This window comes from Drosophila yakuba, chromosome X (assembly GCF_016746365.2).
Source record: "Drosophila yakuba strain Tai18E2 chromosome X, Prin_Dyak_Tai18E2_2.1, whole genome shotgun sequence".
NCBI lineage: Eukaryota > Metazoa > Arthropoda > Insecta > Diptera > Drosophilidae > Drosophila > Drosophila yakuba.
Window position 1 is genome coordinate 14,580,751 of NC_052526.2, and position 68,112 is coordinate 14,648,862.

The window sequence follows — 68,112 nt, forward strand, 5'->3', positions numbered from 1 at the left end:
ACAGCAGCATAATCACGCTTTATAATTAGTGAAATAGTTTGAGGGGATTAAAAAACCTACATATATTACAAGGTAAATAGTCACAAAGATAGATTTAGAAAATCACTTTTCTTGAAGGGCCACACCCCTTAATTAAAAATATAGGCTCGCATTATTTATGGTATATATTTAAAAATCAGTTTTATTCCGTTATATCATGCTTGCTGTATTGTGTAATATATCAGTTAAACGTAACTCTTAACTAGACAAAAAAATAATCGATTATATGGTAAATAGGGTGACCGTGAATATAGTATGTAGCTACACTTTTCCAAGTTTATAAATGTTGCATTTGATCCTCGACCAGCTTTTTGGGCCTTCGCTTGCGGCGTTTTCTTGCCTTTCGCCGTAGACGATCGAATTTTCGGATCCGGTCGCAAATGAAATGCTTGAGGTCATCGCCCTCGGCGGCCGATTGACGACTGCACGACATCGTGAATAATATTAGCGAGTTAAGGTAGAAAAAGAATCTTATATCATAGTCATCTAATGATGGTTTGCCCTTCGTTCGATGATTATTATTATTATTATTATTATTATTGTTATTTTTATAATAATAATAATCTTTCTGCCGGTCTTCCCTTTCCCATTCCTTTTGGTAGTTACTAAAGTTGTGCTTGCGCATCTTGGAGGCGGGATACGTACTGGCCGATGGATGGGGTTCAAAGGTCGAGCGCTGGCGCTTCGAACTGGCAAAGTGTTGCCGTAAATAGTCGTAAATGCTCATGTTCCTTATAACGATCGTGGTGTTGGTGGTGTTGCTAATGTTTATTATCGGTCCCGATTTATGCGGCGCCACATGCTGTAGATTTAGCCAACTGCCGCCTGCCGCCTGCACGCGAGTTGGCAACGATGTGGCCACTAACTTATTGTAATTGTTATTGGCCAACATCGTTGTCGTTTTTAATGTATTTAGCATTGGCTCATTGGTGTTATTGTTGCCGATGTTATGGCATCGGTCGTTGTTGTTGTTCTGTTGATGGTTCTGATAATCTTGATTGTAGTAAGGTTTTTGTTGGGTTATTGTTGATTTGGTTGTATTGTAATCTACAGCAGTGACTGCAACCCGTCAATGATCGGCGACCAGCGGTCCCCAGAACATTTTCGATATCTTCGAGTCGTCCTCGGTTAAGAAGAACTGGCGGCCCAAATGCACAAACTCCTTGAGCGACAATTGGCCATCGCCGTTCTTGTCTATCACAGCGAATGAAACGGCAGCATCGTCTTCGGTCAGTCCCAGACAACGGAAGAAGAGCTTGTATTGTTCGAGATCCAAATGGCCAGTGTGATCAAAGTCCACAGCCTAAGAGAAAACCGACAAATTAGTTTTAATCAGTTCAATTATGGTCTTATTTCCTTAAGACGAACCTTAAACAAGTAGGGCAGGAAGCGACCAATGCGTTTGGCCATCTTCTTGTCGTTGAGACGATGGTGCAGATCGGTGAGAAACTGCTCGGCAGTCACCAGATTGTACGGGGTTATCTCCCCAAACTGCTCTTCCCAAGTATGTTTGATCACATCGTTGAACTCGGCAGCGACCTCTGGGGTCAAATGGCCCAGATCGCTAAAGCGTTTGGCCAGCAAACTGAAGTCGTCGAAGGACACAACGCCATCGTGGTTAACGTCCAAAATGCGGTGCAGAGTGCGCATTTTGCGGCGCCAGAAGGCTGAGTCGCCCTGAAAATGAGCAAAAATATACATATTTATTGGTTTGCCTTGCGTTTTCCTTATAAATTAGTGTATAATTGAGTTAAAACAAGATACAGAAAGTCCTGAAAGCTTTCTAAACTACAAAGTTCTTTCTAATTCTTCTACCTTTTTCAAACTACTTATGGCCTCTAAACGTAAAGCTCTTAAGCTTTAAAGGACATGGTTATCCTTAAAATGCTTTTAATAACTAATTCCTTGAGCTTTTCAAACTTCTCAGAGTCGCAAACCGACTGCTTGCGAGCTTTTAAATGCTTTAAACAAAAAGCGCTTCAAGGACTTTAAGGAACTGCTTGATGGACTGCTTGTAAAGCAGGATACTTTGCATTCAGCCAACTGCTTTAAGCTTCATATTCTTTTATGAAAAATTGTTATTCATAACCAAAACCAAAGCTTTGATCGTAATACAGTCCGTACTCAAAACCAGTTACTACTGTTAAATGACCGCTGTTAGCCAGGTTACAATGTTGAACTATTTTAAAATGCCGCTAAGCAGGTTCAAAAAACGACATTGAGCGCGATAACCAAATTTCGAAACACGTTTTCTTCGCCTGCCCAGCGAACACAATTGAAATTTCTCGTGGGCCACAAGCCACGTGGACCCGTGAGTTTTTTTGGGTCTATGGTTTGATTAAATTAGTTATGGTTATGCATTTCTGAAGCAATTCAGTTCACTCACCCTTTCGCTGCGCTTGGAATCCATTTTCTGGCGACGACGCTCGAACTCATCGTCCGAGTCGGAATCGCTATCACTTTCCACCTCACGTCGCAATTTGGCCGCTCCGGCCTTCTTTGAATATTGACGGACAGCCTGGACCACGGCAGTTGGCATTTGATGCCACAGCAGTGAGTGCTGTGCTCCATGTCCACACAACATATTGCCACCAGTTGCCAGAAAGAGGCGCTGAAATCGACAGAGAAATTGCAAATTTAAAATATTGAATAATTTGTTCAAATTTGATAATCATTTTGTATGTGCTTTGGAAAACTGATGCTAATGTATCATTAATAATATTACCCAATCATTGTGCTATTGTTCTATTTAATTCGGTTTTCATAGCCCCATGCTGAATGCTCTTTTTGTTGTTGATATGATTGCTGTTGTATGCCCTTCGGTTTGTAAGCAATCATTATGTTTTTAATTACAACTCGGCGCACTGCTGTTTTCCCGTGTTGTTTTTGTTGTGCTTGTTGTTTTCCCATTGTTAAGGTCAGTTCTGTTTACACACAAAACAATTCTAAACCACATTCGTTATCTGTTTTTACGAGTTTTTCCATCTTTGGTTCGCCATATAAGTGCCAAAGCATGACTGTCAAAATGTATCTCAAAAAACTGACAGTTTTACAGTTTGAGAGGCGCTCAGCAATGGTAAGAAACCACGTGGCGATCGTGCATGTTACAAACTTAACAGAAGAAACTGTAAGCTATGTAGTTGGTAAAGAATTTTCAATAAATATAAAAAAAATATATGGTATATATATAACAACTGCGTGGTATTTTAGAAATATAATACAAACAGTGCAACAAAGATGAATAGATGAAAAAGATAAATACATATATGTGAAAGATGCCAAAAACCAGTTCGAAGAAAGGTGTTTTCCATCATCTGTGCGACAGCTACCGTCAATGCCATTAGCAAAAGATAAAAGGCTCGTCTCGTTTTTAATTACAAGAAACGGAATACTCTTGTAAACGTTTAAAGTTTCAATGGCTCTCGATAAGAAAGAATCCAATAACAGATGTTGCCAGCCACCGACGACGATGATATCATACAACACCATGCCATATAACATTATCATAAAGCCCGCACGCTTATTGTATTGGAGTGTTTTGGAACCTTTTTCGGTTCCAGTTGCTTCGTTTGGTTAAACGAACTTTGGATTGTTTCTGTTTTTCTGTTTTTTCGTAAACAAGTTTCTCCAAAATTCGAATTAATGAATGCAAAAAAACACGGGCCTCCTTTCATTTAAATGTCTGCGCGTCTCAACAAAAAAAATAGAGAGAAACACGTTTCGACCATAAGAAAATTGAACAAAAAACAATGCCAATGATTTATGTAGAAAATGAAGATGCAGAGAGTAACAAGTCGGCAAATAAAACCCAAAGTCGAGCAACAGGTCAATGCTAATTTAGCAGCAAACAAGAAGTAGAAAAATCGCGATTTAAACCACTTTAATCATTTCCTGTGATTCTAAAACTGCTTTTTCCGGGGCACTAAGCGAAAAAAAAAAACGGATGAGGAACTTCTGTCATTATTTTCAATGCTTTTGCGCAGGATTTTCCTGCCACAGAATTTGCGCAGTTTTCCGACTTTCAAACTGAGGGGGTTGGTTGTTGTCGGTGAGAAAGGAAAATAAGCTATCACCTGAGTACACGGTGGAAAATACCAATAAGTATTAACATTTGCTTAGCTGGTTACATATATACATAAGTATGTATGTTGAGTCAATAATATCAACATAATATCACAAATTTCGTTTCGAAACCGATACATTTATGTAAATACTGTGTTGACAAATGTTCGCCGGTATTTTCAAAGCTAACATAAAAATAAGATGAAACATGTTTAAATATTAACTGAATAATTTTGTGAATGTATTGATTTTATATCAACGTTTTTTTGTGTGTAATTTTCATTTGTTTATCTTACTGTATCTTGTTTTGTTTTATTTAGGGATATGCCTCTTTCGGTGCCGGTTTTCTTGTTTATTATTGATTGATTGAAGTGCTGCGCCCTTTAATGATTGATTTGCAAGCAATTTGCTTTTACCTAAATGAATTTTGCAGTCAATCATCAATGGAACTCAAAAATCAGAATGAAAATCAGAGAATTTATATTGTTAATCTTGTATTGCTAAATAAACAGTTCAGAATAAATGTATGTATTTCTAGTTATCTATAAAAACAAAAATTGAGTTCGAGTTCGTACAGTTTAGGATGCACTGCTACAGTTTACTTAGCACTGGCCTCGTTTCGTGAACATTCCCGCTCCCAATTTTCATTCTCCGCTTCCCTTGCTTGCCTCTATTCTCCCCTCTTCCTCCCCAATTACATTTCCCCTTCCCCCGCATGTTACCGTTTTTCGAATTGCGATTCTATTTCTCTGCTTTGTTTTGATGTACATATGTATATGTACATATCTTGCGGAAGCTGTTTTTTGGTGGAACATCTTTTGTGGAACTGGTTTTAAACTTTTTAACTTAAAACTGTTGCATTTCAGCTTGTTTTATTAACTGTTTTTGCCTGCCCTCTTTGTGATGCTAATTTTAGGTAAGTTCTTTTCAAACTGCTTGTGTTTAACACTGCGATTTCTTTAACATACAGTTTCTTTCAATTCGCTTAGATATTGAATGCACTGTGAGAAAAAAGATGCACTTACGTGACAATCGCTGTGCGAAATGGGCGTGTTTGGGGGCGGGGAGGCGGTCTGCTGCAGAACGCCGACAGTTGCGGCCATGTTGCGTTCCAGAATTTCTCTTGAAGTGCGCAAAATACCACGGCTCACGATTGAGAATGCCATTTTGTTTTTCGGTCAAGTTTTAGGCTCGGTTTTCTTTAATTTTTCCTCAATTTTCGCTTTGTTTTCCTTACAGTTTGAGCTGCACTCGAGAAAATGTGCAACGTTGCTTTAATTTTTAGGGTTTTTGTTGTTTAACTCTTGCGATTATTTCGATTGCAACGCGCATTTAACAACCGGTTTTTTCGAAGATGCACCACAAAAAAATGTTTTCTTTGAAGTTTTTGTTTTGTTGCACTTTTTGCTTTTGAGTCCGCTAATTTGTGTTTCGATTTCTCTGAGTTTTCAGTTTTTCTTTTTTTTTTATTGATATCTTTGTTTGGGAGTAAACACAACCGTTCGCTTGAGCGTTCGAATTCGTTTTGAAAACCATCGCTGCGCAAAGAAAAGAAGTCGACGTCGACGCCTGTAAAAACAGAGCGGTCTTTCAGTGTGTGTGTGAGCGGGAGTGCAAAAGTGTGTGTTGTGTGAGAGGAGTGGAGAGGAGAGGACAGCATAAGAAGGGAGCGGGGAGAACAGCTGCTACTTGGAATTGTTACCACAAGCAGGCAACACACACTACTGCAGCCAAAACAATAGTAGTTTCATTTTTAAATATTCACAAAATCCTTCTTTGATCTGCATACATGTCCGTTTTAAGAATACTTCGAATATAATGGTTTACCAATGTTAAGACCAGCTTAATTTAATTTGATATAGTTTCTAGTTTTGCGACCACTGGTGTACGTATGTAAGTACAAACACACAGACAGACCATGTAAGCCGGTTGAAGAAGAAAATGAAGAGGAAGCAGGAGCAAAAGAAGAGGCAAAAACAAACAAACACAAAACCCAGTGAATGTCAAACCTCGCTTAAATGGTGAACTTTATTCATTTACAAATGAAAGCCCAAAGGAAAATGCATTATATAAACATGGGATTCCACACACACACACACGCATCACCGTTTTCCATTGATAACGTGAAGGAAAGAATCCAAAAACAAAAACAACAGCCAAAACTCAAAATGAAAATATCATCAAGTGTGCGTATTTAGGTCGCTGCGTGTGACAAACTGTCGGTCCAATACAATATGCCCCAAGACACCCTTCCCCCCTCGCGCCACACTTCCCCCAAAAGTGCCCTCTACACACACACACTCACACGTACACGCACATGAAGTTACATACATACGCACCAATAGTTTCTGTTTTTCCGTTGCTGTTCTACTTCATTACACCACAGCACAACGCATGTTTACACCCATACGTGTGCGGCAAGTGTAATAGGATCATTACAACATTTATTAGAAACATAAAGTATCAAAAGACTGTTTTTAGATACAGATTATTTTGAGGGAATAGCATTCTTAGTTACCTAAAACTAAGTAATTTTCTCCAAATTGTTTAAAAGGATACGTTATATGTTGATCATTCTTCGCAGTGGAGTAGTATTTCTGGTACCTTCACTGTAAACACCCAAACAGTCTAGTTACATACATACATATATACGTATGTATGTACGTTTACGTGTAAGATTGTATAATAGTCTTGATCAAATAAGCGCCAGTGGACTTGGACCCAAAAAAAACTCAAAAAAGAAAAAAACGAAAACAAAAAGAAACTACCGAAAAATTAATAAGGGGGGGAGTAAATCCGAAATGGATATATCAGAGGCCGGTAAAAATTAAAGGGAATTATCAGCTCCACTAGTTCGCTATTATCTGGCTTCGTTTTAATAGTTTTTACTGCCCATCAAGATCAATGCTTTCATAAATCCCCTTACAGTTTTCCAAGCACTGGTCCCCCCAAGAAGTGCAACATTTTACGTTACAATACAACAAATCGAAGGCCCCCCACTTTACCGTTTCGTATGCGGCAAGCTGAGTGCACTGCACTCTGCGGAGGCAAAAACTTGAAAATACAGACGGAAAACCAAAACATGTGAGCGGCCGGGAAGTTTCCAATGCGGATTATGCGGCGGTGAACTCGAGATAAATTGAAGCTAATTCGTTTATAAAGATAATGGAGCATTTGGGCGAGAACGTTCTGCTTCTGGGGTATTCCTAAAACAAACAAGCAATAACTGTTGATGTACATAAGTGTTTTAATGCAAACTGTTACAATTTCTATTAATTCGAATCAACAAACTTGTTGATAATACTAGATGCGTACTTGACATACCTATAATAGCTGTTCATAATATTCTCATAACGTTCTCATAATATTCTTATAATATTCTCTTAATATTCTTATAATATTCCCATATTGTTCTCATAATTTTCTCATATATTTATAATATTCTCGTGATTTTTAACACCGCATAAACGTCACTTGTTTCGGGGTGGACGTGTGCTTGCAACGAGAACAATTCGACCGGCGCATCGGCTGTCTGCTGACTTTCCGACCGTCACGTAACACCAGGTCCAGGGACAACAAAAGCAACACAAAACAACTGCAAACATATGACCACGAAAACAGGGTCTCAGACATATAGTATATACATATGTACATACATATGTCTGTATGTATAGGGTGTGTGCAGTTTAGCATGCGCCCGCTACAAATACATAAATTTTAATCTATTTGCCGCTGCACCTGCAAAACTAAACAGTGGGAGGGGGGAAGTGGGAGATGAGAAAAATAAACAACGTAAATTGGAGCCACACGACCTGTGTCTAATGACGTCACAAATAGCATTTAACATTACACCCACGATCCACATGACATCTATGTACCATATAATATACATACATAAGTAGCTCCAAAAATCAATTGCCGAAAATTAAAATGCGTAATATAAAAGCGCGCGCAAAAGAGGTGAAAAAAACAGTAGATACTCGAAAGTTTGGCTTTAAAAAGAACATTTTTTAAGTTCGATGAAATGCTGAAAATCTATAAATGAAAGAGTTGCATAAATCTAAAACTTAAAGCAAGTGTTCTTAGGAACATTTAGTACTCAGTACTTCTTTAGACTGCCACCTTAGCTAGTGCCCACTGTATTGTAATTGTAAGTCCGCTACCGCGATTTTGTTTCTGTTTTATGTGATTTTCGGGCGTGTGCCTGGGTTCCAATTGGAATGGGTGGATCGTTGTCGAGCACACACACACACACGTGTGCGATTCGAGGTACCCTAGAATATTGGACAAGATCGTCTCGTCTCGAAGCCTTGTGCTCCATGCTCCACGAATTTTTGCTGTTGTGTTTTCAGCTTCTTCTTCTGCTTCTTCTTCATCAGCTTCTGCTTCTTCTTCTGCTTCTGCGTTTCTAGTATTTCTTGTCGCGCTTTTCAAGGTCCGCAGTTTCACAGTTCCACAGTTTGGATGCCATTTCAGATTTCCGCAACGCCATTTATATTGATGTGCGTACATACACATATGTATGTATGTGAGTGATGAGCGAGTGTCTGTGAGTGTTGTTATTGTTTTTCCAGCCTTTCCGTTTTTTGGCGTACGTGTTGCGCCCCAACGCCGGCTCAAAAAAAAAGTTCAAAACAATAAATAGTGAATTTAAGCACAGCAACATGTGAGCAGAAATTATTTTAGTTTCGCGTTGGAAGCTGTTTTAACCCTCTGCAATGACAACAGTTGACTATTCATGTTTTACGCAAAATAGAAAGTAATAACATGGAATGTAATGCAACATTTATGTAATGCAACATTTATGTAATGTAATATTTATGTTATGTGATATTTAGAACAAAAGGTTATTTTAAATTTGAATTCAATATTCGATAGTTATTATTTTGAGTTTATAAAAATGTAATTTTTTTATGCGTTTGATTTTTTCTACTTTTTAAACTGTCCACAGTTGGTTTGTTAACACCGCTGTTTGGAGGGTTAAGCGAAAGGGTTGTTTTTGTTGCGGACTCACTAGTTTTTCTTTCAGTATGCGGATTTTGGCACGTCGACACACCGGCGACAGAGGAGCGACGTCGACGCTGGCAGAGAAGTCGTGCTGCGGCGGCTCTAAATAAAATGACATAAAATTTAATTGCGTCGTGCATTGGTGTGTGTGTGTGTTTGCGTGTGAGTTTTCCAGTTGCCTGCACCAAAAAGAACAAAAAAAGACAAGAAAAAGGCAGCGACTACGTGCCACTTGCAACGCATCCTTTTCCACGTTGTTGTCGTAGGTCTTCCATTTTTTCAATTCAAAACACTCTAAATTTCACGTGGAAAAACTTAAAAGGGTTTTCATACACAGTAAGAAAATGCAAGTTTACTTCTAATTTTAAGGATGATAATTAAAAACGAAGAATGTTTTTAAAAATTGCATGCAGTATATTTAAATTTTCAAAATGCGTGAATAGTAATAGTTTTGTTTGTTATAATGCATTTTTTTACGTGTAATTAATTAAATTACATCTGACGGCCGCCTTATCAGCGACCTGCTTATAATGGCTGATAAAAGGCCAAAAACAACAGCAACGCCCAAAACAAAAAATAACAACACATGACTTTCTGACCATCGCGGGTTACAAAACCCAAAAAAAGCTGGCGATAAAAGCCAGTCCAACTTTACGTCAAAGATTAGGCCAGAAAACAAATACGAAATGGAAATTAAAATGAAAATGAAGTAGGCAAACACAAAACAGATTTGAAAATTCGGCATTGCTTTTCGAAAATGTTCGGTACACAAAAGACCCGAAAATTTGGCGGGTAAACAAGGCTATTGATTTCGAATTACAGTTTGAGAGCCACTTAATGTAACGTGTTTGAGCGCTGTAAGTATTAATATGTTAAGTAAACAATATTTAAAAGTCCATATTGCATATGTATGTAAATAATAACGTTTGTTAAAAGAGACAGATTTTATTGAAAGCTAATCTTTGATTAAATAAGCTAAAAGACAATCGTTATTTTATTTTAAAGAAGTAAAATTGATAGATTTATGCGGCTTGAGTTTGCCTTTATCGGTAATGATAAATAGCCTAAATTAATCTTTTATTTATGGCCAATAAACACACTTTTAGGGCTTGTGTAATTGGCCTTCAAACACAACGGCATTCTGAGAAAGGAAAACAAAAAATCAACAACGTGGCCCAGAAAAACAAAACCAAAACAAAAACATGCTAAAAATCTAAACAAACATAAGAGGCATGTGAGTTTTTTTTTTGGGTGGCAATCCACACCGGCATATAACATTAAACATTTAACCCTGATGTCGGCAGATTGAAAGCTCCTTAAGTGGCGAGTGGAGATCCACCACACTGAGAAAAAAACAAGTTTACATTGGTCATTATTGCACTTTCGAGTTTTACGATCTTTAATTTCAATACCATAAACAGTTGTACTTTGCTGAGTGGTTTTGAAACTGTATTATTTAGTTTTAGCTGAGTGGTTTTGAAACTGTATTAACAGAAACATATGCTGTAAAAGCTTATGTAAAGTTATGAATTGTACTGATAATCATTAATTATTCCTTTACACATTTATGTACTATTTAAAGCAATATTTTTTCCTGTGCAGTGCGAACTCCCGTTTAAAATAATTGTAAATAGGTTGTTGTTTTTCCCATCGCCTACTATTTTTAGCTGCCAATTAGAATTCGCCTTTTGGCTTTATCTGGCTCCCAAGAAGAAGAAGAGTGGAAAAAGGGTAATTTCGTTACGAATACGTTGTTCCCGTCACGTTAACACAAAAATTGGCGTAAACAAAATTGTAAACAAAGATTACGCAGTAATCTACCATATCTCTGCATGCTTTTGTAATATATGGGCGCTGGAGTGGGCGTGGCAATGTTTTTCGTTTGGCCAAAAACAAAACAAAACTCGTGACAGTTCTTCTGCAGTTTTAAGGGGATTGAGTAAAATGTAAATGGGCTATAACTAACAGCTATTTTCTATTTTTAATTTAATTTAATTTTTTAATTTAAGTAATGTCGTGCCAATTGCAAGAAGATAACACTAATTGAAAAACGATATCATGCATATAAAAGCAAAATGCATTTGTTAAAGGCCAAACAAAAATTCTAAAATGTCAGGCTATACGGTGGTAAATATACTCGTACTTTCACTGGTACTCCAAAGTCTGGCTGAGAATCTTTGCAGACAGGATCTCTGTCCCACAGGAACCACCCATATAGCGTGTGTAAGTGGTCTAAACCCAACTGATCTATTACATTAAAAAATACTAAACAATGGTAATAGTAAAGTAATATTAATAATTTCCATTTCAATGTGAGCAGCAGAATGTAAACGGATCCTTTGGCAGCTCATGTCCCAAGGACGCCAGCGTGATTAAACTGAATCTTAAGGATAGGAAACTTCTGGTCAAGGCGCACAATTTGGTGAGACAAAAGTGGGCTAGTGGCCAGGCTAAGATTAAGCGGACCGCCTGCAAAATGGCCAAAATCGAATGGAACAAGGATCTGGAGAAGTTGGCGCTCTTGAATGCCAAAGCCTGTGTTATGGCCCATGATGCGTGTCACAATACCGAGCAGTTTCCGCAATCTGGTCAGAGTCTCTATGCGGCCACATATTCGCTTGGGATAAATGTGACGTCAGAGGTGATCCTCGAGTCGGCAGTGAAGTGGTGGGCAGGCGAGGAAAAGGACCTTGCCGCCGAGGACCTGCAGAAATTTAACCCTTACAAACTAGCGTATGTAACTTACTTTTTCTTTTGCTTATTTTCCATATTTTTTCTAACTTTTTTCTTCAGATTGATTGGCCACCTGACCGTTTTGATTAACGAGCACAATTCTGCCGTGGGCTGTGGCTTGGTGTCCTATAAGTTGGGTCAATTCAGGCATTACAACCTGGCCTGCAACTACGGGTATACCAATCTTATTGGTCAACCTGTTTACGACGAGTGCGCCAAGGCCGGCAGTGCGTGCCCAAAGGGCATTGACCCCAGGTATGCGCCGCTCTGCGCTTAAATGCAAATGTTTAAATACACTTCAAGCAATTCAATCTGAATTATGTATATTTACTATGACCATTTACTATAATATTTATGACAAGGAAAGGAGCTTCTTTTTTTGGTTTGGTTAACAGTTGGAAATCACTTAAATTTATAGCTGACTAAAAACTAGTCTTACGTCTCCCTACTTGGAAACGAGCGTCTTGAAAACGGTGGGGCATTTGTGGGCGGGCAGGTGGCGATAGCAGTACGTCTTGATGGCATCCAAATCAATATCCGCATCCGGCGATACAATGCATATGACGCCCAGGCGATGGCCCCACAACTTGTTGGGTATGCCCAGGACAGCCACATCGTTGATGTTGGGATGTGAGATCAATACCTTCTTGATCTCCGAACCGTAGACCTTGTAACCGCCGACGGTGAACACATCGCTGCTTTTGCTTAGAAAATAAAAGTTTCCATTGCGATAGGCGCAAATGTCGCCGGTCTTAAAGAAGCCATCTTGGGTGCTCTGCTGCTGCTGCTCCTTATTGTTTGTAGTTCCAGTTTCCATTTCCGGATTGTTGCTGTTGCTGGCCAACGTGGGGGACACCAAATGGGAGCCAGCGATTTGCAGTTCACCAATCACAGTTTGCGTCAAGGAGGTGTCACCGCCGATATCCTCCACCTGTATGAGGCCATGGTCCACGGTGCCGCCCAGTTCGTTCTTGCAGGTGATGAGCTCGTTACCCGTATTGCTGATCAAACGGGCCGTGACTCCCTTCAACGGTGCACCCAACGTGCCCGGCCGGTAATCATTGAGAGCGTTGCTGTTTGCGGCAGACACCGGCACAGTTGCACCATTACTTGCCCCATCGCGTTGCGATTCATCCAATGGATGACCGAGAACCAAGCCCGTTTCCATCATGCCATAGTATTCGTATATGTTTTGGCCCGTAATCTCACGCCAACGGTAGAACACCGAGTCCGGTAGCAGCGCGTATGCGGTGGCCATCAAACGGATCTTTTGCCGGCAATGATTCACAATGTACTCAACCATACGCGAGTCCTTGGCGAACATCTTCTCATACTCGGCAATCAGTCGCTTGTAAACAATGGGCATGGCCAAAAACAGTGTAACCCGCTGCTTGGATGGGCTATTAATGCCCAGGAGCGCACTCCACGCATTGTGACCGTCGAACTTTTGCTGCAGCACCACATTGCCACCGACATTGAGCACGGCACCCAGGGCGGCGTGCATGCGATTCATGGATAGGATGGGCAGCATACAGTCCGTGGGTCCCAAACGCCAGCTGGCGATCAAACAGCGCACCTGTGCGTCGATATTCCGATGGGTGAGCAGCACTGGCTTGGGATTATTGACCGCATTGGGTGTGTAGATGAGCATGGCCGGTGCCTTGGCATAGAAATCACTGGGCAGCGTACTTTCGGTTAATATAACACCCTGGATGCCCACCAGCTGTTTGGCATACATCGTGGTGGAGGACACACTCTCGGCGGTGGGCACAAATGCGTGATCCAAAATGATGGTCGCCGATTTTAGATACTGCGACAATTCCTGGGCAAGTGACTCAAATTCCGGTGTGGCTATCAGTAGCTTGGTCTTGCAACTCGATGCCTGGCGCTGCAGTTGCTCCATCGCCTGGCCGGATTCCAGTGGCACCGCCACTTGCCCGGATATCCAACAGCTCCACTGTATGGCTATCCACAGGGCGTTGTTCGAGCACAAGTATGTCACATTCGATAGCGAAGCGCTGCCTGTAAAAAAAGAAAGAAAAATATTTACCATTTATTAAATAAATTTATGTTTATTAAATAAATAAATTGATGTGAAATAGTTTTCACACTTACCGCATATGTTGGAGATCTGAATGGCCAGACGCTTGGCGGCCAGATACAATTGGAAGTAGGTGTACTCGCCGGTCATGTCCTTCACGGCGATCTCATCCGGATAGAGCATGGCCCTCTTGAACGTGGGCACCACCAGATTGCTGCGCTCATCCTCGTCGAAACTGTGGCGCAGCTTCTCTATGAAGCCATCCTGAAATTGAAAATTCATCGCAATATTAAATGAAAATAATAAATTAGTTTAGATTGCTTACCTTATGTATCAATTCGGCGGAGCAAAGGCGAACCAATGGACGCAACTTTAACTTGTGGCAACGTCGAAGTAGCAGCATCTTTTATTTTTGTAGTTTTTTTTTTTTCTAATTGGTTTTCTGATTCGTGTGACCGCGAAAGCGCTTTTTTTTTTTGAGTGAATAGTACGGAGTGTTGTCCGTAAATTTAGCTCCGATTTTCAATTGCTATCGCTTGAAAAGCCAAAACGATTCTGAGATTTTTGGCATGGCATACTTGAAATAAAAGTTCGCCTTTAATTCGATTGGTTTGATTGTTGGTTGGTCTTTATTTACACAATAATAGTTTGCAGACACAAAAATTAATAATTACAATAGTCATAATCGTAAACGTAAAGTAAGTAAAAAAAAAAATGTATGTATTTCAAGTAAAATGAAAGTCACAAGTTTTCTTTTGGTATTTCCTTTGTTCGATTTAATTGGTTTTTATTTTTATTTTTATTTTGATTTTTTTTTGTTGTGACCTTTGCATAATACTCAAAACTGTCGTTTACAACAATCCTGGCTTGAGAACTCGAACGTGCATGGGTTTTAGATGGGGGGGTTAACTTGATTTTAGGGCTAAGAGAGGAGGTGCAATTTAGACAATTTTAACCACTTTCAAAAACAAACACTTAAGAAACCTATATATTTACAGTCTAAGATTGAACAAGCGAATGGAGTCAACTGTTTTCGGGAGATTTGGGAGTTTGAGATAATGGCATTACACCGTTTGTTCCTATGGCAGCTATATGATCTAACATACAAAAACGTATAGGAATAACAATTCGAATAAGCAACCGATTTATGTTATATGTTATATGGCAGCAAAAACCTTGAGAAGACGGACGGATAAACCAACGGAGAAACAAGTACAATTGCAGTGTGTATTTTAAATCTAGTTACATGAAATATACAAAAAACACATATATTTAGCACAAATCGCATACACATTTTGTAAATTTGCGTTACGTCCAGGATTCAATTGAGTTTCTTTGTTTGTTCTTCTTTCGTTTCAATTAAACTCTACATTTTAAGTAAGAGCCGGGGGAATTTGCTTTCGAGTGCGATCAAGTGGCGGGCAGTGCTTGCTAAAAATGTAACAGCTTTACAATTAACAATACAATCACAGATTACGAATTTAACATAATTAACGAAAAAAAAAAAAACAATTACACAAAAAAAAATTGAACGATTCGAATGGTAATTCTTTTTTTTTTTGGCATGGCGAAGGAAAGGACAGATTCTTTGATTTGGAGATTCGACGCACTTCCTTTCCTCGATTTCCAGCCGGTTTCAGTTTGTTTTTTTCATTTTTCATTTTCATTCTTTTTGTAGAACTGTATAAGGCACTCGGCAGTCTCTTCTTTTTCACTTATACTCAAAATCGAAATGCGATTAATGAAATTATGTAGAAAGTTACTGGCACGTTACTGTTTTCAATATTTCGATTATTTTCATTTTCTTTTTTTTGTTTTTGTTTAACATACATATACATTTCTTTCTTGCAAGCAAATGCTATTTCAAGCTTATTCATCTGGCGTCAAATAACAATAAAAATAGTCATTCATTTGACGATTACTGGGAAAGTCCAACATGATTGTTTCATTGAATTGAAAACAGCAACAGTTCTGGGACAAATAAAAACTAGGACTATCTACCCCCGATCCACACCACAAACCCCACTGCACCCAGTTCGATTCCAGGATCTCTGAATCCTTTGCCACCTCGCTACTCAAATCCTCAGTGCTTTCTACACTCGCTTCGGTTTGCTGACCATTGTGTAGTTGAGGCCATTGTAGCTGCGATGATCGATGGCTGCCGCCTCCAGGCTGCTTTTGTTGGCCGTGGCAGTGGTGATGGTGCTGCTGCTGATGCTGCTGCTGCCGCTGCCGCCGATGCTGCTGCTTATATTGCTATTGGAGATTCCTAGATTATTGTTGTTCGTTGTGGTGCTAGCCTTGCGCAGCACACCGTAGCCGCGATGGCTATCATCGGCCTTACGGAAACTCTCCGTATCGGGACTAGCGATCAATTCGTATTCATTGGGCGGCGGTGGACTGCAGCGTATGCGATTGCCGGGTGTGACATTCACAATGGTCTTGTAGCCACTGGATGTCTTGTTGTTCGGCGATAGAAAGTCCAAGCGATCGTAATTGGATTCACTTATGGCCGTGGCACTGGTGCAACCCTCACCGATATCGATGTCTATGATCTTGGGTGTATTCTGGCCGCCACAATTGGATTTCGATACTGAACGCTGGCGCACAAATTCCGAGGTATCGCAGAGTATGGGCATACGTTCGCAGTGCCTAACATCGCCCACGCCCCTTGTGCGCCACGCCTCTGTGATATTCTCGATGCACTCGTAATCCCGCTCCGGTGGCGGTGCTGCCTTCGAGGCGCTCTCATTGCGCAGCGGCAAGTCGGGCGGTAGATCGGGTGTTGTCTCCGGCAGGGATATCGATTCACCTTCGTGCGGTTTCAGTATCACTGAACTGTTCGCATCGGAGGTGGCGGATGGCGAGGATATTGTCGTTATGGCCACAGGCTCATATTTAACAATGTTCCTGTATTTATCACAATGGGTTGTCGGGCTTTTGCGTGGCGGTTTGTTGGGAATGTGTTTACTGCTGCTGCTGCTGATGCTGCTGTTGTTGTTGTTGTTGCTGTTGCTGTTGCTATTTGCGGGCACGGATAGCGTGATACCACCAGTACTTCCCGTTGCTGTGGCGCCACTTGCTGCACCTCCACCCGCCGAGAAGTTGTTAAGCGAATCATTGGAGCTAATGAAGCCCCTCAGGGATATGCAGCTTTGCGTCGAGTTGATCTCGAACTCGCCGCCATGGGGATTACTCGATGGCGATGGTGGCAGGGGGCTGCGTGAGCCGGGCTCCATGCCAGCTGCCGCACTAAACTGATTCTCGCCGCACTCCAAGGTGCTCAGACTGTCGCCGCTAATCAGTTTCTTCATCGACTTCATTTTGGCGGACATGCAGCGGAATACCTCCTGCGGATTGGTGTGATCCAGGGTGAAGACGCCCTCGCCGGTGGTGCACTTTCTGCCCGCCTCAAAGGTGAACTTGCCATCGCGATAGCCGTACTTTCTAATGAAACGATATGGCCACATGGCGATTGTGGCGCCCAAATCCTCCGATTTCAGCTGCAGTTCGGTGGGCGTCATCTGGAGCATATACGTCTTGGGTTCAATGCAGCAGCGAATGGAGGCCTCGGATGGAATCAGCGTGATGATGAACAGGCCATCCTGCAACATTTATAAAATGTTTAATACTATTATTGTTGAACTTGGTTTTTCTTAATATAATAATAGATTTAATAGTTACTAATATAAACTATAACATTCTTATGCTCAGTATTTGTTTGTACATTAAAAAGATGGCTTTGTTTTTCCTTTTCAGTGTAAATTATATTTCTTAGAGCCTTTATTTATATACATTCTCTACAGTTTTTTACTAAATAATCCAAACAAAGAAAAACACCCAAAATTCAACGTTAAAAACGATTATGTATCCTCTAATATTATGTCCGAAATATTTAAAAATCATATAAAGGATAAAGATAGGGGGAATCCCAATGAGGGGACTACAAATAAAGAAAATCCCAATAAGGAGAAACCCTATGAGGAGAATCTCACTGAAATCTCACCCAGTGATGAGCCTTGCAATGAGGATCCTCCGAATGAGAAGACTTCTGCTGAGGATACGATGGAAAGTAAATCGGAGCAAACAAATGCAAGCGATAGTGAAAGCTCCGAAGTGACAGAAGACACGGAAAACAATGAGCTCTATAAACTGCCCTTTGAAACACCCTTCTTGCTGGAAAAGCCATTTGATCTGCGAGTGGGCAACTTTGACCGTATTCTAGATAAATTGCGCACCAGCTCAACGGCAATATGCTATCCGAAGATATCATTCAAAGAACTGGCCATAAGAGTGGATCCAGATGAAACCATTGCTCATGGTTTGGATAAACTCTGGGCTAAAGCCAAAGGTCCGCGGCGTCAGGCAACCGGCGAAGCATTGCTGACAATGTTCCAGAAGAACCTAAGACCTGGTTTGATTGTTGTGGTTGAGGACAAGCAGTTCCGCTGCCACGCCATGGTGCTGCAAGTGCTCTCGAGCTTCTTCCGGCAACCGGAATTGGCGCTTTCTGAAATCTACCATCTGCCCAGTTCGATGGTCTCCGCCCGGGCCTTTGTCGCCATGTATCGTTGGGGTCTGGAGACAGCCGACACCATGTCCTCCACACTACTGATGCAGGTCTTCAGGGCTGCGACGTTCTTCGATTGCCAGGAACTCATTAACAACTGTTGGACGGGAATCAATGAGGGCACTCGTACTCCGGACCGGGCATTTTGCACATATCTGCAGGGCAATTTGATGGGTATGCGCCTGGTGGAGAATCTGCTGGAGCGCATGAGCACTCTCTTTTTGCAGTTTGCCGCCAGCAAGGAGTATTTGTATCTGGAAGCTGACACGGTACAGAGATTACTGGGCTTATCCTCGCTGGCTGTGAATTCGGAAATGGAGGTGCGTTTTTTTTCGCGATCAATAGCTTTATCGTTTACAACTTCTACAACGTATGTTTAGGTTTTTCTAGCCGCCATTTATTGGCTGAATCACAAGTGGCCACAACGCATCAAGTATTCATATCTGATGATGGATGCCATTCGCTTTGACTGGTTGCCTTACACGTTTCTAATGAGTCTGCTAAAGAAAATCAATAGTGGGCCGCCAGTGCTGAAAATGCTGTCCCGCACTCCGTTTGTGAGTAAGAAGGCCTACAAAGCCATCAGGGTCATGTAAGTCTCGGTCGTTGATTGGCAACATAATGGTTATGCAATTCTCGCAATAGGCGGGGTTCGAGGAAAAAGTTACAGGGACGAGGCGGACAAACTGATCGCATCTGGATCTACGATCGCCGAGCTCTGCATCATCATACGGTTGAATGTCGCCGTGTCCAGTTTGTGGGCTATGACACCTTTGTGCGTTACCTGGAGTTTCTACAGACTGCCGGAAATAATCACTGGCTGTCGTTTCGCACCATCGACGATCCGGAAATCAGATGTTGCCCCCTGCATCGACGCTACTAATCTTTCAAGTGCAAAGGCAAGTGCATAGGCAAGGTAGTACATTAATCTAAGAGCAGAGTGTAACCCCTTTCCTTATTAAGTGTATCAGTGAAATGGATGTGCCCTGTAGAGTGCAAAATTCTTGTGAATACTTTGAATACATATGCAATGCAATAAGATTAACCAACTATGTATAACGACACACCCCAGCAAGTTTTGTGCGCTTATACAGAGATGATCCAACACTCACAAAGGAGCTGCAGTAGAGGTCGTTGTCCTCCTCGATGGCACCGATTCCGCCCGATGGTGAGGTGTCACAGAACGCCACCGTTTGCAGGGCGGTGATCCAATCCTTGAGCTCCTCCTCGCTACTCGTGCTCAGTGTGAGCGTTGCCTGCCTCTTCACGATGTGGATGAGGCGTTCGGGCGGCGGCTCCTGGGTGATCTTCACACAGTTCTCCAGTGTGAAGATCTTTGGGTTGCGGTCCTCCTTGCTCTCGCACATCTCCAGGCGGGCGATCCCATGGCGACTGGCCTTGAATAGCAAACAGTAGCGGCTGCATGCTTTCTGCAAAATAATTCCAAAACGATAACAATTTACTAACGTTCTGTAGGAAAAGTATTCAAATGTGGCATATGAATAAGCAATAACGAATTCGAAACTATCCTACATGGGTTAATGCTGAATATTATGTGAGTAGAGTGTGAGTAGGGCTGAGAGATTCTGGTTTACATAATGGGCTAAACCGCTAAGTACTCATTCACCCTCACCCTGCCCCCCTCTCGTTGCGACCCCCCCTGCACCACCCTTTTCCCCCAGTTTTCTGCTGGCTCAAGAATTTCCTGTCGCACATAAACACAAATACCATGAAATAGCATGAATCGCCAGCTGTGTGTGCCATCTGAAACTCCAACAGTGCGGGTAAAGTTAATAGTACCTCACACAAGATCAACATAGGCTATGTAATATGTTATATGAATTTAACTTTAACTTCAAAACATCACATATATTATTTCACAAAATCAATTAAATCTGAAGTTTAAAGATATTACAATGCTTTATTGTTCAGTTCTTGTTATGGCAACTATCTCAAAATATCAGTAATATCAAAACTATGCGTGAAGCATTGTTTGATGCTAGTATGTTGGCCCTAACTGTGTGAAGTCGGCAACTCTTTCGCTCACTTGCTTAGTGCGTCTCACTTCCACTCGCACAGTGGGCCTCATTTGTATGCAACAAGTATGCAGACACAAACACACGCACACGCACACACACACACTCACATAACACATAGGTCCTGTTTGGGGTTTGTCGAAAACTACGCACTTGAGGTTTGTAGGATAATTACGAACAGCATAAACAGTTTTTCAAAACCCGATAAATGGTGAAATATTTAGAATGAAAGGGCGGAGAATACGGCGATTTTCCATACCTTTTTCGAGATGCGATTTAGCGAAAATCCAGTTTGGGTCGGCACATTAAGATATCCAGCCAAAACAGGTATTTCAACATCCATTCTGTGCACCACTCCTCCGCCTCTCCTCTCCTTCTGCCCACTCTCCTTCGTCTCCTGCTCTCTTTCCCTCTCCTTCGTCGATCTAGCTCACACAATGCGCCTCTGATTCCGAATTGTTGTTGTTGTTCTTGTTGCTGCTGTTGTTGTTGTTGCTGAAGTTGGGCTATGCGATTTCTGGAGTTTTCCTTCAATTCATCCGATTTATTGGGCTTTACGATAGCTTCGCGTTCGCATTTAGTTGATCACTTCATAGTTAAACATCACATCATATCGCACAGCGAATACCCGAGATTCGAATTTCGAAAAGCGCAGCCGCAGCACAAAAAAAAATCACCCAAAAAGCGAGCAGAGGCAAGTCGACTTTATTTATTTATGCGCTGCACGGTTGCATGCAACTGCTGCAATCGTCATCGATAAGTAACGGCGATCGATAAATTATAGTTTTTCAAAAACAAACCGGTTTCGTGATTTCGTAGCACTAAAATAATAAATGATTAGCTTACATATAATGTTTAATATAATCTTGTTATATTTTCCTGCTGAGCGTGCACATTGAATTTCTCATAATTGCGTTTTTGGAGTTACCAACTTTCAAGATCGCCAGGAAAAACCTGTTTACAAACAAATTGATTTTATTTATACATTTTAAAGTTATATATATTTAAGGTGGAACTATTTACTGTGAGCAAATATTTCAGTGGCTCTAAAGTTATTTTTAAAAATAGGCGTTGAATAAACATTAATCCAACAGTCTGGCAATGCTAGTTTTAAGCCTCGCCCGCTCGCGATAGTGCAGCGCTGCCATCGTTCACTGTCATGTGCCATCACTATTATCAAATCTCATTGTTTCGCCCATCTGGCAACGCCGCCAGTCGTATTGTGCAAAAAGTAAAATATAATTTAGCCAAAACAAAAGCCAAATAAGGAACATGGCCCACGACCGCGAGGTGCTGCGAATGATCTGGGAGGGCCAGATAGGCATATGCTTCCAGGCGGACCGAGACGAGATCGTGGGCATTAAACCGGAGCCCTTCTATCTGATGATATCGCGACTCAGCTACTTGCCTTTGGTCACCGACAAGGTAAACAAACAATGGCTTCCAAATCGCAATGTTCATACCACTTATAAGATTCCCACAACTGTCGTTTTTGTCCCGGCAGGTGCGCAAGTACTTCTCACGCTACATTAGTGCCGAGCACCAGGATGGAGCCGTGTGGTTCGACTTCAATGGCACGCCCCTGCGCCTTCACTATCCAATTGGTGGGATTTCTATATACATTCACTAGATGATATCATATAGCATGGCTACTTTATACTAATGCTATTGTCTTCAATGCTTCGCAGGTGTCCTGTACGATCTGCTGCATCCGGAGGAGGACAGCACGCCCTGGTGCCTCACCATTCACTTCTCCAAGTTCCCCGAGGACACGCTCGTCAAGCTCAACTCCAAGTATTTATGAACGAAATTGCGCTGCAGTTTGTGTGCCCTACAGATATACTATACTTACACTACTACTATAGTATAACTAATAGCTCAGTTGTGGCCAGCAAATCTTATCTATAACTTGTCATAAATTGCGCACATATACACCCTGCGGGGTAAACCATTGTCTATCAGCCAAATTCCATGTTACAAGAGAAGTAAAACATTGTTGGAAAATGACCAATGTGGCAAGTTACGATTGGTAAACGTATCCATTCTGAATAGCGCCCAATTATGAAATATAGAGTATAATGATTATAAAGTTCCACAATAATTTATAGCATCGAAAATTTAAATGAAAAGCGTAGTAATCCCTTAAGGGCGCACAAACTGTTGTTTCTAAACTCTGAATTTAAACCTAATAATCTGTCACTTTCAGGGAGCTGCTGGAATCGCACTACATGTCCTGCCTGAAGGAGGCGGATGTGCTCAAGCATCGCGGCCTGGTCATATCCGCCATGCAGAAGAAGGACCACAATCAACTGTGGCTGGGACTGGTCAACGACAAGTTCGATCAGTTCTGGGCCGTCAATCGGCGGCTAATGGAACCGTATGCCGATCAGGAGTCCTTCAAAAACATTCCCCTGCGAATCTACACGGACGATGTAAGTGGAAAACCAGGATTAGATGAGCTCAGATCAAATCAGTTCAGTTCAGTTCAGTTCAGTTCAGTTCAGTGCAGTTCTGTGCAGCTAAAAAAAATTGATGGATTTTCCGCATGCTTCTCTTTTGTCTCCATTATTGATAGGACTTCACGTACAGCCAGAAACTGATTTCGCCGATCAGCGAGGGCGGACAAAAGAAGAGTTTGGCCGATTTAATGGCCGAATTATCGACACCTGTGCGCAAAGCTGGTGAGTTGGGATTTTCGTTTTTAACCTTCGCATCTTTGGCTATCAATTACCGCAGGCACTCTAAAAAAAAAAAAAAAAAAACTCGTCTGTAAGGGAAAAGGAAAAACGTGAAAAACGAGAAAAACGCATTGTCTGCGCAGACGCAGCGTCTCTTGGAAATTAGGGAAAAGGTGCCAGTCAGTCTGGCATGGCCAAGTGCATGTCTATCTGTATCTCTTTCAGATGGCCTGGCCCACACCCGTCTGACTTATTTATTTTTCTATTGAATAACACAAACGAGCCGAACAGAACCGAAAAGAAAAGAAAAATCCGCCCTGAGCGGACGGCACTCTCCGGCAATCATTCTTCAATTCATCAATGTCCCATCTGAACAAAAAGCCGAACCAAAAAATACAAAAACAAATGGGAATAGTAGGAATACGAATACGAATACGAATACGAATAGAAGATATAAAAGGAGATTCTCCGATGGAAAAACAATGGCCCCGGGTTGGAAAAGCGACCCGGAGCGAAGCGGATCGGATCGAAACAGATCGGAGATCGCAGATCGCAGGTCTTTTTGGTCATCTCGCTTGCAACCATTGAAAACGTGGCCAAAAATGCGCCCTGTTTCCCTCTAGTTCGTCACATTTTCCCTTTTTTGGCCATTCAGACGGCGGAGTGCGTGCGAGACAATAATGGAATGGAAAATGCTTTGTTTGCCGCCTGAAAATTTGTCGACAATGAAAATGTGCGTGTGGATTTTCCGGCAGAGCAACAAAATCATCCAGCTAGAGCTGCAAATCAACGAAAAATAACAACCGAAAAAACCATAAGCGATTTCAGGCAATAGTTTCAAAATGAAACTGCCATTTTGAGCGACTTAAGTCAGCAATGCAACAAATAAATATATATTAAATATATATTAATGATTAATTTAAGTAGCGAACATAATTGTAGAAACTAGCTTTAAATAGCTACATTAAATAACAGACTTTAGTCAATAGATTGTGCAAAATATGCAGCACCTGCAACATTAGCAAACTTGCTACTTGCAACAGCTAGTGATAAAACACCAACAATAGAGAGTGCAACATGCAGCTGCAGTGTAAACTTAAAGCCACTTCTTGAAACATTCAAGCAGCAGCAGCGAATGCGTCATCCTAGGGAAGCTGCCACACAAGCTGTGCAACCTGCAACCTGCAACATCAACGCACAGCAACAAGCGTCACAGAACCTGCAGCATAGAACTGCCACAAAGCCTGCAACCTGCAACCTGCGACTGCAGCAACTGTTAGAAAATGCCACACATCGCTGTTGACCTGCGGCGCCGGCGACAGCACGAACCAGAGCGGGATAGCAATAACAGAGAGAGAGAGAGAGATGGCGAGAGGAGGACAGAAAGAGATGGAAGCAATTCACTAGCAGCAAAACCTCCCACTCCAGTGGCTTAGGTGCAATAATAGCATTGGGAATTCCAAAGTTGGACAAAAGGCGGAACTAAATACCTGCGGCTGGGATTTACGAATTATATTGTGAGGGTTTTCTACAATTTTTTTTTTTCGGGAACCACTTGGATGGATGGATGGATGGATGGATGGTGCCTATGGCTATAGAGCTCTTGCCATTTCCATTCAGAGCGACAGAGATCCCTGTGTGTGCGTCCATATGTTTCATGCAGGTTGGGTATTTCCCAGGTGTCCCTACCGATCCTCATCCTCATCGTCATCCTTGTTGTTTCGTGTCCTTTGGCTACAGTGCACTCTAGAGTGCAATAGTGCACCCTAGTGCGCTGGCCAAGGTGTGAAATCTTTATTTGCATGCTTATGGCCGGCCTTCTCTGCACGAACGGCGATGATCCTAGGGAATTTCCCATTCGAAAGGTGAGACATTTCCAACGATTTCCCAAACAATTGCCAATGGATGTCGATCAACACGTAGTTTCCCAACCCAAAGGTCATTCCGGCGACACTCGGCGTTGTCCTTGGCACAGGATTGCGATTTCGATTCGGATTCGTATACGGATTTGGATTTGGATTCGGATTCGGATGCAGCAGGGTTTCCTCAACGGCTCCTTTTTAGCCGCACGCCTGGCTTAAGTGGGCCATTCAAGGCAATCCCCTGCTGATGATTCTGGTTCTGATTTGGGTTCTGTTTCTGATTCTGTTTTTGATTTTGGCTCAAATCAGTGGATTTTCTAGGGTTAGGATCTTTTGGGATCAGTTTGGAATATTGCGTATTTTTGGGGTAGATTTTGCGTGGGCAATGCAAACAGATTTGTTTGACTTCTGACTGTTATTAAGAATTATTTCAAGTTAAATCTTATATTATATTATTAGCTTCCGATTCCCATAAACGAACTATCCATCTTTTTGATGCCCCCAACTGCAAGAATCCAAGAATCTTTCGCATTTTTAAAGTACACACAACTCGAAATTGAAATCAAAGAGAAATGCATTCAAAACATGATCAATTTGTTTTCCCGGTTTTTTTCTTTTCTTTTTTCATAAAACTCGGATGGTTTTATGGATGGGGACAAAGAGGGGAGGGGGAGAAGGGGCCGATGGCTTGGATAACGATTGCACGTATTTGTGGTGCGTGCATTTTCATAGAAAATCGTATTTAAATTGAAATGAAATTCAAATATACAATGCAGTCGAGTCGAGGCGAGTTGAGTTGAGTTGAGTCTTCCGATCCGTCGGAACGTGGAAGGTTCAAAGTAGATGCGATTCCAAGAAATCAAAAAACACAACAAAAAAACACAAAAAAAAAAAATAAAAATGTGAAGAAAAAAAACGAGGCGAGAAGAAGCGGCAGAGGAAGAAGAATCTAAGACGCGTCAAAAATAAAAGAAACGCATTTCTTTTGGCTTTGCCTCTTGGCTCCTGCTCCCTCTATTGCCGTCCCGCTCGTCCGCGCTGCCCCTTCTCGCTCGCACTCGTTCGGCTCCTTGCGCATTGGCATTCGCTTCATTTGTTGTTGCTGCTTTCATGATTTGCCGCCGACAGCGACGCCGACTGCGCTGCCCGCGAAAGCAGCAAGCACAAATGCAAGTGGCTTTCAGTGTTGCCAGGCTTTAAAAGTTTTCAAAAATGTAGCATTTTTTTTAAAGCATTGTTAAACAAGTTGAAAAGTCCAAAAAATGTGTGGGTATTCGGTTTTATTATTACGTGTATTTAATTATATGCATACAAAAATATTAAACAATCATTTACGATTTTTCTAATATTTTTTCAAGTGCAAAGGCAGTTTGCACAATTTCTTCTATATAGATGTGTATATATTTTTGCTGTGTCTTCCGTTTTATTATTTCGTTTATTTAGTTGTATTCATACAAAATTATAAATTGCAATATTTATTATTCAAATATTTCGATTTTTCAAATATTTTTTCGACTGCATTAGCCAAGAAATATGCTGCATTTTGCACAATGTCTTCTATATAGAAGTATGTATATATGTACGTTGTATGCGTATATTTTTTGCCGTGTAAAAATAGCTAAAGGCAGCTTGAAACAAGCTAAAGCTGACTGAGCTGCTGCAGCGTGTGTGTGTGTGTGCGAGTGTGTGTGTGAGGCATGCTGGCTGCGCTTGTATTTGTGTAGGGTGCCCTCGAATGTGTGAAAAGGAAGTTCTGAGATATCACCTCCGCTTATTTGTATTTACACCTTCGCCGGCACCTCGATCCCCTGCCCCTCCTACTCCTCCTCCCCTTCCCTTCCCTCATACTCCTTGCCTCTCCTCCTCCCCCGCGCCTGCTGCACATATTTTTCTTATTTCTCGCTGCACTCCAACACAACAACAAAAAAAAAAAGGAAAAAACTCCGGTGAAAACGGCGGCGCACGGAAATCGCACCTCAATGTTTATCACTTGCATGCCCCTCTCTGTCGCTCTCCCTCTCTATCCCTCTCTCTCGCTCGCTCGCTCGCTGGCCAAATGCCCCAGCCCCGCTTTTTCGATCTCCCTCTTGCTCGCTCTTTCATCGGCGCATTTGCTTAGTCCCATTTCGACACATTTTTCGTTTGCATTTCGTCAATCAGACAAACAATACAAATACAAATACAAATATATGTACAAATACAAATGCAAGTACATACATATACAAATGCCAACCTGCAAAATGCAACCTGGACAATGCCCATGTATGTATGTAACTTACATGTGTATGTGTGTTCATGTGTCCATGTGTGCAGCAGGTGTGTGTGTGTTTCAGTGTTTGTGCGACAATTGGTGGTGCCACGCCCCGCTTTTTGGGTGGGCTGTGCAGCTACATATGTGTGAGTGTTTGCCTGTTGATCTTCACAGCATCATTATTTAAACTCACCTTTTTTTTTCATTTTTTTTAACACCCGGCGATCATCAATCATACTTCATTTGAATGATTTGAATGTTGCCGAAACCCAAAGGTAACTTTCAACATATAGAACCATTTAAGAAATTCTAGAATTTTTAGAAGCTTAGATTTTCAGAAATTCTATAACTTTTAGAAGCTTAGATTTTCAGAAATTCTAGAATTGTTAGAAGCTTAGATTTTAGCTTCAAAACCAATTGCATATAATGAAATACTAACAAAGTTCAGCAGTTTGTTATTTAAACTTACTTTTTGTTATAATTATGTAATCTCTGTAATTTCCAGCGCCAAACTTACAAAACTGACCACTGTTGCCATGCTGAGTGAAAAAAGAGGGAGAAAGCACTTGAAAAGCCCGCGATTCTTGCACTTCCTGCCACGCCCCCTTGAGTGCATCCACTTAATTGCCCACTTTCTGGCTGTTTTTTCTGTCTGTCTGTTTGTCTGTTTGTTTGATTGTTTGTCTGTCTGTTTGTTTGTTTGTTTCATTGTGCCTGGTTGATCGGCCATAATCGGGTGCAATCTAGAGTCTTCAATTCACAATTCACAACTCAACTGCACCGTCAACGAAATCCGATTTGATTTCTTTGCGCTAAACATCCGCAACCCCACACCGCCCCCCCTTACAGTCCCGCTCCCCCTTTGATCGCAATTTCCCCCACTTTGTAGCTGCATGAAAATAAACCGAAAATTCAAATTGAAGTTATGGGGCATACAAAATGAAAGAATGAACAAATCGTTGGCAAAACACACACAGACAAACTGACAAACTGACAAACAAGAGCAAAAACAATTGATTAGCACTTTTCGAATTCGCACTCTTCAATGGCGTCACTGAACTGCAAAAAAGCTGAGTTTTCCAACTGCAATTCGCGAAACGTTTGGCATTCTGGAACGGAGATAGAGTATCTTTTTTTTTTCACTTATTTTTTCACTTTTTTCCCCCCTATTTTTTCATTTTTTTATTTGTATGTATTTTAGTGCTTTTTTCCTATTTTTTTGTATGTATTTTACTGCTATTTAATGGCTTTATGGAACACAATCTATTAAGTGATTATAATGATTGGGCCGCCTTATCAGATCGATGAGGCGTTGTTATTTTTAGCCATGAGCTATGCGCAATGTCGTTCGTTTTCCAACGCCCCCTTCCCTACCGCCCCTCCTCGACCATCGTACCTTCCACGTTGACGATAATAAAAATGGGATCAATAAATTTTCAGACTGTTTGGCGCCACTCTCGCGCTCTCGCTCCCTCTCTTTCACGCCGCCGTCTCGCTCCCACGCTGCCTCGCCTTCTGCGGGCTACACACACACACATGTACACACATATATCACCGGGATCGGGGGTATATATAATGCTTGTCTGCGGGCCTGTCGCCCATTTAATACAGTATGGTTTAGTATGGTATAGTATAGTATAGGATGGTATAGTATAGGATGGTATAGTATAGGATCGTAGGGTATAGTATAGGATCGTATGGTATAGTATAGGATCATATGGTATAGTAGGTACTATATCATTCGGGTCGGTTTCCTATGCAAGATTTATGATCTCCTTGGCGCTTTGGAGGTCTTGTCTTTGGTTTTATGGTTTTTCGATTGGACGACACCTTTAATTGCTTTACTTTATTATTTTGCCATAAAAGCGGATCAAGTTTTGAGTTTTGTGGGTTTAAAGCGACTTAGCTTATATGGACGTACATATTTTAAAAATACTTCCAACTCTAATGAGATTTAACTTCTTTGCAAAATGACTATATTATGCAGTTTCGTATTATTATATTACTTAGCTATGCCCACACAAGTCATTAAACATTTTTATTTGCAAATGATTGTGCATTGTAATCGCTCATTTACTTTTTACCACTCGCTCGATGAACTTTGGAACAATCTAATAGATTTACATCCATCATTTTCACTTGTAGCGTTTAATATTTATTGCTTTGCTTTATTGCTTTCAACTAGTAACTGGCCTTAAATATACAATATTTATATTTATTTCTAGCTGGTAATTATATTAAAATACAGCCCCCGGCTGTGAAACTGATTCGGCACACACATTCCAACATCTTAGCTTTCGCAATTCTGCGCATCTTTTATGTAAATATATATATATATATATATATATATATATATATATATATATTTTGATAGTACATATTCAGGTGTCTGCACCTGTATCACCAATCAATTTGCCACTCGAGGCAATTGTATGCCGTTCATTTATTATTTTTGGGCTAGCGCCATTAGGCTGGTCATTAAACTCGTGACTTGCTCAACCGCAACTCGATCTAAATCGAAATCAAAATCAAAATCGAATGAAATGGCATGGAATGGAACGGTAGTATCGCCGGTTCCATGGATCCATAGAGCCATGCGGCCTACTTGAACTCGCGTCCGTTGCACAAATCTTATCGCCGCCACTCCCACCGCCTCCCACCGCCTGTAATCAGCCATTATCAGCCCACACACACACACAAACAGCAATACACACACATACCACCATATATGCACATATATATAATAGTTATAAAGCCTTGTCCGCAACGCCAGTTTTAACCAATCGAACGGATGGCATCGGCAATTGGCAATTGGCAATCGGCAATCTATAATTACACTCTGTATGCTAAAATTAAAAATGACGAAATTGACACGATTAGTAGCCCAAAAAAAAAAAACAAAAAAACAAAATAAGTAATAAGAATAGCACACGTTGATAAGGCGCCAAAACTTTGATTTCCATGGCAAGTTTATGAAGAGCCCGCCTCCCAATTTCCATTCCGATTGCCGCAATCTTTATGGCTCGCCAAATTGATCATGATCCGCTGATCAGATGCGCTGTTTATGCGCCAAATGGAAGCTACTGCGATAAGCTTCTTATCAGTGCAGTGTGCAGTAATCTGGCTAGCTGATCTCATTCATTATAATATAGGCGTACTTGCATATGTACGGCTGTCTCATTAATCAAATATTGATTGCTGATCTGTTATGTAAGCACTTAATCGCTTAGTACGCATTTAGTAAATCAAAGTACTGATCGTGAATATCCTGTTTTTGATCCTGGTTTCATTTTTATGTGTTGTGCAAGCGAGTGAAGCGGTGCAATTGCTTTGAACCTGAAGTAAACTCATTAAATATTTAATATTTATGAAGATCGATTGTGTTTGCATGCCGCCTTTGGCGGTCTTAGCAATGATCGATTATGAAAATTATAGATTTACTGGGGCAATTTCTAAATTCAAACTGACGCCCTGAAGCGCACCAACTTGATCCTTGGAAATATAAATAAAATATATATTTGATATTATATTAAAATATTATTTATAATTACAATGAAATTACGAAAGGTGAGGACTTTGTTTTTAGAGTGCCATTTTTAGATGCCATTAATAACAATAGATACCATAGTTACCATAGATACCATAGTTACCATAGATACCATAGATACCATAGATACCATAGATACCCTAGATGTTGTTACCAATGTACTAATGCTATATCCTTCCTACTTACTTCCAGTTGGATGTCGCACCCACGGCATCGATCTTCACGAGGAGACGCAGCTGCAGTGGATGTCCGAGCATCTGAGCTATCCCGACAACTTCTTGCATTTATCGGTGGACTACAAGGATGCTTAGCCCTAAATCTATATGTATATAGCCCTATAATTTCCACGTTTTGCCCAGTACGCTTGTGTGTGTGTATATTTGTATTTGTGCTTGTGTTTGTCTGCCTGTGTCCATGTGTGCTTGTGAGATTGTGTGCGTGCTGTTCTATTTTTCGATTCCAGCAAATCCCAGGGCGATCCTCTGCGATCGATTTACAGTCATATACGAGTATATATGTATATATATATAAATATATATCTCTAAATAATGAAAAACGCGTCTAGTTAAGCTAATCTGTATGTTAAATTTACGATATATATGTGAGCATTTAAAAGTTGAAAAGTAGCGAGCAGCGCAAACCAAACGATTACTGAAACTACCCACTAACTAATAATACCAATACATATTATTGCATAAAGTTGCACTTTTTTTCTATGCTGTAGCCTCCTAGCTGCCAATTTATGTTGCGGAAAACCCTTTTGAAATTTAAGCACAGTTTTTTTTTACGTTTAAGTACTAGTTTTATACACTGAAATAACATCACGCCACATTAATGGATTAATGGAAGCTATTTTGTATTGACCCAATCAAAAATATATATACACAAAAGTTATATTTCGTAATATTGTATATTTTGGTGGGAAAAATAAGGAATAAACTAAATCATTTCTGGCAAAAGTTTGCCATCAAACTTGACTGATGTTTGGTATCGAAAGGTTATAGAAACACGATTCTATATATACTTATATATATATTGGATTGAAAAATCTGTGCAGGGCAGTGTTCATCGATCAACCTGCTGTGGTAACTTTTAAGCCGCCGGAAACTGGAAAAATTAAAAAAAAAAAGTGAAATAAATATGAAAAAGAAAAAGTACCGAGGGCGAGGTTATCAATTTCGGTCGCGATTTATCCGTCTGTCAAGATAGTGCCTGGAATTGGAAATTGGGTCTGGAGTGCTGGTGCTATATCTGTTTGCTTTTCTCTGTTTTTTTTGTTATTTCTTTTTTTTTTTGTTATTTATTTGCTATTTGCAGACGGGACCTTACACAACATGTTTTTGGCCAACCCCGAAATCGCAGATCTCCTTTATTTGAAGAGCATCGATTTGTGACTGTCAGCCGAAAGAAATAAAAAAAACACCACATAGTCACAGTGTAACAACAACAACAACAAGAACAAGAACAACTAGAACAACCACATTGTCCTGTTCTATAATTAGTTAACGCTTTTGCACCACTCGAGAATGATTTATTTGATTGTTATTTGTATCGTTTGTATTTGTCTGGGCGCGTTTTGCGTTTTTGCCGCCGCAGCGCGTCCAAAAATAAACCGCACATCTGATAAAAAAAAAAAAAAGCCAATCCAAATTAGAATCAATTTTCGTATGAATTATTAGCCCAAATCGAAGTTTGTAAGACATTTTGGGTTTTAGCATTATCACGTGTATCTGATGGATCCATCGAACTGCTGCCGCCGAACATTGATGGATCCCTGGGCGAATTCTGATCGATCGGGGATCTTTAGCATTTAGAAGTGCTTATAGCATACGTATATTCAATTCCTTTCACTTTTTTAGGAACTGTATTGTGTAATCGTTGCTCGAATTGTACGGTAGCCAGAAGCCAAAAAGATATATATCCCAGCGATTGGTACAGTTCACAACTGAAGGTATTCATATAAGAGATTATGTCACGATCGCCGATTGGATCGCGCGAGATCCGTTCCTTTGATTACAACATCACTCGCTTGATCAATAACAAACTATATATCTATATATATATATATATCTACATATATATATATATACATATATACATATATCTATATCAGATATGTATATATATATCTGCCTGAGACGATCGCCATCTGCAAAGTACTCGAGATTCTAGACTCGAGACTCGAGTCTCGGGACTCAGGTGAATTCTATGTGCCAGTGCCTTCTTCTTCCCCTATTTACTTTGTAAATTTTTGGCTGGCTGCAAATCAAAATATATATATATACATATTTTTTGTTACGTCCGAACGATCGAAATTTGTCACGTGGCATGGGTGGCAGCAACAACAAACACATAGTTTCTTGGGAGATAAATGAAAAGCGAGCAAAAGTTTACACGGCAACGCGCTTCGAGGAAAATGGCACGAAAATAAATTGAAATTTAGCAATCATCTGCGCTCGCTCCTCCCACAGTTTTCCCAACACCCCAACACCCCTGCCCCCTGCCCCTCTCTCCTACACACATAAGATGCTCCTCTCGGGGATTCTGGCCCCGTGATCTTGGCCATCTTCGTACCTGCCTCTTTAGCTTGGTCCTCTTTCATGTATCTTGGTATTTTTCCCTAGTTTCTGATCTTCCATCCTCATCCATTGATCCTTCTCCATAGTTACACGTCTTCCAAAAAACTTCCTATCGTTTTCAGATTAAAGATATAGCACTGTACTTATACTCCCCAAGTAAGCTTCATTTATAAACTAAGTAAGCTGTGTTTATACACTAACTAAGCTGTGTTTATATACTATGTAAGCTGTATTTATACACTAAGTAAACTATTTTTTAAACTAAGATAGCTATATTTATACACTAAGTAAACTGCATTTATAAACTAAGTAAGTTGTCTTTATAAACTATATAATTTTGGTAAGTAAACTGTTAGTACTTTCCAATCTGATGCAGTGCTCCAATTCGCTGTGTTTTTTTGACTTTTGTGCTGATCTATCTGTATCTGTATCTATCTGTCCTCCTGAATCGATTCACCCCTCCTCTCCCCCCGTTCCCAATTTCTTGTGTCGCCAAACGTCGTCAGCAGTTTGACTTGACTACGTGGGAACGATCACCTGAACGCTCAAATCGCATAGATGCCAACAGTTCCGATCTGCCAGCATCATCACCATCACCATCAGCATCAGCATCAGCATCAGCATACCCGCCCTTTTCTACACCGAGCGAAATTTCGTAGTTGAAGTAATAGGAAACAATTCAGCATTTTTCCACACAATGTGCATAAATTGTTCCACTAATGGGTGCTCAAAGTGCTCAAGACTAACACAATACTCATTATGGTTCTTATAGTCTAGTGCATGACTATAGGGTATAGTCTTGTGACTATAGGGTATAGGGTATAGGATATCCGATGGGATCTGCGATCGCTCTCTGTCCGTCCGTTTGTTTTGTCCGCAAATGTCGCAAAAATTCTTTGGCAGCGATCGCTCGGATTCGCCATTTGCTTCCCTTCTGCAGAAGGGAAAGCGCGTCAAGTGAAAAACAATGAGTGTGCCGCTCTGTCTCGAGAACCGATCCCCCAAAATCCAATCCAATCCGATCTGATCCCATAAGATACGATCCCATACGATGCGATAGCTGGCGGCGGTGGCAGTTGCGGTGGTGCTGATGCTGATGTGGTTGTGACTGTGACTGTGGATCGCAGTGGTGCTGAATGCTGAATGCTGAGTGTTGCGGCTCGGGGCTCGTGATTGGCGCACACATTGGCAAACGAGAGCACTTTATTTTTAAACGTTTTAAAAATACGATCATTATAGAATTTGCGGCTTAGTCATAGCCCGCCGTTGAAATGTGCCAAGCGAATTTGACCAGAAACCGAGTTGTTCGTGTATGGGGGGGGGCGGTGGGTGGTCTCCTCTCTGAGGGGGGTAGGGGTAGGGGAGGTACAGGGGAAGGGATAGGGAAATGGAAAGCGCCCAAAGCCTTAAGCTTGAGTGACGGATAACCCATGAGTTGTCACAATGAGGCACGCAAATAACGCACACCGATTCGAATGGCACATTCGCCATCAACGCAGAGATCAAACGGCGATCGGTTCTATAAATGGGGTCCTAAAATCACCTAAGAGCTAAGAGCTAAGAAGCATTACGAAGCTGAAGGCAGGGCGATATTTCTAGAATCTAGCATCTAGCATATAGAATCTACCATCTAGCATCTAGCTTATACCATCTAGCATCTAGATTATCCCAATTGATGGAGGAGCATTTGGCAAAAGATACAAGTCAGTGCTTAGGCGAAAAGTTTTAGAACTGAAAGATAGGGTATATATGTATACATATATTATATTATATATATTATTATCGATTATAGCCATCTGCAAAATGTAACCAACTGTTGAATGGCAAAAAACCACGCAGATCTTATGAAATATTTGCAGTCATCTGAAAGCGAAAACCCAACACACAAATTCAATAATAAAACCAGTTCAATTTAAAGTTTTTTAGTTTTCTGTTGTTAATTTAATCAATTCGTTTTCTTTTGGATTTTGTTGTTACTCTTGTTGCTGTTTGTTGGCTTATGGTCACACAATTATTGTTGTTGTTGTTGTTGTTGTTGTCAAATGTAATATATAAAAATACTGATTTTATATATACACATGCATATATCTCTCTCTATGTAATAGGCTCATTTAATATTTCCCTTGGCAATGAATAAAAAAAAAACGTTTTCCTCTTGTTTGTATATAAATATATTGTATATATGTATATTGTATATCATTAGAATTAACTTTAAGATGTAACCCTTAATATTACGTTCAATTTCTTGCTCTCTTTTGTGTTTGTAAATATATATATATTTATATATAGATATATATATATATAAATATAAATGTATAGCTATATATTCAATAAGCTTCAGTTTTCAACAATTTTATTAAAATTTTGTTTTGTTGTCATATCACAAGAATTTTCAATTTCCAAATAAAAACGTGTGTATTTGTAAAGGTGTGTATTTGTTTCGTTTTTAAAGCTTTACTCTTAACAATTTTCTCAGTTTTTCCAGTTGCATTTTTTCACATTTCCTCACTTAATATACTCCATATACTCCCACAAGTTATACAAAATGAAATGAAGCGTTGAAATTCTTAAGCAAATTCAAATGTTTCGCCTTCTTTTACTTTTTTGTACACAACTATTTACACAAGTTAATACAAAACGAAATAAAAAAAACTAAACTTAAGCTTAATTTGTTCTTAGTAGGTAACCAAAAAAAAAAATGTAATATAAATGTATGTATACCTAGGGTTGGGGTTTTTTTTGCTGATATGCTTGGAAGATATATGTTTGCGCTTAGATGTACAATTTTGCATTAAGGTTAACTTAGTTGGTAGGGCTAAAAAAAAAGGTTTTTAAGCTTAAATATGGCTTAGGGTACTAAAAGGCCAGGCCCAGTGACTGCCATTATAACATCCGATTGGTGGGATTGCTGCTTCCTTACTTTCTACTCTGTGTGTGTTGTTTGTTGTGTGTGTGGGTGTGGTTGTTTGTGTGTGGGTGTGGTTGTGTGTGTTCTTAGGCCACCAGGGTCAGGTTTGTGGGCGCAGTATCCGCCACGAGGATCAACGGTCGGCTGACCGATGAGCTCCTCGCATTGGCCAAGGACTCCTGATCCAGCCAGCGCTGCAGGTGTTGCTGATGTTGCAGGTGATGTTGCTGCTGCTGCTGATGCTGCTGCTGCTGCTGCTGTTGCATGTACATCAGATTGTCGTTGTAGACGGCATGCAGCTGGAGATTGAGGCTGTAGTTGCTGCCGCTGTCGCTGTAGGTGGATGAGCTGCTCTCGTAACCGGAAACGGGCGATCCTTTGGGGCAACAGAAGCCGGTGGGCGAGAGGGCGGGCGCCGAGAATGGGCTGAGGGGCGTGGTGGCCTTGCTGGAGCTGCAGTTGTCCTGAAATTGCTGATTAGGACTCCCGCCGGCGACGGGAAATGTCTGCTGCTGTTGCACATTGGTGGGGCACTGAAAGCTGCCGGGCGATGCACAGCCACCGGGATACGGATGATTGCTCCAAATGATGGGCTCCCTTTGTTCGTTGATGGCCGCTGGCTTCTTTTTGAGGCGACGCTGCTTCTTGTCGGACGACTCCTTGGCGTCCACCTCATCATCGTCGGCATAGCGGGATTCGTCCTCCTCGTCGTCGTGCTCCTCCTCGGCAGCGCCCTCATCCAAATCCTCTTGCCTATGGTAATGATGATGATGATGATCCTGCTCCTCATCATCGTCCAGCAAATAGGGCTTGAAGAGCTTCACCTGTTTGGAGGGCAGCTTGTGCTCCTCCGGCTGTTCCGGCTGCTCCGTCTCCACATCCACGTCCACCTCCACATCCTCGTTCTCGTTCTCATTCTCCGTTTCCGTTTCCGTTTCGGGCTCCTTCTTGATCACCTCCTCCAGCTTACTGATCTTATCCGGCTGCATCGGACTAGTGATGACCTTACGTTTGCGGAAGGTGAGATCCACACCAGATGGATCCTTATCGTTCAACTGCATTTGACGGCGGGCAGATGATCCAAGGGAGAGATCCATGGGCGCTGGTGTGGCAACCGCCTCCAGTCGATTCTCCAGATAGCCATGGTGATGGTGATGGTGGTGATGGTAGGCATAGGGCATGTGTGGAATGTGACTGGCTGACGACGTGGATCCCGGTGATCCACTCAGGATTGGCACTTGTATTGGCACTTGGTTGCTGTTGCAGTTGTTGCTGCTGCTGCTGTTGTTGTTGTTGTTGTTGTTGCTGCTGGGCAATGTGTTACTGTTGCTGCTGGTGGCGGGGATGGTTGCTGTCGGTGTGGCATTGCCATTGCTGGTGGCCATGGCGGCGGCAACAACAGCGGCTATTTTGGCCGCCGAAAGGACACTCGTTGCTCCCTGATTGCTGCCGTTTGTGGCAATGGTGGCCGGTGTCTCCTGCTGTTGCTGCTCCTGTTGCAACTGCTGCTCCTGCTCCTGCTGCAAATGCTGCTGCTGCTGCTCCTTGGGATGCTGCATTTGAGGATGCATTGCCACCGGGACATGCAAGTGTGGATGGGCGGCCAGGGGGTGGGGTACCATGCCATTGGCCGCCAGCAAATGGTGGGCGGCATGATGGTGGGCTGCTGCTGCCGCGGCTGCTGCTGCTGCTGCCGCCGCTGCTGCTGCCGCATGATGATGATGGGCGGCATGATGGTGGGCGGCATGATGATGATGATGACCCACCGCGGCGGCATGATGGTGATGCAACTGATGCACCAGCGGATGGCTCAGCTGATGGAACACCTTGACCGCCGGTGTCGGCGATACCGATTGCTGCGGGAGTAGTTGCTGCTGCTGCTGCTGCTGTTGCTGCTGCTGCTGTTGTTGCTGCTGCTGCTGCTGCTGTTGCTGATTGTTGGCCACCGATGAACGCAAATTTGACTCGCATTGCAACCATTTTTGGATTTGCCGACGGTGAATGTTGTATTTCCTGGCGGTGGCCCTCTGATTGCCCTTGCAATCATTGTCGTTCCTGTACGATTCGAGGACTTGCAGCTTAAAGTGGGGCGTGAAAATGCGACGACTACCCATTTTGGGGCTGCCCGAAGAATTGCCATTGTTTGTGTGGCTGTTTGTGGCATTCTCCGAAGAATCCTTGGGCCGCTTGAAATTTAAAGCTCCCGAGCCGTTCAACTGTTCGCTGCTGCTATCCATGATTTATTATGTATTATTATTTTCGTGGCGTTCTCTACAGAGTGTTTGGTTTTTTGATCTTTTCCCAAGATTCTGGACAGTTTTGTTGATTTTGTTTTGGCAACAAAAAAAAAATAACAGCTACAAAAGTGTGTTGGCTGGTGTTCTGTTTTTGCAGTAGTTGTAGGTAGTAAGTTTTAGGTGCTTTTGTTGTAGCTGTTGTTGCTACTTGCGTGCGACGCTTGCGCTTTCATAACTCGCGATCTGGCAGCTCTGTCCCCAAAGCAGCGACGTCGACAGCGACGCGTCTCACATACACACACTGGCACACACTCGCTGAGATACTCTTGGAGTTTATTTGAAAGCACTTTTCAAAATCCGTTTCAAATCTATATGGTTGTGTATATTTCGATTGGTATAGATCGGATATATAAAACACAGTTAAAAAAATAATATATGTCTGCGTGCTGTTGCTTCTTCTGCTCTTTTCCTTTTTCTTGTTAGCTACTTCTCGTACGTTTTACTACGCTCTTCTCATAACTCGCGTTTGCGATCCGCACGGCAAGGAATCCAAAACACAATTGTTCTGCCCTCGGCGTTCTAGTTCGAAGATACGTTCTAGACTGCCGCGCCTCGGCCGGCGTCGCTGCCGGCGCCGCTGTCGACAGCGGTTCACTCAGCAATGCTCACACGCACACAGGCGTAAAGTGCCTGCCTGTCTGGTGTGCGCTGCTGGCTCTTGTTGTTGCTGCCGCTGTTCGTGTGGGTGTTCGTGTGCGTGCACTGGGAGAGTGAGTGAGAGAGAGTGAAAAAGAGTAAGAGAGAGGGGGAGCGAGAGAGCGAGCAACAAAGAGAGAGCGCATGGCGCTGAAGCTGAGCATTGCAGACAAACTGACGACAATCGTGTCGCGAGGTGTCTGCGCTTGCATGTGTGCGTACTTGGAGTGCAAGTGCGAGCGGGATGCCAATATACCAGTTCGCTGTAGCGGCGCTTTTGTTGCTGCTGTTGTTGTTGCTGCTGTGCCGTGCTGTGTTGTGCTGTGGTGTGTTGTGTGCACGGTGGGACCGAATGGACAACAGGGGACGGAACAACCCATTCCCCCGACCCTGTGCGCCTGCCCCCCCTCCAGCTGTCGACCCCCCTCTCTTTTTCCACTCTTTTCGATTGCCACAGTCACCCGACTGACTGACTAACTGACAAACACCGCGAACGGCACAGTGGGACCAATTCGCATGGCATTTCTGTGCATAAACAATATTAAATATATAATTTGCTTATTTTACAAGAATTTATTTACCTAGAATAAAACAAATGATTAAACCGAGAGAAAGTATAAAATATTTACTTAAAGAAAAAATAGATTTGTTGGACATCGAGTCAATTACTGAAACGTTTTTTTAAAATCATTAAATTTTAAAACACTGTAAGCTTTTTACCAAGAGCACACTTGATTTATTCATAACTCTTAAGCTAACAAAGGTACATCCCTGTTTACATATAACTTATTTTAAAATGTAATAGTAGGCTTAGACTTAACCCTTTGCCGGCAGCTTTTTGCGCCACTGTGCTGCGACTTTCGTTAGCGGCTGCGGTTGCTGTTGCCGTGTTGTGCTGTGTTGTTGTTTCTGGCTGCGCTACAAATTCGCTGGCTCTGCCAGTTGCCCGCACAGATACACACATGCACACGCGAACACACACACGCGTGCAAAAGGCACCTTTGAATGGTGTGTGTGTGTGCGCCAGAGTCGTGGCTGCCAGACATTCTGGCACTGCCACTCCACACGCCCCCTTCCCGCGTAACCCCTTCCACGACGGCCATAGCCCCCACCCCTTTTGACCCACACCCCTGTGCCCCAGCCCCCCTCCTGACAACGCACACACACACATCCGTAGAAACGACGCAACAGATCGCCGAACAAACTTGTTGAGCGCCGCTCTCTCGCTAACCAAACCAACCGAGAGAGAGCGGGTTCTTTCGCTCTCTCTTGAATCAACTGTTGAATGCATTGCTGCATTTTTTATATTTCACACACACACACATAGAGCCGTGCAAACACAGAGGTTTCCAACTATCTTGGTTTTTTGTACTCGTTGTTATGGCCGTGGGTGCATATACATATACCATATAGACTTGCATGTAGCTTTAGCTTATTTCTGTCGACGTTGCCGCCGTTCTGTCTAAGCTTAAAAAAATTTTAAAAATAAAACAATGCAACCAACAACTAAACTAAAAGGGCATGCAATAAGTGCAAGAACATTATGTGTACGAGAGAGCCAGCCTCTCCGCACTTGTTGCAAATGACAAACCAAAATGCTACCTCTACTCGGCTTCTTCTTCTTCTTCTACTTCTTCTGTTCTCCTGCTTCGGCAAAATCTGGAATTCATGAATGAAACACACACACACTGGCGCACACACCTCGCTCTCTTTTGCTATTCGCATGCGAGTTTGACTGTGGGTGTGTATGTGTGTGTTTTTTTTTGTCGGTGACAGTGGGCTGCTTCGCTTGCGTGTGTATGCAAATTTATGAAAATAAAAATAGAATAAATGACATAAAACAAATCAAATATATGGTGTTGTTGTTGAGCATCAATTTGCGCGTGCGATATGGTAAGATGGAGTGCGAGCGGGATGGGGCGAGCGATCTTTGAGTCACCTATGTAGCTTCTCCAAAAGAAAAAATAACCAATAACCATAAAAAGAAAAAAATCAACAACAAGCCATAGATACCCGGGGTCCAGATTCCCACGTCTCCGACACTTAGCCGCCCCGCCCCGCCCCACTGTACCCAAAACCAAACCTCCGCCCCCGCCACCCGTCCCACTGTGCCCACGAATCAAAAGCCGACGACGGACTGTCTGGAGTGATCAAGGAAGCTGGAAAGGGATGGCAAGACAAGATGGTGCCTGCGAAGCGCCTGCACACGAAAAAAAAGGAATACAACAAGCGGGCAGAATAGCGAGAAATAAACTTGGATGCACTGACCGAAAAAAGCGCTCAGAGATACGATCGTGACGTAATAAATTCTTGGATCCTTGAAACTAAAAAGAATGGTAATGCTGGGGATAAAAAAACTTAAATTGTTCAAATTTATAATTTAAAAAATCAAAATCCAACATTTTTAAAAACAATAAATATCACAAATAAATAAAAGAAAAAAAATGTAATTTTAAAACGCTACGAAATACACAGAATTGATAAAAATGTTGAAAAAATCTGTAGGACAACCAAAGAAAAAAAAACCCTTTGAAAAAGGCGAGAGGAATACATTTTTGAATTGCATTTCCAAGTAAAGCGGCCACAAACAACCCAAAAATATGCCGAAAAAATGCACACACACTCGGGCCGAAAAATTCAACCGACAAAAAAGTTCAAAAGCAACACACACGCACACACACTGGCACAGAAAAATCAAAAGAATTCCACTTTTTTTTTTATTTAGACCCCGTCGGCTTCTAAATCGATTTATCAAAAACAAAACAAAAAAAGAAGCGGAAAAGACGAAGGCGAAGAGATAAAAATTGAATATAAAAAGGTAACGTAAAAATCGAAGAAACCTATACACACATCCACCCATACCCATGAATTGATTAAAAAGTTGAAGAAACAAAAAAAAAAAAAGAAGTATAAAAAATTGGGAAAGGGAAAGGGCGCGGCAGCCGACGAAAAGGGAAAAGGAGGAGAACGACGTGCTGGGGCACTTATGATCTCCAATCTCGCAGAGAAGGGGCAGGAGGTGAAGGTGGAGGAGGAGTTGGAGGTGGAGGAGACGGAAGACGAGCGGTAGGAGTAGAAGAACCTCAGGTTGCTTTTTTTCAACGACGCTGCTGCCGCCGCGCTGTCTGCGTTTGAATAAGCCCACACAAACAAACAGAAGAACAGAACGAAGCAAGGAGAGAGATGAAGGAGCGGCGAGAAGAACGAGCGCTTGAAGTCCGAAGAATCGCAAGATGGAGCCCCAAGAAGATGAAGCACATATGCCAGGATACGCTCAAAGTTCCGAAAATGGAATAGTATCGAAAACCATGCCAATCGAAACCCTAAGAAGATATGTTCCCTTGAGTATCCTAGCATTGAAAAGATCATATATTTGAAAAAGAGACAGGATACTGTGTTTTGAATGTGTTACTATCTACTGTTAATCCAAAAATGAACCATATTGAATGATACACCATTTATAGAGCCGATTTATTGAAGTTGGTGTCCCTATTATGACTTTTGAACATACATCTACCATAAATGTAGGTCTACCCAACAATTCGGATGACAGCTCTTTTGATTTATACCCACACCTACATTTATGTTATATAATAAGAAAATAAAACAGGAAATTCCTCGACTGTGAAGGCAGGCATACTCATTTAGCCTATGACTAAACGCAAGGAAACAAAAATATAGCTACATATACATATGTACTTGGGTACCTTATCAGGTGATAAGATCAAACAAAGGCGATTCAAGTGCCAAGTTCTACTTGTCGGCCAATAAAAGTCGATTCTGTAAACAATTTTCGACGGAATGGGGTTCGAGCAATTACAAAGTGCACTATATAGTGGCATCCACAATCAGAATCGTGAATATGTGTATCTATGTATGTACGTATGTATGTAAATGTGTATACTTATGCGATCGCACACTCATGTCGGCACTATCTATCTGAACACGTAGTGCCCCCGGGTTATCGGTTGGGGGCCCCTGCTGCAATCTCTTCGCCACCGGCCACATCGGTATCTTTATGGGGCTTTGGGGGTACGTCACCCCTCGAATAAGCCCTATTCGCTAGTGGCCCCCACCGATCCACGCGGATCGATCACGTTTTGGGGCGGCGAACAAAAACTAGATCCAGGAAAACATTGTACGAGTGTTAAATTATATCAGTTGAAGGCCTAAATGATATAGTACGTATACGTACGTATACGAATGGTGGTTTCAAAGTGCACCTATAGTACTATATATGGCAAGCGATCTTGGAACACGTCTCTTGTGCATTCAAGATTAATTCATATCAAACTGTTTATGGAATGTGAAAAGAAGTAATCCATCTTAAATATAGCTGATTGGCTTTATAAACAACTTAACCCCCATTATTCTTTGTACACTGTTCTCAAATGCTATGATTATAACGTCTATGGGAAAGAGTAGCTGCAATCCAGGATTTTATCAGCACTTAATCGCAACGCATTGCGGCTAGTAACTAAAGCTTTTCAATGTTTAATATAATATATAATATTACTGTATATATAATCTTATTTTCACTAATGCGATTAGTTAGCTTCCCAGTCTGCGCACACATAATGTAATTTGGTCTTTAGTTACTGTCCTGGTCCTTGAACATCATGAAGATCATTGCACACTACTCGTTGGCTTTTCCTTTGAATGACGCTTGCATTTTCCGATTTTCCGGTTAATTATGTGCTGTGGCACTGGGAATGTGTGAAATATCCATTTTCAGTTCATCTCCTCGAACGTTTTCCTTCCCTTTTTCGAAGTACTGGTGTTTGCCCAATCTTAACGACTTCCAATGGTAACATTAAGGATCGTTCGCTGCACGATCGTTTCAACGTGGTTCCTCATCCAAGCCCCATGCCTCATACCCCATACCCCATACCCAATGCCGCATGCCGCATGCCCCATTCTCCTCTTCCGATTCCCAATTCCCGATTCTCGAAGAATCGACTCGCCAGTCCGATTCCAGGTAACTACGAACCGAAGCGAACTCAGGCGCCTAATGGATAGTTCTTCTCGGAAAAGAAAGCGGCCTGCCAAAGCTGCGAGCCAAAAAGCCAGCGTCATGGTAAAGTAACGTTGTCGTTGTCGTTGTCGTTGTCCCATCCCCAGTATTCATCCCCAGTAACCCCCTCCCCCTTATTTGGATCCCCGTTGCTCTCTGCCTCTGCCCCCTGGAATCTCAAGACCCCCGTTGCCCCCTTGGTTTCTTGTGGCCCCTATGGGCCAGACATTTGGCCGCCTTGGCGGTTGGAAGGCGCATAAAAATGCACGCTGACCATATACAAAGGAAAAAAACCGCGCCACGTACATAAATACATATATATATATACATATACATCTATACATATATATCTATACATACATATATCTATAAGGAAGGAAGCGGAAAGAAGTGGCGGTTGGGGAGTGGTCAGGAGGGCTGCACTGTAACAAGTTGAAGTTTTAGTTTATATTATAAGTTACCATTTTCTATTGTAGTTCTGATACAAAGTAGTGCACATCCTTATGTATGACTCTTACTTAATTAGATCATTGCATATATATTTATACACATGCATGTATCTTGCGTATAGCCCATCTTTTTATCGCAGTGCACACATGAGAAAGGCAATGCGCGAAGGCAAAACTTTTATTAACTTTTCCGAGAATTGGAATTTCTTGGATCCTTGTGTTGCCTGTTTTCGCCTCGCTTCGCCTGACTTTTAATGCGCTGCCTCTACCTCCTTTTCTTCCTCTTCCACGGCTCCCTCTCTTTCGCTCCCTCCTTCGCACAGACACACACGCACACACACACACGCACACATGCGAAGCTCAGCCTGTGAGCTTCAGGTGTTTTGTCGCTCCCGTCTTCTTCCTTTTGGCACCCCTTCGTCTCTCGCACACCCCCTCTCACACTCTCCTTCTGGCTCTCGTCCTCTTCTCATCCTTTTTTTGGTCTTTGGCTAGTTAGCAAACGTCGACGCCGGCGCTGGCTGCGCAATCGCTGTTGGCGTCGCAGCTTTGCGGTTGCACTTTTCTGACCACGGGCGGTGCTAAAAGGGGGTTCGCAAAAAAGGGGGGAAACATCGCCGATTTGAGTCAATTTCTGTTTTGCAGTCGAACGTGAACGAAGCGCATAAAAACGTGAAAAAACAACAAAAACATATAGGCATAAAGCCCCAAGAAAGGGGTTAGGGGAGGGGGGGAGAAGAATCAGCAGAAGAAGGCGCTGCCTGGGGCCTGTGCCTCAACAAAAATATTGGGGGCCCTCCAACGCCAACACACGCACACACACACACTCGCGCACATTGAAATAGAAGCACAGAAGGCAGCTAACGCACAGTGCGGGTCAATCAAATGCAAATTTCTTCTTGACTTACACATTTTTTATTACCTAATAGCTTTTGTTATACCATATTTTACTTATTTTTATTCAGAGTTCTTATCTTATCAGGTGAAGTGATTTACTCGTGCTCGAAGCACTAATCATGGCAAATGATTAATCAAAAATAGCAATCTAAATTGCAAACAATTACGAAATTCTTTAAATGCTTTAGGATTTAAAAGTTACTCCTAAAACTCTTTTTTTCCAATTACGACTGTGGCGCAAATATTTGATTTAATAACTTGTGGAGCTCCTACGATTATCCCTACTTTGATATTGGCTGCTATTTTCGTGGCTGCGTCTGTGCTCACAGCGACAGACGAACGGACGCCTACGTGCTTGCCCAGCAGCAAGAACTACAACAACAGCGCACGAAATGTTGCCTCTGCCGATGCAGCTGTGTGCACAGCGGGCCGTGTTGTGCAGGGGTTGGGGATGGGGGAGCTGAGCGCGATAAAGGGGGGCAAGCGACGGCGTCAGTGGAGGGGGCGAAGAAGGGCTGGGGGGAACACAATCGAAGACTGTGTGGCGCACTCTTGGCAGACAAACTGGCAGGCGGTTCTTCCTCTTCTTCTTGGCTCTCCCCCTTCTCACAATGTCTCACTCTCTCTCCCTCGCACTCACTCTTTGCATTCTGCCGCTGCTTCGGCTTCTTTGGCTCCTCTTTTGCCGCTTCTTCTTCTTCTTCTTTCGGCTGCGCTCCAAGCAGCGCAGCATAAAGCGCCACACCGTGTGCGTGTGTGTGTGTGTGAGTACAGGAGTGTGTGCGAGTGCGATTACGAGTTCACTCTCGCACTCGTGCTCGTTGGTTTTGTTTTCTGCCGTTCTCTCTCCATCGCGTCTTCTTCTTCCACTTCACAGCTTTTGTGTGTGTATCTGTGTGTATTTTTAGTACAAAATTGTTGTTTAAACAAACAGGTTTTTTTACACCGCCAGCCACACATAACTCGTCTGTCGAGCTGTTCTCCCCCGTCCCCGTCACCATCATCGTCCCAGTCCCCCTCCTATCCCCTCTCACTCTTCCTCTTCTGCCGCCCCCTGCTACCTTTCTTCTGCAGCGCCACACTTTGTTGTTGTTGCGCCGTTGTCGATTTTCAATTGGAAAGACAGACAGAGCGGCAGCAAAAATGAAAAAGTGAGTGGGAGAGAGATGTACAGAGAGAGAGAAAAAAAAAGAAAGAGGGGAGCTTGGCTAATTTAATATGCCAGCCCTGGCGCCATGTTCCATGTTGGATTTTCAGCCCTGGTAGCTGCACACAGGAAATAGCAGCGATCCCCCCTCTGTCTTGCTCACTATCTCGCTCTCACTCTTATTCCTATTTCAGGAGTGAAGCAAAACTTTGCAGGATCTTGGCTTTTGCCACGTTAACAACAACAAAACAACGGCGCCTCAATGTCTGCTTTGGCTGCAAAAGAGAGGGAGAACTAGCCAGAGAGTCGGAGAGCCGCACAGTGGCAATCGCAAGGTGTACCAAGCTAATGTTATTTAATTTATTTTCGTATTCACACATTGTGCTGGTACTGCAGAGCGCTAGAGCGAGATGGCGCACAGAGAAGCGGACGTGGGCAGCAAGCGCCAAAGTTTAAGCGTGTAGGTGTGTGTGTGGATGAACGCCAGAGAGAATGAATAAGAGAATAAGGAGCACCGCACTGAGTGTGAATGGGCGAGGGGAAGATGGGGACGGGGGCTGGAGTTGCCACACATTTATTTCATGTTCATCCACATTCATCGCTGACGTCGCTCTGTCTGCTCCAAAGCGAGCAAAAGGGAGAGAGCAAGCGAGAGCGCCCAAACAGGTACTAGAAGAACAAGTGAGAGAGACAGAGAGAAAGAAACTGACAGGGACAGAGAGCGAGCGGATTCAATGAAAAGTGGCAACGTTGCGGCGATCGCCACCAGACAGAATGTCGCCAGTCTTGCTACGCCGCCAGACACTCTGTCGTCGCTGCCGACGACTCTGCCGCTGCCACTGCCGACGTCGACGCTCTGCGGTACAGGCGAAATTCCAAAAGTGGCTTTATACTTGTGATCCCCACAAAACATTTGATTCGTTACCTCAACTCATTCAATTGTTCAAAACATTCGATCTGCGTTTGCATTTCTCAGCATTACAAAAGAATCTCCTGCTCCAAAAGAATCTAAAAGATGCTATGAAAAGTGTATCTTTTATAGAGCCATGCGTATTTCAAATCAGCTACTAAGTTGTGCTTGAGATCAACTTCAATCTGGAATGCCTTGTGATCGCTGTTAGAGGTTTCACTGTAGTGTTTAGGTGCCCCCTAGGCTTTTGTTTTTGCGCACATGCTCATGCCACCCTATATACCCCCATTTATTCATACACAGATGTATATTAGTACATAGTATACATATGTATATACCCCTTTGTGGTGCGACCTCGACTTTGGCAAACTGATCGATCGATCGATTGCTGCACCACCACGCAACCAACAATCGCCAGCCAACTACAACTACTGAGTTCGGAATGTGGCTCGGTACTTTTCCACTTAAGGGGTATGACTATAGCGATGACTAAGGTATATAAACTATATATAATATATAGTTAAGAAGGTTCTTATTATGAATGCCTATACTCACGCAAGCAATCAATTGATAGAGCCCAACTCAAAAGGTGGGAAATGTGAGAGTTTTATTCGGAAAAACAGCACAATAAAGGGTTTATCTTAAAACAAACAACTATAAACAACTAGAATGTACATACATATATGTAATAAAAATACATGATAAGACTTTAATATGATTCATAGAAGCATTGTCGTGCAATTTCAAATGCATTTTGCAGCTCTATATGTCTTTAAACAAATTCTAGAGCCCCAAGAATTCCTTAATTGTTAACCCATAAAATGCAGTACGTTCGTATATGTATCTATGTATATGGGTGCAAATGAAGAATAGCCATATAAGGCCTTTTGCTATGCAGTTCTTTTGGGGTCTCGTAGATACATACATATATGTATCTTAAAACTGCACATAAATATGTATGTATGTATGTATGTATATTCAATGCATTGGTGGGAGTACGTTGTGAATGAATTTGTGTATTCGAGATGGCCATAATTGCAACGTTTTTCCGCCCAGTCAACATAAAATTAGCTAAATATGTACGTTTGTTTGTATAGCACGGCTTGCGTGTGTGTATGCATGTGCACGTGTATGTATGTGTGAGGGGAAGTTCTTTCACTTTCACTCGCTTTTGCATTTCCACATTCAACATTCCCCACTCCCCACTGCACCTCCCACTTTGATCAGCAATATTTTCTGGTAATTTCAGCATTTTCCCCCCCTTTTTTTTAGGAGCGCGTGTGGGTGGCCAACGATCTTTTTCTTCTTTTTTTTGGTAATGCCCTGATCTATTCTACTTGGCCAAATATTATTATACATATATGTATGTACATATATATAGATTTGAATTTTGCATAGGTTGGTGATTTTGTTGTCACCATATTGTTAATCTTTGTGCTTTCGAACGTAGCAATAAAGTGGGTGGTTCAAGAACTACTAAAGCTACTAAATCTAGAATTTAACTATAAATTAAATATATTAAATATTTAAATCTAGAATTTAACTATAAATTAAATATATTAAATATTTAAATCTAGAAATTAACTAAAAAATGAACTATAAAATGAACTATAAAATGAACTATAAAATTAACTATAAAATGAACTAAAAATTAACTAAAAAATTAACTATAAAATGAACTATAGAAAGATGAAATATGTACTTTATTACTTAATCAGATGATCGCATTTAAAGCCCAGGTAATTGTGCAAGCCGAAGGTGTGGAGAGGATGGTCAATCTGCGGTGTCTCCATTAAGAGCTTCTCCCTTTTCATCGTGATCGGTCGGAAAAGCACTGAAAAGCACTAAAAAGTAACTGGCAACGCGTGATCTCGCTGTATGGAGGTTAATTTACATAGTTACGAAACTTGTTTCTCACACAGCCATCCATCGTCGATCGTTGATTGTCGATCAAGCTGAAAGCTGAAAGCTGAGGTGAAAGAAGATCGAAGTGCTCGATCGAGAAAATCTGATGTGGCATTCGATTCGAAAAGCAAAACCCTATAATTGTGCAACGTAGAAGTTTTAAGAAGGCTTAAGAAGTCCATGGATCAGTTGCTGATCATGTCTTCAGAAATCTGTTCACAGATCCATCGCCAGTTGGATGGAGTTTTGGATCGGGTGGTTCATCTTCTAAGTCTGATCCTCTGAGGGGTATTAGGGGGTATTAGTTGATTTATAAATATCATTCCTTTTATAATAAGGCATATAAAACTCCTTAAATTTGGTAAATCAAAATCAAAGATCGGCTTATATATAGACCTATATATATATGTATATCCCCTTTATCGCAACCGTTTATTATGTGGCGTTAAGGAGATACAGTGGCGAGGTGCCCTAAACGCCACTTGATAGTTGGCCATGGATTTTTGCGGCACAAGTGGCTCCAGCGACGAGGCGGCGATGAGGACATGACCTGCTGCGGTTTGTGGGAATCTCCCAGAGGTGCATATCCTTCCAGGGAATGTGAACCTGTGTCGGGTTCGAAACATGTGTTGCCTCTGGTCCAGCTTGAAAATGGGGCTTTCCCGTCCAATGCAAACACACATGTGTGCCTGTGCCTCTAACTTTGGCTTAAATCGAAGGAGCGAAGGATCGGCATCGGGCTCGGGTTGTGTTTTGGATTTCCCGTCGGATTAAGCAACTTAGTGCACAATCCACAATCCATTGCGCTGACCTGCCTTCAGTTTCCTTCACTTTTCATCACTCTACACTTTAGTTTCCTTTAGTTCACTTCAGTTCCGACTGCCTCACAACCGTGTCTTTTTGCGGGTCAGCTCAGGTCAGTTTGTGTCCGTCCGGCTAATTGTAATCGTGGGAAAAACCAATCAGACGCAATATTCGTCCCTGGACCACTGGCCGTTTTTATTAGGGGGGCAATATTAGCGTAATCCACATATAGGGTTTGTGCCGTGGAAGCCGTAAAGAACTTGGCTTGCGTTTATAGCCGCACCATAAACCACTGCGTTCCTCAGGTATTCACCTACCTGCAACCTACCTGTTCGATCTTTTTATTGGGCGTCGGATTCGGGAATCAATTCGGCTTTTGGTTTGATTCAATAAAATGTTATCAATGGCTTAATAATCATATCAATTTTCAGTAAAAGTAAGTATATTTAATCATTTTTCATCATGTAAGTTTGAAAATGCGCCCAGTATAGTTTGAAACTTATTTCAAACTGTTTAAACGTTAACAAGCCACTAACGAATGTAATATTTTATACATTTTATTGACGTTTGGCAAAAAATGATGATGGGTCTACCGGAGATGTTACGATGATGAATGGATCCATATCCGGTAGCTGGCAAGATTATTGGATACGTTGGTCATGTTTATGCATATAGCGTCTATTTCGATGTCGATGTCGATATTTGGTGATTCAGCTGGGGACATCGCAGGTGGCCATAATTTAGGCGGCGGTATCTCTCGTTTAAAAGTTAAATGAGCCGCCAGAGACCTCATTAGATACGCACTACCCGTTTGTCCGTTTGTTCGCCTGTCCGTTTGTCCGTTTGTCCGTTTGTCCGCCTGTCCGTTTGTCTGCCTATCTAGCAATCTATCTATCAATCCATCTCTCTATCTATCCACATATATGCATGCTACTATATCTGCGATATACGCGCGTGGCATGAACAATCGTGTGAGGAAATCGGGTGCACAGTAGCCAGCCGACATCGCCACCTGTCCATAAATCGCTCAGACCGCGAGACCCTACAGTATACTACAGTATAGCACACAATACGAAGTATACGCAGTGTGTCAGGGGGGAAACGCAACCGAAATACTAATTATGGGTATGAAATCTATGGGGCGTCATAAATCAAATTCGAATTCCGTTCGCAGGCGTTACATTGGCACCAAATCGTAGGTGTTTTTTTTTTGGATCTATAAGCGACGTACCATTTCGGGTATCCGAAATCTACTATAGAGGCGAAAGGCAGAGATTGCAGATAAGAATCAGATGGGTTCTCTATGGCATACCAAATACTCAAATACTAGGCAACCCAGGAATGATTTGTGCCCCAGTGTCCCATGTCAACGGCCCATCGCATTTGTGACGGGGTAAAAAAAAAACCCTTCGCTGAGGATCGTTTTAGAGATTTTAAAAACTTAAGAACCCCCCCATATCTTGCACTTGATTTGTGGCCCTTTGTGGTGGTGGGGGGATTTGGGATTAGTCCTTCTTCAAAGTCGAAAGGAAGTGCTTGTGAGGTGAGGAGGTACTGATGTGAGATAATAATGATACATAGAGTAAATCCTAATGAATCGGAAACCCAAAACTTAATAGAAAAGTTCTCTTTGATTAATAATATAATAATAATTAATAATCTAATATAATAGAAATCAGCAATTTTATATATATATAAGTACATTCGGAAAGCTTTACATTTACGCAGTGGCTCTATAAGATTGCATTAGATTGTTTTGTTGTTCCATGGATAGTTTTCTAGATCTGCTTGGATGTGGTATGTATTTATGTATCCCCCCGCTGTTTTCAGGGCCCACCTCTGTGAGCACACTTCTCCAGTGCCTACTGTACGCGGGACATCCAACTGAGCGCACCGGAATGGGGTTTGTTTATAGGGCTGGGGTCAACTATCTATGTAAATCCAATATTTGGGGTCCGATAACGCGCATGTACGCTGGAACATATGGGGCATATAAAGCATGCTGCAAATGCAGCAGGCGGTTGTTGATGGTGGCTGTTTGTGGGTGGCAGGGGGGAGGGGTGGAAAGGAGGTGAACAAATAAAAGTTTATTCCTTGGGAGGGCATACAAATAAACTTTTGGGTTCTGCTTGCGGACAGACATTATGTGCGCATTATGTCGAAAATATATCTAGATAAATTATTTCCGAATATTTATGTGTGCACGCCTTTGTGCTTTTTGGATTTTAAATAGATTTGGTATGCTCACTAAATGCTTTTTTTGGATCTATTTACTTGCCATTTGGCTGTACAGCAAGCTCTGCACTTTATGAGAATTTCCAGCAGAAGAATAACGAATATTCAGGCAATTAAAGGCACTCCGGGACTTGAGCACCGGGTTTCCTTTTCCTTCTGAAGGTCAGAGTTTCAAAAGGGGAGCAAGAGCAACCCTTTCAATGGTTAAGTTCAAGCTCTACAACGAGTGCCCACTGTACGTGTGACTGTGAGTGTTTGCGTTTTGTTTTCAGCTTGGACTTGGACTTGGGCTTGGGTTTGAGTTAGAGTTTGGGTTTCGGTTTCGGTTTTGGGATACCTACAATCCTACAATCGTACAATCCAGCACTTCCAGCCGTCCCACAATAATGCACTCAACAACTCACCAACACAACAGCACACACCAACACCATCACCAACACACACCAACGCCAACCCATCGAGAATCCATATCAGCACGGAGGAACAATAACAAAACGCCGCAATAACAAAACATTCGTGCCCCGGACAAATGGACAAACGGACAAATGGACAAGCGGACAAACGGAACGGACGGTAAGTTCAGACATACACGCTGGCACACCTACGTTCTTAGAGCCACTGGCACACACACGGGCAAGAATCTAGAGCCAAGATATTTTATTTAATTTAAATATGCAAAAAAAATACGCATCAAGTTCTTTGGAAGATCTTCCTATGTCAAGTAAGAAAACAAGAAACAGAGCTAAAAGTTAGTTTCATTATGTGATATTAACAAATATGAACGATAATAAATAAATATGCAATGTAATTTGAAAAACACAACCAATCTTCATATGCCATAATTGTTACCCTGTAATTTTTTTGTTTTGTTACTATTTTTGTGGCCTTTGGTGTGCGCTCGCACACACTGACGCGTTCGCCATATAAAGGCAGGCCAAACAAACGCGCACAGAGGCGTCTCAGTCGACGGAGGCAGCGACGCGGGCAGAGGCGTCGGCAGAGTCGGGCCAGACAGTCTGTCGCCAGAAAAATCCACGCTCACACATGCAGCACTGCACTCACACACACACACACACGCGCCCGTACACTGCGAGAAACGTTGGCTGGGTGAAAGGGTAAGACGACGGCGGGCTAGGCGGGGGTGGGGGAGTGCGGAGTGCGGAGGCGGAGGCGGGGGGCAGCGAAGGCGTCGACGTCGTTGTCGCTGCCCACTGTTGTTGTTGTATCTCGGCTGAGAAATCGCTGGAAAAAGCAAGGCTCAGAGCAAAATTGCATTTAGATTATGCTCTGTGGCTCTTGTACTTCTTATTCTCGTTGCACTCGGAGAAAAAATGCATCTTTTGCAAGCTGCAAATTAATCTTCCTAAGATTGCCCCCACTTCTGGGGAATATTGAGCTAAGTTCTCAGCTTGATAGCTAAAACGTTGCTTATTCAAGTGCAGCATCGTTGAATTTTGTTCAGTGTATTATTTCGTGTTGTTGTTGGCGCTTTTGACGAACTGAACGCGCTGCTTCGGAGGTGTTACTCTATGGGGTGTGCACACACACACGCACACACGCCATGAACCCCAGCAAAACGGCCACTCGATGTGGAGTGTGTGTGTGTGATGTGCTTGTGTGTGTGTGTGAGTGAGGTGTGCCAGTGTGAGTGCGAGTGTGAGTGCAGTGTGCATTGCATTGGCAGACCGTCCGGCGCGCATAACGTCATCGCCACTTGGAACAGACACAGAGGCGTCTACTGCTAGGGGTTTTATTTTGTAAAAAAAAAGGGGTGAAAAATATTCTGTAACTCTTCTCCTCAAAGTATGCAGCACTTCAGAAGAAGTGAGCAATGAAAAACTTAACATTTAATCAGTATACCAAGTTTTGGGTAATTTTTGTAGCCCCCTTTCGAGTGCCGCCCCTGGTCGCCCGTTTGAGTACGAATTTTATCGCCCACGATTTTTGGTTTTTGTTGCTCTACTGTTTGTTTTCGATACCCAGGCACACAGACGCACGAACTCACATTGAAGTACGCAGAGGGGGGTGGGGAGACTTGAGTTCTATGGCTCGACCACCCCCCCCTGCCCGCAGTCCGCAGTCCGTCCATGAAAGAAAGAAATATTCAAACAAATTTCATCAACTAACAATCGAACGCTAAGTTTCATTTGCTATGTAAATGCGAAGCGATGGTGATAAGTCGCCAGTGGCTACTATTTTGTAAAGCTCAGCCAGTTTCAAAGATTAGAAAGTAAGCACACTTGGAATAAGTAAATAAATAAATAATAATTTATGAAAAAAAAAGGACATTTTAAGAGAGAGTTATAGGTATTTTTCAAAGGTACATATACATATATAGAAATTTAAAAAGAGATCCTTTGATAATTTCACTAAAATAATAAAAAGAGAGCCTTTAATAAATGCAATAAAATAATTAAAAGAGATCCTTTGGTAAATTCACTTATATAATAAAATAAGATCCTTTGATAAATTCACTAAAATAATAAAAAGAAATCCTTTGATAAATTCACTAAACTATTAAAAAGAGATCCTTTAATAAATTCACTAAAATAGTAAAAACGAGATCCTTTGATAAATTCACTAAAAAAGAGTAAGTAATTTTAAGTGGCCACCTGTTGCAGTCACTAAGAATGGGTTCGAAACTATTTAATCTCGTGGAACCGCAAATTGAAGTGAAATGAAACCGAATCCTGGCCATGGCACTTGCACTGATACAAAAGATGGATTATCCTGCAAATTCCTTGCATCTTTCTCGACCCTTTCGGCCTGTCAAATGCCATATTGCTCAGGTGCCCGACTGTCTGCAGATTTTATGTGCCTTTTTCTTGGGGGGGATAAATCAAGTGAGGGGGAAGTGGGGGGAGGGGGGTCAGTTTGGAGATCTCCAGTCAAACTGTACTAAAGATAGAGCCGAACACGTTCGCAGTGCCACCACCACACAGATACACACACACATACACACACCAATACTGTGGCATAGGAAAAAAACAAAACCTAAAACTGAAAAGAATACAGGAAACGCGGACGCCAATGGAGGCAAAATTCAGGGGCGGGGGGCGGCGGAGGGGGAAGGGGGATAAGTGCATATGCGGCCCCTGAAACTTAACACTTCTTTGGCTCCGGCTGCGAATATTAAAATACCCACTTAAGGCCAACAATAACAGCGGCAAGAAGCGGAGGAAATGTGAAAAAGAGGAGCTAGAATTGAACTCAAGTACTTTCGTCGCGCACAGAAAGAAAAAATATATATATAAATGAAAATGAAAAATATTTGTAAAATATAGTTATATTTTACATAAAATCGAACAAATAAAATATCAATTTAGTTAGCATAAAAGTTTAAATTACATTTAAAAAATACTTTTATCCTTGCAAATGATAGCCAGCATTTCTTGCAGTGCATGAACATGATCTGGCATTGGCGCCCATGCGTCTGAATATGGAAATCGAAATGGGTCCGGTATGGGTGCGTTGCACATACTTGTGGATGTGGATGTGGATGTGGATGTGGATGTGGATGTGGATATGGAATGGGATATGGATAGGACACTTGAGTTTTAGGCCGGGCTGATCTGCAGCCTAGGAAAAGGGAATGGAAGGGAAGGGAAGGGAACGGAAGGGAAAGGAAAACACTTGAGAAGAGGAGAAGCAGGCAGTCTGCATGGATATTAACTAATTGTCGGCCACAGAAATGCACGGCAAGGCGATCGCAACACGCCATTTAACACATTTGCACGCTTTTAAAGTATTTCCTTTTCGAGTACACTTTGCATTTGGTGGTTTACGCAGCAGTCAGACGGAATTTATGAAATTTCGGTTTTTAGTTTTTGCCTTACAGAAAAATCAGACTTAAACAAACATTCCTAAGCATTGTGTATAGTTTCAAAGTATAGTATAGTAACTTTTGGTTAAACAATAAGTAATGGTAGTAATCGTAATTGATATTGCATTAAAATAACCTTTTGTCGAGTAATATTAAGAAATTTAGAATATTTTGAATATGGCGCCAACAGTGTGACCCCGGCTGGCTCGCAAAAAATATATTCTGCTGGTGTGTGGCAACGCTGGTCTCAAGTTTTTCCCCATGCTCGTGCGGTCACACCGATTTCTTGTAACGCATTATCGATATACTATCGATTGTTGAGTAGTGCAAAAAAGTGGGCAAAAAAGGTGCAATGCTTAGCGTTAAAGTGCGTTAAGTTGCATTGCGGACGACAACAACAACAGCAGCAGCATTGTAATGCCGGTCAAATTGATATAATTGATTTTCGGGCAGCGCAACAACAACAAAAACAAACCAGCCAAGTAATCCCTGCATACATATACACACACACACATTCGCACAGTCACTAACACAAAGGACGAAAAGCGAAAAAGGAAAAACAAACACAAACACAAAGAAAAGGAAAAGGAAAAAAAAAAGGAAGGGAAAAGAGAGCGCAGCTTTTCCAGAAATTGGGTCATTTGTTGTTGTTGTTGCTGTTGCTGGTGATTTTCAAACGAATTTCATTTGTTGCTGTCGTCGTCGCCTTCGTTGTTTTGTTGTTGTTGTTGTGATGGTTGCGGACGTTGTTGTTGCGGGCAGCTAAATGTTATGGCAACACTTGCAACCTGCATTTGTGTGGGTAAGTGGTGTTTTTATTTTTATTTTCTTTGCATTTACTTAACTTAAACACTACTTCTTGGTTTTTCTCTATGAAACGATGCATTTCGCTCCCAAAGAGTGAGGAGTGGCAAGCGAAAGGATAATAGGGAAATCGGAGAGGAAGCCTTATATTTCCACCAGCAAATCCTGGCCCAATTTATGGCAGCTCTACACTCGTGTGCGTGTGTTGGTGAGTACACTGAGCTTAGCTTTCATCTATTGTTAACATGAGATATTAGATATTTTAGGCATATATGTACATGTGTATGTATGTATACTTCATAGATTTTATTTGCAATGTGCATAGGTGTTATTTTGTTTCATAGTTTGGTCAACTCATTTCACAAAATCTTATTGGGTAAAATATAATTCTGCAGTATAAGTATAGCTTATTTAACATTTAATAATTTTTAAGTATTTTTGTATAACAAATACGTTAATTGTTTTCCCTCTTATTCGCAGAGTGAGACAGCGGAGTAGCTACGAATCAAAGGATACCAGCCAGCCAGGAGCCTTAAAAAGCTGTTCAGCTTGAGAAACCCGATCCGCAGACTATAGACAAATAATACCAGTAGAGTACCGTGCACAATGAGCGTGGTGGGCAAGCAACTGAATCCGGTGCAATCGTCGAGTGCGGGCGCAGTGACCACGTCGTCCTCCTCCGCGGCCGCAGGTTCCTCTTCCGCGGGCAGCGGTGTGGAGGCCAATGGAGGCAGTGGCGGATCGTCGGGAGCTGCGGCAGCGGGCGGTGGTGCCTCGAATGACGCCAAACGAGCTGCGGAGCCGTGCAGCGTGAGTCCCGATGAGGTGCTGCACCTGACCAAGATCACGGACGACTATCTGTGCTCCGCCAATGCAAATGTGTTCGAGATTGACTTTACGCGGTTCAAGATCCGCGACCTGGAGAGCGGTGCCGTGCTCTTCGAGATCGCCAAGCCGCCGAGCGAACAATATCCGGACGGACTGTCCGTGGAGGAGACAATGCTGGCGGCAGCCGAGGAACTGTCGCTGGAGGACACTGCCGATCCAAATGCCGGACGCTATGTGCGCTATCAGTTCACACCGGCATTTCTCAACCTCAAAACAGTGGGTGCCACGTAGGTTATGCTGCAATTGTTACTTTCAATTACCCCCATTTATATGTAATTTTTTCGTCGATTTCAGTGTGGAATTCACTGTGGGCAGCCAGCCTGTTAATAATTTCCGTATGATCGAACGCCACTTCTTCCGCGATCGCCTGCTAAAGACGTTTGACTTTGAGTTCGGCTACTGCATTCCATATTCGAAGAATACGTGTGAGCACATCTACGAGTTTCCTAATCTTCCACCCGACCTAGGTGAGCCATCTTTACATAATCCCACCCAGCAGGACACGCAATTGAAAGTTGCTGCCAAAAGTTTGAGCGGTTTGTGGGTCAAGGTCGCTTGCGATTTGCGCCTCTGCGATAAGGGTTGTTCCTGGCACATTTATGCTATCATTTGTATTTTTAAACGAAATTTACAATTTGTAGTATGCTAGTTTATTAATGAAAATGCATTGCACATAACTAAGTCATTGCTGTTTTGCCCTTTGCAGTTGCTGAGATGATATCGAGCCCCTTTGAAACGCGCTCGGACAGCTTTTACTTTGTGGAAAACCGACTCGTCATGCACAACAAAGCCGACTACGCCTACGATGGCGGCATTATAGTCTAGAAAGCCAACTAAAGTGGAACTACAACTAGAGCAAAACTAATAACTAAAGAACTAGAAACTACAGAAGCTGTGAGACAAAATCAATGACTTGTCACACACACACACACACACACACACAAACGAGACACTCACAACACTCGAAACACCCACTCAAAGTCAACAATCACACTACACTCACAATCACAACACATCGAATCGAATCGAGGAATATTATCACAGCCATTTTAGCCTTAGCACAAGAGTTTTACCCACCATTCCTGTTTGATGTATTTAGCAAAGGATAACAACTCCTGTAAACACCCACTTACACACACCAAACACACAAAACACAACAACACGCACTGAAGCACGCGGACTGTGTTCATTTATCAATGATTTCCACTTTGACTATATAATTTTAAGTGCAATGTGATTTCCCCTGATTTATATCTGTATTTATACACATTTATTTATTCCTAATAAGTAAGGACACTCACACATGCCCAAAAAGAAACAACATATATATATATATATATATATATATATATAATACGTACGTATACACACACGAAACCAAAGGAAAGCAAATTGGAAATTTTCGAAAAAAAAGAAAAACAAATTGAGGAAAACACACTTGCCGTCAATTTTTGTATGCAGCATACGATCATACGAGATCTATCAGCTTCTTCATGGCATTTTTTTCGTGTCTGTGTATGTATATTTTTTAACAAAAACCAAATGAAAAATGAGCGAAACTGGAAATCTAAAAAAAAATCGAATGATTAACGATTACACGCCGAACAAGAATGATAAATTAAATTACATTTTAAATGTACATACACCACTACAAATCGCAACTATTTTAAGGCGGGTAAATCCGATAAAGCTGACGTCATTTGCAGTGCATTTCGTGACTAAAGGTGCTTGAGCAATGTATTATTAACTGAAAAGCAAACAAGTTCAGAACACGCACCGTGGTTATAGAAGTAATAATGCTATCCCGCTCTTTTTGGTGAAGATTCTTGAAGATCTGCGAAGATCGTTGAAGAATGTCCCAATGTTCCCAAGCCCAAGAGAAACAAAGGTGTACATTCAATTTAACTAAGGTCGATCTACGATTGACTTCTTTGTACAATTGGCTATTTGATATTCTACATATTTGGTCTAATCACTTCTGTTCAGGAACTCGCTGACTATTGTTAGAAACTCCTGGGGCTTTTCGAAATGCACCAGATGTCCGGCTTCCAGCCAGTGGATCTCGGAATTGGGGAACATTTTCTGAATCTGCGGCCATTGCTCGCGTCTAAAATGGCAAAAAGATTCATTGATTAAGGTTTCCCAGCGCTGAAGATCCAAGTTACCTCATGTAGGGGGAACGCGTGCCGCAGATGAACGTGGTGGGTCCCGTGTACGGCGGCAGTTCCTCCAGATGCGTCTGGTATTTGTCGAAGCGGGTGAGGAAATCACGAAGTACCTGTGCATTGCAGGCCCAGGTGAATCTACAGGAAGATTACTGGGTGAAGACGATTTCAAGATAACTATATGTGGCCAACTTACGCGCCGGTATCGGGATCTTTGCGGAGATTCAGCATGATAAAGTCGACGGTCTCGTCTTCGGTGGCTCTGAGCAGCTTTTCCCGCGCAATTTTCCTACCCTCCGACATGGACATGGTGGGCGAAAGGTCCAGGGTGAGCATCGCATCGAAGATTTCGGTCATCTCGCCCGTGGAACGGGGCACACTGATGGGCGATATGTCCACCACAATCAAACGCTCCACCAACTCGGGCTGTGCGATGATGCAAATGATTATTTAACACCCCGTACGCCGTGGAGAACTCACATATTTCCTGGCAAAGTACATCATGGATCTGCCGCCCATGCTGTGGCCCATGCAGGCGGCATGCGGATGCTTGCGCTGCTCCAGAAACCAACGCAAGTCCTCGCTCATCGCTCTGGAATTGTGGACACTCGAATGGGGACTCTCGCCATGATTACGCACATCGATGGCATACACCTGCATTTGGGGGGGGGGGTGGTGGAATACTTGGGGTTAAGCATTGCAAACTCCATGCGGCACTTGGTAGCCCACCTTTCGGGAAACTTTCCGCACCAGAGCCTTGCTGATGCCGCGCCAATTCTGCTTGGAACCGAAGAGGCCGTGATATGTGAGCAGTGGTGGCCTCGTTTCTGCACTCTCGCCGCTGTACGCATCGAACTTCAGCTCCACGGGCTCCGGCAGTTCCGAGGAGTACTCCCGCCTGACCCCCAGAGCGGTCCATGTCGCTGGAGGCCGGAGCTTTTCCGCGGAAAATGGAAGTGAACGTAACGATCTCGTCAGGCGCTGCATTTGGTGGGCCAGTGTGTACACACACGCAGTTGGCGGGAAAACTCAATGGGCAGTGGTATGTCGGCGAGGGGGGATTGTTTGTGTTCCTGCAGTTGCGTAATTAAAACGAATTCGTTACAATTTTGATAACTTGCAACATTTTGCCAGTTGTACAAAGTCCAGCTGACCGGTGTTTGGTTTTTCGACTACATGCAGGCTGGCACTTGTCAGGGGCGTAGACGGAATTACAAATTTGAGTTATTTTAAGTCATGAATACAAAAATATATGCGTGTTGAAAATTGTTTGTTTATAAATTTATTAGAAATGTAATGTTCTGAAAACTCTATCTATGACAATCGATGATAGTCCCACTAAGTCATTTTACCACAATTAAGTACATAAAATATATTCAAAGAAGTACCAACTATAAAGGGGATTCTTAGCCCCTATAAATGACCCTCTTCGTTGACGCCTCTGTTGACGGAGTGGCAGCACTGGGGAACATACCACATTTCTAGCCATGACACAAACCAATTCGAAATAAGCTAAGACAACGGCACCGACTAGGCCCACGCTTTTCACGGCATTTTCAGCCACGCCACCCACGGTCACACTGACAGCCGCCATATTTTCTGCGGCGAGCGTATTTTCTCGGAACAGCGTTTATTCTTTGGCGCAAATCGCATCCAGAGCATTTTCCGGCGCCCCCAATTAGCGAATTTCCAGCGCTTCCAGGTAAACCAGTCGCCGAGCCGCCGGAAAAACGGGCACTCCAGTCCGTCCCCAGCGGTAAAAGACCTCAAAGGGGGAAAGCGCGGCGCTGACGTCGGCAGAGGTAGAGGCAGCGCAGCAGCGCTCCTGCTCGCACTCACACTACTCAAACATAGGTAAGCAGCAACAACAAATCGAGCATATTGTCAAAACCAGAGCAACAAATTGATATATTTTCAAGTATTCTATTTTTCCCCTCCAAAAAAAAAAAAAATTATATGAAATGAAATGAAAACTGAACTAAACCGAACTGAAAAAAGTAAAAAGTTAAGTTTAAAAAGTAACACAGTAACCAGTAAACCGTTCAAGTCAAAAGTCAGTAAGTGAATAAAAGTGGTTAAAGTTGTTAAGAAAATTCAATTTCGGTCGCGAAAAGTGCGAAAAAAAGTCCGCAAAAAAATCCAAATAATTAACTCTCTTCTGTGTGTGCGCCTGTGTGTGTGTGCGTGTCCTTAACTGTGTGTGTGTGAGGGGAAGAGAGCGCCAGAATAGAAAGAATTTTTCAAATTGCATTGCGCTTACAATCTCTCTCTCCCTCGCTCTCTGTTGTCTCTCTCGTTCGCGTCAAGAAAATTAATCGAAATAAAGTACAAAAAGAAAAAATAAAAAAGAAAAAGAAAAGAAACTAGCACACACACAATATAATCAATAAATTAAAAAGATAAAAGCTTATAAAAGAAATGAAGGTAAGAACCCCACTAAAAGTTAAAAGCAAAAAAAACAAAATACTTATTGATCTAAACTTTGATTCTCCCTCTCATTCCCACAAATAAAAAAAAAAAATGATCAAAATCGATTGTTATGCCCCATCGCGTTATCGGAGCTATCGGCATTTGTTGGGGGCTTTTGACCTTGACTTTGGTTTCCCTTTCCATTTAGGCCAGCCCCTATCAGCCTCCACAATCGATAATTGGTTATCGACCTTGGGGGATGCACTTTTCGTCTATTCTGATTGCATAATGTTGCTGCTATCGATTTACGTATCGGTTTTTGACTTACTCTGTAATTTAAACGTACAATACCACGTGGTTTCAACTGTTGGCACGCCTGAATCAGCATGAATCGAAAAACCCGACAGACAAATTACTGTATTCTTTAGAGGGGCTTAGTAATCCTTGCTTTTTGGATTCAAAAACTTGTCCGCTCGATCAACCGGTAATCGCCAGAAGCCAGAAACCAGAAGCCTCCAACTAAATATCGACTTGCTCCACTAGTTTTGCCCCGGTTACATTCCCCCCACCAGGACGCGGTGGCTCTTTGTCGTCTTGTCGAGACTTGTCCAAGGCGTGGAGTAGGTACAGCCATGCCAGCACAACTAATTCTCGATCTGTTCGAATCTCCTGCAGAAACGCCAAGGAACGAGTTGCCCGCACCGGCGTAAGGCGTACCCATGGTCCTTGACATGGAATCGGACGATTCTCGTGCCAGTTCCCAGTCCAATTCCTCGGAGTCGCGGTCGAATTCGCCCACCAACGACAAGGAGGAGGTTGCTCCGGAGCAGGGTGACGAATCGATTGGCGGAGGCGGTGGCGGTGGCCCCAATCAGGATCGATCCGCTCGAGCACCCTCCACCAGCAGCTCATCGTCCAACTCCAGTTCCAGTTCAAGTCGCAGTGACCTGTCCAAGAAGCAGAAGAAGAGCTCAAGCAGCAGCAGCGGCAGTGGTAGCGGCAGTAGCTCTTCCAGCGGCTCCTCCAGCGAGGAGGAGGGCGACCAGGAGCCGGTACAGGAGCAGCAGCGTGCTGCCCAGCAGCAACATGAGCAACAGCAACAGCAGCTACAAAATGAGCGTGAATCCAATGAAGCAGACTCCGAGTCGGCTGCTGTAACGCCTGTGGAAGCGGAGCATCCTGGTTCGCCCAGCGCCAAGTCACAGCCCAGCTCGTTTCTCTCATCCGTTCGCAGTCGGAGCAACAGTCCCCAGCTGTACAATCAGGCTGCCGTGGATCTGAACATCAGTCACGAGGACCTTAGCGATGTAAGCGACCTCGAGGGCGAGGAGAAGCGAGCTCCCTCCAAGAATTCGCTGCATCCGGCGGATGAGAACGAGGATGACGCTATATCCAATGATTCACTGCCCACTCTCGGCGAGGAGGATGATGTAGAGCAGAAACAGTCGAAGCAGAACGGCAAGGCGTCAAGCGGGGATGAGATAAAGACTACCGCAAAAGAAACCCATGTGAGCTCTAGTTTCGAATTGTAGTTTCTAATCTATATAGCCATATAGCTGGAACCTTTATTAACTCATATTTATTTCAGTCCGACGAAGCGTCCAATGGGCGAGCACCAGCACCTGCTTTGGAGGAGGACTTGGTCAAGGCGCACGACGACGACGCCCTGGACTTCGAGGCGGAGGAGGGCGAGTGCCCGGAGCAGGCAAAAGAGCCACCACCATTGGAGAGCAAAGCCAACGAATCAAACCAGGCCAAAAGTACGGCCAAGGTGTCGCAAGACGAGGATGATGATGACGGCGAGGTGGACTGCGATGAGGAAGAAGGCGATGACAAAGACAAACGCAAGGACGGCGCAGGCAATGGCAGCTTGGAGGACGGCGAGGAGGCAAAGGGTAAAGCGTCGGTGTCAACTTCACCCAGCCAGGATAAAGAGGACGATGAAGAGCTGGAGGAGGGCGAGGTATCCGACGAGGATGAGAAGCGACCGGAGGAGACTGAACCGAAGCCGGTGTGTCGTTTCTACACACGCGGCCAGTGCACTTGGGGCATGAGCTGCCGCTTCCTGCATCCCGGCGTTACGGACAAGGGCAACTACACGATGTTCGAGAGCCTGGTGCGTTCGGTGCCGATGCAGGGAGGTTCGGCCGGTGCTAGCGCCCCAGCTGCGGCATCTTCGAGCGCTGCCGCTCGTGCCGGAGGCAGTGCCTATAGCTCGCACGCCTCGGCGTCTGCCGACTATCATGATTACCGGAATGAACGCCCACCGCTGCATCACCGACCGGCGCTACTCCATGCGCCCAGTATTTATGGTGCCCACGTCCACGACGCCCGCACCCTGTTGCCTGACGGAGCGCCGGTGGTGGTGGAGAATGCCTGGGAGCGTGGACTGCGCACCGCCAAGGAGATGATGCGCAAGGCCAACAAACGCAAGGAGCAGGACATGGACTTTGAGGACAAGAAGATGAACCTAACACTGTCGCCCGATGAAATGGAGAAGGACTCTTACTACCTCAAGGATCGCGGTGGCAGCAGCGCCCGATCACCGCCGCCGCCTTCGGCCTCTGTGCGGGAACAGCCACTCAATCCACTCAGTATGCCTATGTCCATGCATCCGCATGCCGTTCCCCATGCCAATCCTCGTGCTCTCCTGCCCTTGCAGTACTCCGTTTACGGACCGCCGCCCGATCGCTACGGCCGGTCTCAATATATGCCACCGCAATACGAGGATGTGGATGCATACGGCCGCATGGCTAGATATCGCGAGTTGCCGCCCCATCGGATGCCGCACTACGAGGACGATCGGCGATCGAGGCCAACGCGCGAGGTCATCGTACAGCGGGTAGAGGCCGCCGGACGGGGTGATGAGTGGAGTGATCCCTGGATGCGATCCAAGTCAATTGACCGGGGGTCATACGATCGCGAAGAGCGACGGCGTCGGGACAGGCGCAGCTACAGCAGCAACTCGTCGTATTCCACCTCAAACAGCTCGCAGAGTGACTCCAGTTCGGACTCGTCGCGTTCGAGCAGTCCGTCAGATCATAAGCGGCGCTACGGTGGCAGTTCGCACAAGCTAGCCACCGCTGCCGCCACCACACGCCGACATGGCGGCCGTGCGGCCCGTTCGCCCAGCCAGATACCGCGACGACCACGGCACACTTCCAGTGAGTATTTGCTTAAGTCACTTAATTGCTGTGAAGGTCCTTCATTCCACAATTTTCTATTTACAGAGGGAAGCCTTTCGCCTTCGTACAAGAGACCCGCACTGGACAAGCGTGGCGTTGGCCACAGTCCGGCCTCCAAGCGCAAGAAGCTGTCATCGCCAGCACCCAAGAAGTTTGACAAGTTGAGACGCCGGCGCAGTTCGAGCACTTCCGACTCAGGTAAGCCATTAATCGTGTGTAAGCAAACGACTCACTCTAATATGGATATAAATCATTTGCAGACTCATCGGATACCTCGTACTCCGAATCGGATTCGGGCTCATCGTCGTCGGACAGCTCGTCGGGATCAAGAGATACGCCCCAGAAGCGAGTGAGGGCCACCGACAAGGCGCTCAACGAGCGCAAGCTTATTAAGAAGCGTAAGCATGGCATTGAATTTTATACTTTGTTCTTCATATCATATTCATTATTTGTATTTGTGTATCTTTGCAGCCGCTGAACAAGCAACCAAGAAGCGTTCGCCTATTTCCATTGAGATTAAGAAAACGTCAAACATGGTGGGTGTTTCGGCGTTGGCCTCACCCAACAACTCAGCCGACTCCGACAAGGAGAAGGAACACGGTAATGGCAAGGATAAGGAGAAGGATCACGTTAAGGACAAGGACAAGGATGGCGGCAAGGAGAAGGACAAGGATAAGGACGGCGGCAAGGATAAGGACGGCAAAAAGTCGCGACGGGAGGAGCTGCTGAAGCAACTGCGCGCCGTCGAGGATGCGATCGCCAAGAAGCGTTCCAAGCTAAACTGATTAAGCTGTATGCTCTCGTTCTCCCTTTCTGTAATTTTCGAACCACTCGCTCCCTTCCACCTCCTGCTCCTGCTCCTCCTCCTCCTCCTGCTCCCTGGCGTACAGCACCTCCCGAAAGCACCCACCCAGAACACTGAACACGGGCCGATGGATCTCTTGGATCGGCATCAAAAAATACTTAGAGGTTACGCAACATTCGCATCGTATTCGATATTGCCTTCGCCTGCCTGCAGCCGCTCGATCGTAATACAATTCAATGCATTTAGGTTTAAACATCATTGTCCTTTTTTTTTCCTACCCTGACTATGGCCAACTCTGGAGCATAAATACTATGTTTATAATAGAATATAAATAAATGCCAATACTAAAAACGAAACTCCTACTCGTATCGAATCAACGGCGAATCAAAGATTATAAATACTTGAAAATTATAATTTATTTGCATATTTGGGCTACTGAATCCTGCAAATGTGGCTGGGTAACCCCTTTCTCCACAATCCTGCCCAGCTGCGTAGTATTTTCCCATAGATTGGACAATTTCCCCTCCCCCGCCCGCGTGTGTGTGCGTCTGTGTGTAATGCGTGGCAATTTCGCGCAGTGCGTGTGTGTGTTTGCATTGGTGTTGGTGTTGGTGTTGCGGGGGGTGGGGAAAACCTATTTAGATGACGAATCACAGAAATTTGGCCTCATCAATGTCTGTGGCTCGGGGATCGGAGTGCGTGTGAGTGTATTACATTTCAGGGTTTCATTTTTTATACATGCACATATATATTATGGTTTATTTATTTTTTTTTTTTTTTGCAATCTCTCGTGCCCGTCATCGTGTCCCATTTTTGGCAATCACTGGCGGCGGCAGCAGCAGCAGAAGCTGTCAGAAGACATTGTCATCATCCAGCGGCCGAGTCAAGAGCGACACCCCCACAAAAAAAAAACACCACCCACCCGACCAGCCATCCATCGACGGGGGAGGAGGGGGGCAATCCACCCACCTGGTCACGTCTCCATGTGCGTGAAACGACCATACATGTGTCCATAATCGACTGAGTTCGCAGCACAGGATACACTTGCAGAATGCTGCGCTTAAAAGTATGCTACAAAAATCACGCACAAACGAGACTTGTACAAGACATATTTAGATACATGTATAATATTGTATCTAATTGTTTGGAGTTAATTCTTTGAGAGTAACAGTACAATTATTAAAAAAATATATATATATATGAATAACATTATAGTTTAGTTTATTTAATTTGGCATTTATATGTATTATTTGGCCAATATATTATTTTCTACTAATTATCCTTAAAAACCGTAGAAATTCAGAATGATCAATAATTAAATAAAATTTCATAAAAAATAATACAAATATCAAATAAAATAGATACTATCAAAACTAAAATAAAAATAGGGCAAATATTAAATAAAATGCATAATAGAAATTCAGAA

At 42.9% G+C, this 68,112-nt stretch overlaps 10 protein-coding genes across 12 annotated transcripts; 5 read left to right on the plus strand and 5 right to left on the minus strand.

The window, feature by feature from the left end:
* Nucleotides 1–154: 154 nt before the first annotated feature.
* Nucleotides 155–5,634, minus strand: LOC6525437. Its single transcript, XM_002101236.3, is given in 4 exon segments — nt 155–1,342; nt 1,408–1,716; nt 2,426–2,650; nt 5,127–5,634. Coding segments are annotated over 4 exon segments (1,701 nt in total). The 5' UTR covers nt 5,268–5,634; the 3' UTR covers nt 155–316.
* Nucleotides 5,635–11,179: 5,545 nt separating this feature from the next.
* On the plus strand, nt 11,180–12,158 carry LOC6525438 (antigen 5 like allergen Cul n 1). The gene is made up of 3 exons (XM_002101237.3): nt 11,180–11,331; nt 11,429–11,841; nt 11,902–12,158. Exons 1-3 carry the CDS (start codon nt 11,218–11,220, stop codon nt 12,116–12,118), a joined length of 744 nt encoding a protein of 247 aa, XP_002101273.1. The 5' UTR covers nt 11,180–11,217; the 3' UTR covers nt 12,119–12,158.
* Nucleotides 12,134–14,430, minus strand: LOC6525439 (malonate--CoA ligase ACSF3, mitochondrial). The gene is made up of 3 exons (XM_002101238.3): nt 14,208–14,430; nt 13,957–14,146; nt 12,134–13,863 (listed from the first exon to the last, which is right to left on the minus strand). Exons 1-3 carry the CDS (start codon nt 14,283–14,285, stop codon nt 12,287–12,289), a joined length of 1,845 nt encoding a protein of 614 aa, XP_002101274.1. The 5' UTR covers nt 14,286–14,430; the 3' UTR covers nt 12,134–12,286.
* Nucleotides 14,431–14,483: 53 nt separating this feature from the next.
* On the minus strand, nt 14,484–21,211 carry LOC6525440. The gene is made up of 3 exons (XM_002101239.3): nt 20,748–21,211; nt 19,565–19,882; nt 14,484–17,487 (listed from the first exon to the last, which is right to left on the minus strand). The coding sequence occupies exons 1-3, from the start codon at nt 20,829–20,831 to the stop codon at nt 15,976–15,978; spliced, it is 1,914 nt and encodes a 637-aa protein (XP_002101275.1). The 5' UTR covers nt 20,832–21,211; the 3' UTR covers nt 14,484–15,975.
* LOC6525441 lies at nt 17,643–19,497 on the plus strand. Its single transcript, XM_002101240.3, has 3 exons — nt 17,643–18,772; nt 18,833–19,044; nt 19,098–19,497. The coding sequence occupies exons 1-3, from the start codon at nt 17,765–17,767 to the stop codon at nt 19,333–19,335; spliced, it is 1,458 nt and encodes a 485-aa protein (XP_002101276.1). The 5' UTR covers nt 17,643–17,764; the 3' UTR covers nt 19,336–19,497.
* Nucleotides 21,212–21,670: 459 nt separating the features above from the next.
* On the plus strand, nt 21,671–31,720 carry LOC6525442 (autophagy protein 5). Of its 2 annotated transcripts, XM_002101241.4 has the most exons (6): nt 21,674–21,913; nt 21,993–22,092; nt 22,177–22,282; nt 22,695–22,920; nt 23,064–23,169; nt 31,019–31,720. In XM_002101241.4, the coding sequence occupies exons 1-6, from the start codon at nt 21,761–21,763 to the stop codon at nt 31,135–31,137; spliced, it is 810 nt and encodes a 269-aa protein (XP_002101277.1). In that variant the 5' UTR covers nt 21,674–21,760; the 3' UTR covers nt 31,138–31,720. The 2 variants fall into 2 exon arrangements, with proteins under 2 accessions (XP_015046297.1, XP_002101277.1); XM_015190811.3 differs by lacking the exon at nt 23,064–23,169 and having other exon boundaries at nt 21,671–21,913.
* Nucleotides 31,721–35,956: 4,236 nt separating this feature from the next.
* LOC6525443 (alpha-protein kinase 1) lies at nt 35,957–39,117 on the minus strand. Its single transcript, XM_002101242.3, has one exon. It carries the CDS (start codon nt 38,548–38,550, stop codon nt 36,400–36,402), a length of 2,151 nt encoding a protein of 716 aa, XP_002101278.1. The 5' UTR covers nt 38,551–39,117; the 3' UTR covers nt 35,957–36,399.
* Nucleotides 39,118–56,738: 17,621 nt separating this feature from the next.
* Nucleotides 56,739–59,777, plus strand: LOC6525444 (protein unc-119 homolog). The gene is made up of 5 exons (XM_002101243.3): nt 56,739–57,232; nt 57,330–57,442; nt 57,715–58,349; nt 58,417–58,589; nt 58,829–59,777. Exons 3-5 carry the CDS (start codon nt 57,841–57,843, stop codon nt 58,945–58,947), a joined length of 801 nt encoding a protein of 266 aa, XP_002101279.1. The 5' UTR covers nt 56,739–57,232; nt 57,330–57,442; nt 57,715–57,840; the 3' UTR covers nt 58,948–59,777.
* Nucleotides 59,778–60,017: 240 nt separating this feature from the next.
* Nucleotides 60,018–61,531, minus strand: LOC6525445 (protein ABHD11). The gene is made up of 5 exons (XM_002101244.4): nt 61,017–61,531; nt 60,768–60,941; nt 60,484–60,713; nt 60,288–60,425; nt 60,018–60,229 (listed from the first exon to the last, which is right to left on the minus strand). The coding sequence occupies exons 1-5, from the start codon at nt 61,272–61,274 to the stop codon at nt 60,091–60,093; spliced, it is 939 nt and encodes a 312-aa protein (XP_002101280.3). The 5' UTR covers nt 61,275–61,531; the 3' UTR covers nt 60,018–60,090.
* A 318-nt stretch (nt 61,532–61,849) lies between these two features.
* On the plus strand, nt 61,850–67,042 carry LOC6525446 (zinc finger CCCH domain-containing protein 18). 2 transcript variants are annotated; one of them, XM_015190812.2, is made up of 6 exons: nt 61,850–62,141; nt 63,372–64,204; nt 64,285–65,860; nt 65,927–66,079; nt 66,142–66,279; nt 66,353–67,042. In XM_015190812.2, the coding sequence occupies exons 2-6, from the start codon at nt 63,416–63,418 to the stop codon at nt 66,664–66,666; spliced, it is 2,970 nt and encodes a 989-aa protein (XP_015046298.1). In that variant the 5' UTR covers nt 61,850–62,141; nt 63,372–63,415; the 3' UTR covers nt 66,667–67,042. The 2 variants fall into 2 exon arrangements, with proteins under 2 accessions (XP_015046298.1, XP_002101281.1); XM_002101245.3 differs by lacking the exon at nt 61,850–62,141 and adding an exon at nt 62,286–62,711.
* The last annotated feature ends 1,070 nt before the right edge of the window (nt 67,043–68,112 follow it).

What these genes read in the sequence shown, in the direction of transcription:
- LOC6525443 (XM_002101242.3), bottom strand. Translation starts at nt 38,550, where the DNA reads ATGGATAGCAGCAGCGAACAGTTGAACGGCTCGGGAGCTTTAAATTTC.
- LOC6525446 (XM_015190812.2), top strand. Translation starts at nt 63,416, where the DNA reads ATGGTCCTTGACATGGAATCGGACGATTCTCGTGCCAGTTCCCAGTCC. An exon ending in CTACCGCAAAAGAAACCCAT is followed by an intron (nt 64,205 to 64,284) that starts GTGAGCTCTAGT and finishes TATTTATTTCAG; the next exon opens with TCCGACGAAGCGTCCAATGG. An exon ending in ACGACCACGGCACACTTCCA is followed by an intron (nt 65,861 to 65,926) that starts GTGAGTATTTGC and finishes TTCTATTTACAG; the next exon opens with AGGGAAGCCTTTCGCCTTCG.
- LOC6525438 (XM_002101237.3), top strand. Translation starts at nt 11,218, where the DNA reads ATGTCAGGCTATACGGTGGTAAATATACTCGTACTTTCACTGGTACTC. An exon ending in GAACCACCCATATAGCGTGT is followed by an intron (nt 11,332 to 11,428) that starts GTAAGTGGTCTA and finishes CAATGTGAGCAG; the next exon opens with CAGAATGTAAACGGATCCTT. An exon ending in TTTAACCCTTACAAACTAGC is followed by an intron (nt 11,842 to 11,901) that starts GTATGTAACTTA and finishes TTTTTTCTTCAG; the next exon opens with ATTGATTGGCCACCTGACCG.
- LOC6525441 (XM_002101240.3), top strand. Translation starts at nt 17,765, where the DNA reads ATGTCCGAAATATTTAAAAATCATATAAAGGATAAAGATAGGGGGAAT. An exon ending in CTGTGAATTCGGAAATGGAG is followed by an intron (nt 18,773 to 18,832) that starts GTGCGTTTTTTT and finishes ACGTATGTTTAG; the next exon opens with GTTTTTCTAGCCGCCATTTA. An exon ending in TACAAAGCCATCAGGGTCAT is followed by an intron (nt 19,045 to 19,097) that starts GTAAGTCTCGGT and finishes TTCTCGCAATAG; the next exon opens with GCGGGGTTCGAGGAAAAAGT.
- LOC6525444 (XM_002101243.3), top strand. Translation starts at nt 57,841, where the DNA reads ATGAGCGTGGTGGGCAAGCAACTGAATCCGGTGCAATCGTCGAGTGCG. An exon ending in CTCAAAACAGTGGGTGCCAC is followed by an intron (nt 58,350 to 58,416) that starts GTAGGTTATGCT and finishes CGTCGATTTCAG; the next exon opens with TGTGGAATTCACTGTGGGCA. An exon ending in TAATCTTCCACCCGACCTAG is followed by an intron (nt 58,590 to 58,828) that starts GTGAGCCATCTT and finishes TGCCCTTTGCAG; the next exon opens with TTGCTGAGATGATATCGAGC.
- LOC6525442 (XM_002101241.4), top strand. Translation starts at nt 21,761, where the DNA reads ATGGCCCACGACCGCGAGGTGCTGCGAATGATCTGGGAGGGCCAGATA. An exon ending in TGCGAATCTACACGGACGAT is followed by an intron (nt 22,921 to 23,063) that starts GTAAGTGGAAAA and finishes CATTATTGATAG; the next exon opens with GACTTCACGTACAGCCAGAA. An exon ending in GACACCTGTGCGCAAAGCTG is followed by an intron (nt 23,170 to 31,018) that starts GTGAGTTGGGAT and finishes ACTTACTTCCAG; the next exon opens with TTGGATGTCGCACCCACGGC.
- LOC6525445 (XM_002101244.4), bottom strand. Translation starts at nt 61,274, where the DNA reads ATGCAGCGCCTGACGAGATCGTTACGTTCACTTCCATTTTCCGCGGAA. An exon ending in TGCGGAAAGTTTCCCGAAAG is followed by an intron (nt 60,942 to 61,016) that starts GTGGGCTACCAA and finishes CCCCAAATGCAG; the next exon opens with GTGTATGCCATCGATGTGCG. An exon ending in ACGCGTTCCCCCTACATGAG is followed by an intron (nt 60,230 to 60,287) that starts GTAACTTGGATC and finishes TTGCCATTTTAG; the next exon opens with ACGCGAGCAATGGCCGCAGA.
- LOC6525440 (XM_002101239.3), bottom strand. Translation starts at nt 20,831, where the DNA reads ATGGATGTTGAAATACCTGTTTTGGCTGGATATCTTAATGTGCCGACC. An exon ending in TAAATCGCATCTCGAAAAAG is followed by an intron (nt 19,883 to 20,747) that starts GTATGGAAAATC and finishes ATTATTTTGCAG; the next exon opens with AAAGCATGCAGCCGCTACTG. An exon ending in ACCTCTACTGCAGCTCCTTT is followed by an intron (nt 17,488 to 19,564) that starts GTGAGTGTTGGA and finishes TAAATGTTGCAG; the next exon opens with GATGGCCTGTTCATCATCAC.
- LOC6525439 (XM_002101238.3), bottom strand. Translation starts at nt 14,285, where the DNA reads ATGCTGCTACTTCGACGTTGCCACAAGTTAAAGTTGCGTCCATTGGTT. An exon ending in CCGCCGAATTGATACATAAG is followed by an intron (nt 14,147 to 14,207) that starts GTAAGCAATCTA and finishes TTTCAATTTCAG; the next exon opens with GATGGCTTCATAGAGAAGCT. An exon ending in TCAGATCTCCAACATATGCG is followed by an intron (nt 13,864 to 13,956) that starts GTAAGTGTGAAA and finishes CTTTTTTTACAG; the next exon opens with GCAGCGCTTCGCTATCGAAT.